Consider the following 71,773-nt stretch of genomic DNA (forward strand, 5'->3'; position numbering starts at 1 on the left):
ATTAACCACAATAAAGCTTGAGCTTTTGTACACCACCCTTAGCAAGGGCATCAGCATCATCATTCGCTGATCATGGCACATATCAGATTTGCCAACGCTAGATTTTCCCAAAGGTTTTTATGATCTGCATAACCACAGTCTTTACACTTCTAAGGCACATCATAGGGATTTTGGATCTATTTAATCACGTATTGTGAATCACATTTAGATCATAAAAGATGGGAGGAACTCAATTTTGATGTTGCAAATAGGAGAACGGCCTCCTTAATAGTAAGAAGTTCTATTTTGTTGGAGTCCAAAATGCCTAACGACTTAGAGAAAAGAATAAGAGAATCCCCTTCTTCGTTTTGCAAGATACCACCTACACCAGATTTTCGTAGGTTTGCTTTGGAAGCCCCATCAGTGTTAAATTTAAGCCTTCTAACATCTAGCTTTGACCATTGCAACTGGGGTTTAATATTTCTTTTTGCAATAGGATTGTTACCTTTACAGGCCAATCAGATTAAGTCACCAATACTTAGATTCATTTTGGCCATTTTGCATTGCACCCCCAAGCCACCCTTGTTTTAATCAAATAAAAAATGAGCTCAGTCTCCCATTACTTACCTTTAAAGGTAACTTCATTCCTTGAAATCCATAGTGTCCAAATAATGAAATACCATGTCATCTACCAAACTAAACTGTTGACAAAGCAGTTACCACAATCAAATCAAGACTACCTTTAAAGGTAGTCTCCCATTGTTTTTGAACATTAAATCGATTGCCATTCATAAAAAAATGAGTATACAACCCATAGGAAGTCTAGTTGAGAATGTTTCATCATGGTCGCATTTCACAATAACTTGGTTTACAAAAAAATTGCCATAACCCCACCCTACTTCCTATATAAAAACTCAATATATGATTTATAAAAAGGCATTTATAACTGCAACACCTTTCAAGTTTAGACCAATCAATTAAACATAGGCTAGTAAAAATAAGCAACAACACCAAGTAAGCTTCTTCCTTCCTCTAACTAGTCCTTTCCTCTTATGTGACACACTTGCACTCAAACAGCCATACCACACAAGCTTAAAGAAGCGCCAAAATAAGAAAACAGACCTGCACCTGGAAGACCTCCCCCTTTCTCACATCTTTTAGAACCGTATCATTAAGGGTAACACACAGGTCATTAATCTTTTCCACCTTTAACTTCGCAAGATTATTAGCAAATTCATTACTAGTTCTTAAAACATGTCAAATCTGCCATCTAAGAAGTCTTGTCTTAAGCCCTTCAATATGCAAAATAAAATTTTTCATCCTCTATGGAGATGTAGATGGATCAACAACTAAGTGAAAACATTTTTAAAATCACACTCAATTAATACCATAGATGCTAGCTTAGGAAGAAGCAACAAAAAGCATCATTACCTCTCGAATAGCCAAAACCTTCACAAGGTTTACATCTCCCCAGCTAGTTGCTTTTAAAAAAGTCATCTTTACTGCCTTTTCTTCATCAAGAAGAACTCGTCCATTTCCAAGAAGTTCTGAGCATCCTTTAGTAGCTCTATCGGTGTTGAATTTCAACCATCCACAAGGTAAGCTCTTCCATTAGGCTTGTGATTTCTCTTTCACTTTTTTGCATGCCACAACAACCACAATAAGTGATCTAGCCATACTAGTCACTGTTAAATTTTCCTTTGGCCATTTAGATTTAACCCACCATGTTAACCTTACTTTAATAAGTTCCAAGGCTTTCATCAAATCCCAAATTTTCCCTTTCAAAACAATTTCATTTCTAATACGCCATATAAACCATACAATAATGAAAAAAAAATACATTCTCCACACTTTCCTCTAAACCATACCCACTTGTCAAGAATTTCAAGCCATGAAAAATGAGGCAACATCCTCTAGCATATAAGCAATAATTCTCCACTCCTCAAACCACAAGCACCATAGCCTCCATGTCTCAATACAAGTGAAAAATAGATGGGAAATCGATTTCGTACGTTTATTGCATAGAACACACATGGACACATCTTTATGAATCAATTTCCTTTTGACCAGCTCCTTTTTGATAGCCACTTTACCTTTAATCCCTTGCTATACAAACACTTCCACCTTTAGAGGTGTAAGCCTACCCAAACATTTCTACACAAATCAACATAGCTGGCATTATTGTTAAGCACCATCCTACAGAAAGAATTCAGTGTGTAGTAGCCACTAGGAGTGCATTTTCAAACCAATTTATCCTTCATTGCTTGGTCAATTTGGATGGAGTTAATGCATTGTTGAAATTGTTCCCATGTCTCCAACTCTTAATCAATAACCCTTTTTTTACACATTATTAGCCCATGAACCAAAATCCTTGATTTTGTCAATCTTGTTTATGGCTAAGTATAGATACGTGGAAATGTCATCCTAAGAATGATGCTTTCGATCTATTCATCTCCCAAAGGTCAATGTTAGCATCATTCCTCACTCTGAAGTAAATACCTACACACAAAAAAGAAGAAACTCTCCCTGAAAGGGTTAATGGACTAAAAATATTCCTCCAAATGGAGGATGGCCTCTTACCACCCGAATCAAATGATATAAGACTTAAATCACTCTCCCCCCCCCCTCACCTCGGTTTTGGCAACAATCCTTAAACTCTCTCTTTCCTCATTGTATCTCTAAATCCATTTATTCAAAAAAGCTCTATTTTTCAACTAAAAATCAACAAAACCGAGTCGACTTCCCTCCTTCAAGTTACAAATTGGATCCCAATCAACCCAATTAACTCTTCTTTTATCAATTGAACTATTTCACAGTAAGCATCTCTAAATTTTATCCAACTTCTTCTTTACACCTTGTAAGATCTCGAAGAGTGACATAAAGTAAATCACTAAATTTGAGAGAACTATTATAATCAATGTAACCCTCCCTCCAATAAATGGTAGCTTCAACTTCCAACTCGCAAGTCTTACTTCAAATCTATCAATCACGAGTCGCCAAATGCTTTTAGAATGATGTTTGACCCCCAATGAGAGTCCCATGTAAATCGAAGGTAGTGAACCAACCAACCATACACGGGATCCTATTAGCCCAAGACTTTACTGCATCACCTACACAATGTTCGCTTGTTTTTGAATTGAACTTTTGAGCTTTGTACTTATCTAATCCCAATAATTTTGTCGACCACTAATTATTGGCAGAAACAAACACACAACATGGTTTATGCTTTGAAAAAAAAAAAACAAACATAGATATTATAACTGGTGTAATTAAAATCATTATATATGGTAGAAAATGATGCCAATAAATGGACTATGCCTATCAAAATTTGCACAAAGCAATAACAATTTTATAATGTTATGTTATGAAGTTAAAGCAAAGCAATTATGCTAGAGTAAAAATTAATTGAATATATTAATTATATAAAAATAAAAAGTAATATTTATCAATCATGTAAAATCGATCCAAAACTCTTTGTTGTTTTTCTTTTACGATAACAACTTCAATTTGTTAAATGAAACATGACAAGTGGATGCACCTCACACACAATAACATTAGCCCAAGTCATATTGTGATTAATTCTATATCAATAAGAGGGCTCACGAAAAAGTGCATTCGATGTGCTAATTGAAGTTAGACCCAACTTAGGCTTGTGATTTTTTGTGTTCATCTTTACTAAATAATAAGGTTACACTTTTATTTAGCTAACTAATAATTAAAACTTGACTCAATTTGGTTCTTTTCCTTTCTTTTGGAGTTCTTTTTAACTTAAATTAACTTGCCTATTCATGATAATTAATTGAGAAAAAACTGTTCGAATATTGTGCAAAATTTTATTATGCATGAATGCCATAGATTATAGATCAAAGTAAACCAGATATTATATTCATTCATTTCATCATCTTGTTTGAAATCAGGAATCCAATTTCAACTTCTAACTTGGAAATAAAAACCTAAGTTAAGAGGTGAGAAAGCCACACCAAGCAAAAGCAAAGAGAAAGAAAGAGCATAAGCATAAATCTTGGATTTCAATGGAAGTGAGTAGATCAGTTATACAAGTAAAAGCAAGAACAACGGCTTCCAAAAATAACAAGAGGAAAATCCAGCAACCAAATGAAGCATCAAAAGTAGACAATTCATAAGAAGAAAGTTTGTGCAGCTCTAATTCCAACAATCCAATCACTGAAAATTAAACAAAGTTAAAGAAGTAATAGGAAGTACCCAACCGCTTTAGACATCAGGATTGACCCAAAGGATTAAAGAGCTCCCATCTCCAGGAAGGCCTCGACTAGGCACAATCTCGGAGTGCCTTGTTTCCATATCATATATAAGATAGTCCCCTTCCGAATGTCTGAAGAAATAGATGCAGTTACCCTTAAAGGAAGTTTCTAAATTTCCAGTCTTTGCTAGATGGTTACCATTGGGGCTCATAAAGAGTGTACAACCATCCAAATCATTCACTTCATTACATTCTTCCGTAGAAATAACGAACTCGAAAACATCAAAGAGTTTACCATCAGGATCCTCTCTTCTATAGCAAACTAACAAAAGATGACCATTAAGCGAGTTTACTAAGAAAGCACCATCAATATTATGAGTCAAAATGGGCTCAGGGACTGGGATTGTTTCATCTTCTTTTACGGAAATTACAGCAGGTGGAAACTTCCTGCTGGCATAAATGCTACCATTGTTCAGGATAGCATCAGAGATTTTCCAATCGGGAGTCTTGCACAAAAACCAAGCCCAACTTTCGTCGCCTGGTTTGCAGAAGGCTATTGCGCATGTGCTTTCATCATGTGAACCATGAGCAAGAAGAAGAAGAATCATGCAGTCTGAAACTGTAGGACAGCCTGATAGAAGTAATTTACACTGGAAATGAATTGATCTGAACTTATCATGTGGATCAGGAAATGATATTGGTAAAGACGATGAGGGTGGAAGAAGGATTTGAGTTCTTGAGAAAATATTCAAAAGATGCATCCCACATGGGAAACTAAAATCGTCCACGATCAACAGCCAACCATTGCAGGAACAGCAAATACACTTTCCCATAGCTTCAGGTAGGTGAATCTTTCGCGTTTCTTTGTTTAATATATTAAAGAAGACAAGATTATCATCTATATCTTTCTCAGGTTGAATGAAGCATAGAGGGAAAAATCTTCGATATACCTGTAAGGCAGTCGGTAGCCATGATTTACAAACAGCACCACACCGAAGAATGTCGATAGGATCTTTCGCAAAATCAAAGATCAAAAGCAGAATCTCTACGGGAAGATCAGACCAAGAGGACGGTGAAGTCATTGAAATCAATTATATTATCGACACTGAGTCACCTCGAAGCATTTCTATTAAAATAGGGAATAAAGAGAGAAGCGGGCACCTGAAAACCCTAACCCTAGATTACTACTCTTTACTAAATATATACTTCTAGAATTCTTATAGTACCAGCTGGATTGGATAATGTTCAAAAACATTTGAGTTATTTACTAAAACAAGGATTAAGCAATAATTTACAGAAATATATATCCTATAAAAGGCATGTTATAAGGTATGCCTAATTATCTTAAACACAATTAATATATATCTCTAATTATCTTATATGCATGTTAATCATATTCAAGAAGATTTGTCAAAAGGTGATAAGAACACACATCATTAATAAATGAGTAATTAATGGCATATATTCACTATATTTACCATGCACAAACCTTATGGTCATTAACATGTAATTGTCATACATGTATTATCAATTTACATTGAATGAAAATATTTGTGAGATTCTTGCCACTAATATTTATAAGGGGAAAATTTCAAAATGGGGCAAATGATATAAAAAGATTCATAGTTTGTCCTAATAGACAAAAGTATTTATTGGAAAAGAAATAGATTTTGTTTATTATGAGTTAAACTTATAATTTTTAGGTAACCTAAAACTCATTATAATTTTCAGGTACCCTAAAACTCATTATAATTTTTTTAAAGAGAGGCAATTAATATCATATACTCATTCACACCAAATGTTACTCTTTAACTTACTGTAATCTTGGTTAATTTATCTAAAAAATAAAAAATTGAGAATATCATACACTGATTCACCATTGCTTGGTAGATAAAAAAAAAATGGAAAAATGAAAAATTGTAGGAGGAGAAGAGTAAAAAGATATAGAAACCATATATTTTTTTATTTCATTGGATTGATTGGTAGCTAGGAAAGAGAGAAAAATAATATTCTTTCCATCTATTGTTTGGTAGAGTTGAGAAATAAATGAAAAATGATATTATTTTTACCATTATTCACTTTGTAAGTTGAGATAAAATTTAAAAAATGATGGATAATCTTATAATATTTTACACTTGACTCACAATTCAATCATTTTTTTCTTCTTTAATCTCTTCATTTTGAAATGATTTATTTTTGTGAATAAAGAGGAAAAATAGTAAACTCTCCCATTTTCTTTTCTCTCACTTTTCTTTCTTACCAAGCATTAATCAAAATTATTTTCTTTCCTTCAATCCTTCCATCGATCCTCACACTTCTCCACCCTACCAAGCAAAGCCTTAAGCTTGTCTCCATCTTTCTTATGGGTTGACTAGGAAAATTCCTAACAATACCTTGTTAATAAAAACTTATGTTAACGACAATAGAGTCTAAATATTCTTGGTCCACTACCTTTATTCGTAATTATCCGAATCATAATTGACTCTACTGACAAACGCCTTACAACTACTTGGCCAGGTTTTTACATAGCTTCATCAATTCATCTTTTGCTCTCACCGGCTTCTCTCCTCTACTTCATCCTGCCGGAATCTGCACTCATATCAAGGTTTGCACTTGCTTCCCATCTCCTGTGTTTGGATTTCTTCTTCGTCCTTTTTGTATTTGATTTCTACTAAGTATAGTCTAGGAAGCAAACCCTTCAGTTTTTAGATTCAGATTTAACAATCTGTTTACGGTTATGTGTGTAGCTAGGTAAGTTGAATCATTTAATCAAATTCTTATCAAGTTTGATTTAAGTTAGTGTAAGCTTAACTTTATTCAAATTGGATTCCATTAACTATTACCATTTTCTAAGAGGTAAAGGTCTAGGATTCAAATATGAACGTACACAACTCAGATTGCTTGTTATGTGGGCTGGAAAATCAAGCTGGAGTTCATTTATTGAGCTTAAGTGAGACTATACCCTCTGTCGAATTTCACCATCAATGATACATCCCTCCTTATCAGTGAAGGAGTGGTTAGCACTGAATTAACTTCTAGCCACTCAAACATATATAATGCCGCCACTTGGGCCTAATTGATGTTGTAAGGTGTAGATATTTGGGTAGCAATTAATTCTATGTTTAAGCAATTATGGTGCTTCCACCTTCAGTGTGTATAAACCAAATCGCTCATATGCTAATTTTTAGCTCTAAGCACTTGATCATTACTGATCATATGATTTTGCCATCATAGAATTTTGATATTTATTATCTTAGATTTTATGATTTTGTCGTACTTCAATTAGATAATATTAACTGTACACCCCGAGCATTTGACTCATTGATTGATGTATTATCCCCAGAACAGGGTTCAAATCCTCCTTCTCCCAATTAAAAAAAAAAAACTAGATAATATTAACCAATTTATGAAAAACAATGAGATAACTAGGACCCAACAAATAAAAAGGTCTCGCATCTCATATATACTTATCTGATTTAATTATTGAGAGTAATTTGATGGTCATATTATCTTTTGCTGCTAAAAGTTTGCTGAAATACGTTTTGGTAGGTTCTCTTAAGAGTTTCACCCATTCGTATTTGAGGAAGCAAATTTATGTATATATTGTACCACGCAGGAGCTTGGCAATGGAGTATTCAGGACCAATTCTAGATATTTTTAACATAATATGCGATCCTTTGAGCAAATGCTGCAAGTACCATTGTAACCTCAGTCAATACATGGAGAATCTAAGAGAAAAACTAGGAGAGAGAAACTGCCGAAAGGAAGATGTGGAAAGCCGATTGAGAGCAGAGCTTCTCCTTGGAAAGGAGACAAAGAAAGAAGTTGAACTTTGGTTGCAGAAAGTGGTGAAGATTAATGGTGTAGCACAAGCCCTGGAACAAGAAGTTTTGAAAGGAAAATATCTCTCACGTGTGTGCCTGGGGAGACGAGTATGGAAAATGATACAAGAAGTGGACCAACATTACCAGAAAGGCAGCTTCAATGATAGTTTGGTAGTCGACAAGCCTTTGCAAAATCGAGATGAAATTCCTCCAACACCACTGGCAGGTGGAGCTACAACAGAAACACTGTTAGAAGAAATTTCGGAATGCTTGCTGAATGATGATGTTAGAAAGATTGGAGTTTATGGCATGGGAGGAATCGGAAAGACAACCATCATGAAGCACATTCACAACAAACTCTTGAACACGTTCGAAGCTGTGATTTGGATCACTGTATCTAAATCACCCAATTTATCTGGATTGCAAAACGACATTGCAAGAAAATTAAATGAAGATTTTTCAAAATATGAGGATGAAACAGAGAAGGCAACCAAGTTATTTTCACTGTTGAAACAGAAAAAGAGGTGGTTTCTAATCCTTGATGACATTTGGGAACCATTTTCTCTTGAGGAAATAGGTATCCCTGAACCTACTTCAGCAAATGGATGCAAATTGGCTTTGACTACTCGATCACTGGATGTTTGCCGAAGAATGGGGTGTAAAGAAGTTAAAATGAAACTTCTTACGAAGATGGAGGCGTGGAACTTATTCTTGGACAAAGTAGGACGTGAAATATTACTTTATCCAGATTTGAAAGCAATTGCAACGCAAGTTGCAGATGAATGTGCCTGCTTACCCCTGGCAATTGTCACAATAGCTGTGAGTATGAGGGGTGTAGTCGATATTAATGAATGGAGTTGTGCACTGGAAGAACTAAGAGAATCCATCAAAGGCCTAAATGAAATGGATAAAGTGCTTGAGCGGTTGAAATTTAGTTTTACTCGCTTGAAAGATGAGAAACTTCAGTGTTGTCTCCAATATTGTGCATTATACCCTGAAGACTTTGCAATTGAGAGAACAGAGTTGATAAGACATTTGATCGCTGAAGGAATTATAGAAGAAAAGAAGAGTAGGCAAGCAGAGTTCAACAAGGGACATGCTATGCTGAACAAACTTGAAAATGCTTGTCTGTTGGAAAGAGTGATACGCTGGGATACTATTTATGTCAAAATGCATGATTTGATTAGGGATATGGCAATTAATATAACAAGTGAGAAACATTTGGTAGAATCTGGAAGGCAGCTGAAGGAGTTACCAGACACAAAGAAGTGGATGAAGGATCTTGAGAGAATTTCCTTGATGAGGAACCATATTGTTGAAATTCCTTGCGACACATCACCAAAGTGTCAGAGACTCTCGACCTTGTTCCTGTCAGAGAATAGAGATCTAGCAAGGATTGCAGATTCTTTCTTTTTGTACATGCATTCGCTCAAGGTATTAGATTTATCTCATACCAAGATAACGAATCTGCCAAATTCCATCTCTGACCTGGAGAATCTTACCGCATTGTACCTCCAATACTGCCCAGAATTAAGGTATTTGCCCTCATTGGCTAAGATTGGTGCTCTGAGGGAGCTAGACCTGAGCTACAGTGGATTAAAGGATGCACCCCAAGGTATAGAAATGTTGACCAGCCTTAGATATCTTAATCTCTTCTATTCGGACCTAGAGGTGCTACCAGTTGGAATATTACCAAAACTGTCCAGTCTTCAATGCCTTATAGTTTGTGGAAGATCGAAGCCTTTTAAGGTGGTGAAACCAGCAGAACTGGCAAGTCTGAGGAAGCTGGAATCTTTTGGAGGCCAAATGTTTGACCTGCTTGACTACCATCTGTACGTCAAATCTCTAGATGGAATGCCCAGCAAGTACCATCTTCAAGTGGGAACCCATAAACGTTTAAAACTACTTGAAATGCCAGAAAATTATTATAATCGGATTGTAAAAATTGAAGGCATTAGTGGTGAAGGGGAAGAAGACTTAGTGCTCCCTAACGATGTTGAGTTCTTTACTTTGAAGAGGTGCAACAGCTTGGGAAGTTTGATTGATGTTTTGTCATCAAACAAGGAAATTGTGCACAGAACCGGCAATACCAAACCTGATGGAGACGAATGTGTGCTCTTAGCTTCCTCCTCTCGCTCCTGCAGCCGTCTACAGCCAGATAAAATTGAGGATTCACAATTTGTAGTTTCATCATCATCCATTCCATCCCCTGGTACATTTTCCTTTTTGATATTAATTAAGATTCAAAGTTGTTCCAATCTGAGGAACTTGTTCAAGCCTGGATTGCAGCCAAGATTTCCAAATGTGAAAGAGATTGCGATTTACGATTGTTGTCAAATGGAGGAAATTGTAGCAGCAACAACAGAAGAGTACGGTGAAGGGATAAGTGAAGAAGGCAGCAGCAATCGGAAGGGCATGACCTACTTATTCTATCTCCCCAAGTTAAAGGCTTTAACATTGTCTAAGCTACCAGAACTGAAGAGTATCTGTAGGGGTTTGATGACTTGTGATTCTCTGGTTTATATTACAGTATCCTGCTGTCCAAAGCTAAAGAGACTTCCCCTCGCTCTTCCCCTTCTTCATGGAAAACCATCTCCTCCTCCTAATCTCAAAGTGATCAATGTGCAAGATAAAAGATGGTGGAGATCACTGGAGTGGAACCATCAGGAAGAGGAAAAGGCCCTTCAACCCTTCTGCCAGTATTTGGAGCTTTAGTGGAGTATGGAAAAAGTCCAATCTCTTGTTTGCCCGTTTCTCTTTAATAACTAGATGCAAATTTTTCGTAATTGGATACAAGGAGCTGTCCATGTGGGTTGGTTCTATATCATTTTAATCTTTATCTTAGTTTTTGCATTTTCCTTTTTTTTTCCTCTGCATGACATGACATCCAATAAATGGAATGTCCATGTGGAGAAGAACGCCATTGTCTTGTATCACTATTTGGTTTTATTGTATCACTATCTGCTATCCAGTAGTTTGATTAGATAATAGATTCTGAGCCAGCAGCAACAGGGGAAAAATGTCCTCTATGTCTCACATCAACTATCATAAAAGGCCAAAACAATGTTATGAAAATGAATCCATATGAATTGGGTGTGTCGTTCACAAAATGATAAGAGAAAATTTTCACATGTCCTCTGTGTCATATGTTACAACTCAAATATGAGAAAATGTCCAATGGCAGCACTAGCTATTTACAATTGCAGGAAGTAAAAGAGAGTCACGAGTGTTACTCCCATGGAAAACACATTTTACCATCTGTGTCCACATCCCCATCTTAGGAACAAAGCCTTGTTGCACCATCTGTTTCAAAGCCCAATCAACTTCCCTTACCAGCTTCTCCTTGCAAAAACCATGAATCAACTTCTTGTACGAATCGAAACTCGGACTCACCCTCTCCAAAATCATTCTCCCCATCAACTCTTTCGCCTCCATAAACCTCTCAGCATCAAGCAAACCGTACAAGACCTCTTGATAAGACCCAGCATTCGGATAACACCCTTTTCTTTTCATCTTCTCCAAAAGCTTCACCCCCTCTTCAACCCTGCCTTGCTTCCTTAGTCCCGAAATCAAAATATTAAAGCTAACCGCATCCGCCTCGATTCCTTCCGTTTCCATCCTCCCCATCAACTCAAAAGCTTCATCAACCTTCCCCTTTTCGCACAAACCATGCATTAATGTCGAAAAAGTCCTAACATTGGGCTTACACCCTTGTTTAGGAAATTCATCGAGCACTTGGAATGCCGACTCTAATTTCCCATTTTCACATAACCCTTTAATAAGAATATTCAAAGTGCAGGCTTCAATTTCGATACCCAACTTGGGACCTTTCCCATAAATCTCATGAACTACATCGAACAATTTATTAGCTACGAGCAAGCTCAAAATGATATTGAAGGTCTTAACACTAGGCCAAGTCCCATAGTCTGGCATACTAAAAAGGGTCTCAATCGCCCTTTTTATTCGGCCACCACAATGCCCATATTTTTTTATTACATTTTGGAAGAAATCATCGGATAAACGGCAAGGTTTTTCGTGTTTGAGCTTTTCCATGATGTTTTCAATGCAATCGAAATCCTGGGCATCGGCCAGTTTGTTAATGACAAGAGTGAAGAGAGGTTCGGTTGGTTTGTAATCTTTGCGAGCTGAGTATTGGTTTAGGACAGAAATGACGGAGGTTGGTTCTTTAAGGTTATCGAAGATCTTGAGGATTTCGTTTGGGGAGAGCCAGTCTTTGTGGGTTAGTTTGAAAAGTGGAGGGGAAGTGGGGGCTGTTGGTTGGTGGGTGGAGAACGGAGAGGAAGAGGAAAGGGGTTCTAGAGTTGGGATTTGGGTGGTGATTGGATGGAATGAAAAGGAAGGAAAGTTTTTGATGGAGGAAAGAAGCGAACGTGAGATCATGGTTTTAGACATACGAGAATGAAGAGCTGGGAAGAGTTAGGGAGAGACCTTGTGCTTATGCTTTCTGATTGTCTGGACTTTAGGAAGATATAGATAAGCCAAGTGAAGGATAGAGAAGGGAAGAAGAATCGAAGGAGATTGTATGATATGAAACAATTATCAACTCTTATTAGTAATGTTGGTGATATTAATTTTGTCAAGATGGACATAAGCAGTAAACAGCCTAGGAGTTAATGCACTGGTCTTGCAACAAATTTCATCGGTAATTTTAATTTTCAAAAGGTTTAGGTCCCTTACTGCTCAGCTGGATTACTTCAAACAGGAAACAACAGCTTGCCAGGTTTAGTTTCTTCAAATTTCTAACTTGCATTTCTATACCAGCAATTGAATGAATCAGTGTTATTTACAACCATGTATGTTTTTGAGATCTTTTGCTGTTTTACTATGAAAGTTTGTCAAAAAGACTTTTTGACTGTACAAATAAAATGCCAGAACCCTTATCAGTGTCAAAAGATTATGTCTGCTTTTTCTTCCCTGCCAGAATTGGTTGGATTTGCAAATGCCTATTGAAAGCCTGATTGAAAAGAAATCGAGTTTGGAATGCTGAGATGATCGGAAGCCATGCCAAAATAGCAACTGGTGCAAACAGAACCGAACCCATTCCATAATCGTATGCTTGAACAAGGACCTCGGTGAAGTGCCAGAATCCGGTTTTTTCTATTATAGGCCTCACAGCTTGAGCAACCTGAAGAAAATAAAATATAAGAGGGTATATGAGAAAAGCAGGGAAGTTGAGACAGATCAGGGGGGAGAAAAAACTCATCTAAACATACCAGTATCAAACCCCATCCAGTTGGCAGAAATGCTAGACAGCAGATGATTACATCCTTCAAAGATAGTTCACAGATGATGGAGAGAGTAATTACAATGGCAAAACAACTTAGGAAGAGGAATGCCTTAAAGAACCTAAACATCAGATGGTAATTAGCGCTGAACAGTTGCCTTCCGATGTTCACTGCCTGTACATCATGCGGAGATCATGTTATAGTTTTTTAAACAGAAAAATGAACAGGGTGCTTTGGTGCAAAAATTCATAATTAATCAGATTTTGCAAAATAAAGCTCGTATCAAGTGAGAAAATTGAAGTGACAGTTGAAAAGTAAATTATTTGAATGATGTTAATTGACCAGTGTCATGTAGTACAAAGCTGCATGATGTGTATAGTTTAGGTAAAAGTGCAAAAATATACTTTCAAATTAAGAAAAGAGTAATGAATTTACCTTAACTGTAAGGAAAACTGCAAGAATAACAACCCAGGAAAGCACATAAACCAGAAAATTTTTGCTCTGTTGGGAGATGTCAAGATGATAGACCAGGCCATATTGATACAAGAAAAACCGAAGAGACAGAAGTATTTCAAACAATCTAGCACCATATCCTGAACGACGAAGGTGAGCCTGTTCATCATTCCACCAAGACTGCCAACTCTTATCCTGCTGAATTCCAATACCCCCTTGCTCCTTGATCCACTTATTCCAGCCTTTCCAATCATCTACTATCTTGTCCCAACTGAATCCAGAAGGATTAAATAGAAACGGTGCAAATAACCAAGTTATGGTCATGAACCAAACAGAGTAAGTGATTAATACATATGCCATGCTGCTCTGGTAGGACCTCCTGAACAAATCATAAACAACTAACAGGAGCAATAGTTCAAATCCTTTAACAAAATGACTTCGTGAATACAATCTGTAGTTCTCAGTGAAGCTGGCATGAAACACCACAACCTTACGTCCAGTAGGCATATATTTAGCTCCCCCATGCATAATTGTGCGACCATAATAATGGGTTTTTGTTCCAAGGGAAAAAGTAAAAAAAACAGCAGCAAGCTGCAGTTGCATAAGAACAAAATCTTTAAGGGCTGTAAGAAAACCTTTCTCAAGTCCAATCTCCATCACCATTGGTAAGCCGGTTAAAAGCCCAAGCTGGATAAATGATTGGGAAGCAAGAGCTGTTTCCAACGATTCTATGTTTTGCATTCTAGCCTCGAGGAGGAGTGCCTTTTGCAGTCCACTAAGAACCAGGTATAACTGTCCGTAGAGGAACACGTAAATTCCAATCACTGAAATCTGGATTTTTACAGCAGAATTAGAGCATAAAATGAGAAGGGTAAATATCAGAAAAGCTAGGGATAAACTCTTCTAAGTTAGTAGAAAAAATCATTTAACTATATTCATTGCAAACAATTTGACATTTCCACACAACACTAAACAGAACTACTTTCTGTTTTGCTTAAATAGAACCAGGAGCTTAAGAGTCACAATGATTATTTCCGATCATTTTGATAGGCCTCCAGGGCAGTCCATTCCCAGTTGTAGCCATATCAAATTATGATAATCATCCAGTTTTTTCACATTAGTATCTGATAATTTAAACACATATACATTTATACAAAAAAATTTACAAGAGAGATTTGGAGGTGCTTCCAATAAATTATTAGATATTTTTAGAAACATTTTAAAAACCTATTGAACCTTAAAAAAAAACCTTAGGCATATATTAATAATGATAATCTTATTAAATACCTACTGAACCTATGATAACCCTAACCATATATTAATAATGAGTTTTTAGTTAAATAAACTATATATATATGATGAAACTTGCATGATAAACCCGTCCTATGCTTTTCTTATTCTTAAATTCAATCTTAAAAGGATTGTATCCAAAGGTTTACATGCAGGCAGCATCCATTTGGAAGTCTCTGAAACTCAGACCCTCCAAAGGCAAAAGGTTCACCTTCAAATGACATACCAAATATGTATCAAGGAGCATCAAGTGACTACCCTTTCAGACAGATGATATTACTATTCTCTAGAAGTAATTTCTACTGCATAGCAAATTAACAATACCAAGAGGTCAGTAACTTATCAGATGATAAAACATGAGAAGCTTCTCGAGAAAGCTCAACTGGTGAAATAATGAACATCTTTCCTTATTCTTTTTATCACCAAACCAGGCATAACTGGCTGATAGAAAGGACAAATTACTAATAAAACTAATAAACATCTTGTGTGTTTTTTTCAGTTTTCACCTATATAAACCTTACTTGTCTGTTTCTATTGTATTTTACATAAATACATTCCAAGAAATTTGGTCAGTAATGTGATGCTTCAGTGGTTTTGATTCAGCACAGACTATATTTAAAACTTTTTTCACTACCAAGAAGATATACTAAATTTATCAAGGTTGAATACCATAAACATCAGCTAATTCAGTTTGAAAGAATTACCAAGCTACTGAAGTAAAATCCAATAGTTGTGAAGTAACAAGATAGCATCCGAAAAAAATCAAATTGACGTCCAAGACGGTGTATGTCACGGCTTAAAGTTTGTTCACTATTCCCATTAGCCACTTTGGCTTCAAACTTTGAGATTTGATTTAGGCCTACATCACGACCTTTGCCAACTTGCAGGTACTCATGATATGTGATACATCCCCGTCGTAAAGTTGAGTTAAATCCTACACGATATTCAAATATATTTAAGTGTAAAGCAATTATAATTAAAAGGTCAGCATATAATATTTGAAGTAACAAATTCCTACCGGCAAAAACATCCTCACTCAAGTTGATTGTTTTGGATGCTTTGCTTATGCCACCTCTTGTGATGTGAAACACCCTATCAAATATATCTGGATGCCCATAGTGGAAGCGTACCCTGTATATAAGGAAAAAATAACAGAATGAATGACTAAAGCAATGATCACATTGGTCGATATCAAAGAATTATAGAATGGAACAATCTGAGCCTTAGCATAACATGAATAATAAAGAAACATCAAAATAATCGAATTACAAAGATGCTGGATAGCTTAGATAGTAAAGTACTTCAGTAATTTTACCAAGGACTTTGGAATCAAAACCTGCTTTAGCCAAGGATAGATGGGTGTTAAGGGTGGGGAAGAGGCTGTCAATCATTCGTGTATTTAATAAAAACAAAAACTCTGGCATCGCAAACATAGACACTATAAAACCAAGATAAGATTGCCCAAAAATAGTAAATGTGTCAACCCTAATTTATGGAATTCTTGAATGTTAGATGATACCTGATGCAAGACAGACACATGCAGTGCATTATAAGTACCATAATTTACTGAGATCGAGGCATTTGCTAACAGAAAGAGGGCACAAATTACCTGAGAGGGTTGGCAAGAAGCCTTTGGCCAATTGTGACAAAGCTGGTTTCTTGATATGACATAAACCATGCCAAAGAAGAAACACTGCAGTTTGAAAGAAATGTATTTTCAGTCTTTAAGAAAAGCATATCCTTTCACTATCACATAAAAGAATTATGGATTCCTAGACAAATACGTAACAAATAAGTGTTCATGATAATTCAATCATAAATTTATAGGTTTGGCAACTATGCCACTATACCACATTTTGGTTATTTAAAATTTACATGAACATTAATTCTAAGATTCAATGCTAACTATGCCACATAACAATGGTCCTTTTTTTAAGATGCTCTTCCATTTAGGTAAGCACAAGCAAAACAATATCTCAGATTTTTTATGCAAGGTTTGCCAACTTCATCAATTGTTTCCAACAGAAAATTGTTGTTTAAGATTGTGATGCAGCATCCAAATATTAAGTCAATCCCAGCTTGCAGTCAAACAAGAATAACTCATGAACAGAAATCCAAATCTGTCTTGGAATTTATATTAGTCCGTCCTTGTAGTTAGAATCAACATAATTTTTATGGCGCTTAAGCGATTAGATCATAGAATGAATGTATGTATTTCTCTCATATCAGAAAAATCAGTCTTGCAGAGCTCTCTGTTTCTTTCTTCTCCTTGCTGAAGACTGATTTTGCTCTGATTTTTCTATTCTTTTCCCATCCACATTAGATTGTCCTACAGTTATTACAGCAAAAAATCATCATTTTGAAATTTATATCATGAACCAAATGAAACATAGGCAATTATGGGGGCACAGGAACTATTTTACAAGATAAACAAGATAAAGTTGTAGTTCAATGTTGTGTAGAAAATTTGTTAAAAACTAAAGCCACTTATTCCTGAACCAATATCTAATATCTATAGTCTATTTTAAGTTTACTGCCAGTTTTTCTTTTTTGATGTGATATGCTTGTAAAGTTGGTTTCTCAGAGATTACTTTTGTCCTCCCCTGTTCACAAGCTTTCTCATATTGCTAGATTGTTGTTCATTCTTGCTTGATCTTTATAAAATATTTATTCATTAGCTAGTAAATAAAGTCATAGGTCAAATGACTGATTCTTAATAGATAATGCTTTCTTTGAAGTTAGACTCTTTTGGTTTTGTTTTTATAGGTTAGTTACCCAGCTGAAAGGTTATAACTCATCCAGACACAAGATGAGGAATCATCAATTATGGGTTCAAAAAATTAAACCTTCCAGTGAATATGTGCTCCCTCAAACCAAGTATTGTGGGAGGGCGCCGACCATGGTTCTGAAGAAATTCTTGCAGAAGATTTCTCACTTTGAGAGCTTCTTCCAAATAATTGTCCTGTAAAATTGAATCAGCATGAGACTAGAACTGCATCCAAGGCATTAAATTTCAACTACTGGAGCAAGACATACTTGGTTCATATCAATTGTTTGGAGAGCTTCTCCACGTGTGAAGATTATAGCATGATTTTGATTTTCAGGCTTCCCTTCGCCAATGATGGGTGGACCAGGAAGCTTTATGCGATATATCACCTGTAGATGAATACTAATCAGATAAGTTTCAAGACAGCACCTTAATATAGGGATAAAGGTCGCACGTTAATAGGAATTGTGACATTATAAATATCCATATAATCATATAATTTTAAGCATAGATATGACAAGTATGCCTTCAATGTAATACTGTGAATGTTATTAAGTCTATTATTGCTAGTAAATAAACTGACATGGTATTTTATATTTTTACTTTTTTCACTATTATATTGTAATCTCAAAAGAAGAACTATTTCCTGATACTTTTCATTGTATTATATACTAATCCTTTGATGGCATGCATTGTACATGAGAAATGGCTACATGATAGACTAACAACACCGAACACAAAAAATTGTATTACGAGAAAACTTGAGATAAAGAAAAGGAGTCTAAACATGCATTACACTTTCAAGTATCAATGATGGGATAACAGTCAAAATTAATTGGTATTTAAAAGTACGTAACATCTATAACACTGTACAACCTCATGTTGACTAACATGAAATGGAGACAAACACCTGAGATATTTTTTTTTTAATCCATTTTTACAATTACATTTCTCATCCTTCTATGGTTTCTCACAGTATGAAATTGCTTTGAACACATGTGAACATAATCATCAATAGAAGTAAATTTGCAAAGCATGTTAATAAAATGCTCTGACCAACAAGTAGAATCATTTTAGTAAAGTGCAAAGGTATTTATAAAATACTTTACAGCTTTTGCTCACATTATGATTTTTAATTGAGTTCCATATCCAACTCATGCAATCAGTATGCTATATTTCTCTCATAGAAAGATATGTTTGGTTTTGGTTCCAAGAAAAGTTGAAGATGATATTCAAGTTAGTCTCCCCAAAATAACAAAATTGAACTTTATAATATTAAAGTAACTTGAATGATCTCCAAGGGACAACTGGAGTCCTGTTCTTAATGAATATGATGACCATCTCTCACCTAGAGGCAGCGAGTTACCTTAAACAAGTCCCCTGCTCACCATATCATCTGTAATACCCCCCCTACAATTTTCTTTTTCCAGTTTGCTATGTTACTCGAAAACATAGGATGTTGTAATTATTAATTAATACTTAGGAGATAAGATTGGTTGAATTTAATTTTCTGGAACTTCATTAATTTTCAAAAAAAAAAGTAACTTGCATGATTTATACCTGGTCAAAATTACCCACAGCTTTTGCCAATACAGAAGAATAAACCTTTTGAGGCTTATCTCCTACTATTTCTTCTTTCTCTTCAATATATGCAACACGCAGAGCTGGATACCTACAATCAGCAATGTATTTCATTATTTAGATGTCTAATATAATTCTTATGCTTCAACAATTATACAGTTTTACTGTATTTGGGAAGTTACCTTCTCATCAAATCTTTTATGTCTTCTGCACGAGGGTCTCCAGAAGATTTTTGTGATCCAAACATTTGACAAGAGATAACATATGTGAATTTCATGTCTGCTAAGGCATCTAATTCAGCAGATAACTTGGGATTATTTCTTTCAATAGCATCCTCAAGAATGTCTGGAGTAACACAATTAGACATGTAGAAGAGAAGAAAGGCAGAAAAGGCTAATTAGTTTAACCATTCTCATCAATATATAATCTTATGACATCAGAAATCCTTGGGGATACAGAAAAATATTAAACATTGAATCACAAGCAGAGGTGCTAAATGCATTTGATTAGGTTGAGGATCAGTAACCTTTATTCTCAGGCTTTTCAAGGAGTGCTTGTAATTTTAAGGCTTCTCTATAGTACATCATTCCTCTAACTGTCATAGTCAAAGGAACAGAAAGAAATTAGTGATCATATTTACAAAGCATTTAAGGTTCACTTACAAGCCAATTAATATATATTACTAAGAAATTTCAAGCACCTGTTCTGCTTAGTGTTTGGCCTCGAAAAGAAGCCCAATTTCTAATTTCTTCCTCCTTGCTCTCGTCAATCAGTTCATTCAAGTTTTGATACCCCATGCGCTCCAAAAAGTTTTTCCACTCATCTAAGAAAATAGAAGGAAAATGCTAGGCATTTGTAGCTGTACCCAAACAGATACTGATAAGAATTACTACATAGATAATATTTAACTACCTGGAAATATGTTTTGCATATAGAAGATGATAGAAACTTGTCCTTTGCTTGATTGTAGCTCCTTCATCGAAAAATTGATATCCTCCATGTAATGCGGGGTTATAACACTGTTGGTTCAGATATGATCTACATACAGTTAATTGATATAACAGGTCGACCATATGCCTTTTAAAGAAATTAATGCTGATATTATGCAAGGTTGTAAAGTAATAGTGATTATTACAATAAAAATTGCCATCACGATATGCATGCAAGTAGCTAATATCAGCAAAAATTAGAAATAAAATACATGGATAAAATATTAATACAAACAACAAAAACTTGGCATCTTTTTCTTTTCTAACAGCACCATAAAGAAAGTTATTATTAGTAAAAATTCATGTAGAAATATTGCTAATGTAATAACAGAGTAACACAAGAAAAGTACAATTAATGGAAAAAGCTTAATGGAAGAGTAAACTTTTGAAGATGAAGAGGATACCATGATACTGTTTACATCTAAGTGCTGTACTTGAAACTGTCAATAATTGGTAAGTATAATCACAAAGCCAAGAGAATTGAATTTAAACTATCTTTCTCTAACTTCATTTTTTCCTAAAATACTTGAAGACATATTGGAAGCTTCAAAATTTACATGCATATAATATGATGCTCCAAATATAAGGAAAAGCTCATGAAGAATTGAAAAACCCATCTCAGATGCATACCAAGATCCAACACTTGAATCTGAGTCTTAGCAATATAAAAATCAAATTAAATCAAGTATTCCAAGTACATCTATCAAAATTAATAATCTACCTATGTCTATTTCCAATTGTGAGTTTATGTTATTCACGATTCATTTTGCATGACACATAGCATGGTTAGGCTGAACACAGTGCCCCAATCCTAAAAAATTAAAAGACTATAATCAATCAGAACCAAATAGACAACTTAGTGAAAATAAATATACAAACTTAGTATCTTTACCAAGAGAAAAATAGTGACAGGAGAAGACAATTCAACCTGAAAGACAACATCTTGCGTACTTCGGGCGCACTAGGCATATCCATAAAGAGGGAAGTAGCAAAGAATGATATACGCCTTCGAGCATCTAAGTTTGCAGGTATGTCCATTGCCTTATCTTTGATAGTAAGCAATAAATGCAAACGCTTTATCTGCCAAATAAAGATTTAAATGTTTTTGTAAGTATATTTTTCAAAATTACAAGCCTGAATGGCTGCATATTTGCCTAAATTAGTATACAAACTTATTCTACTATAAATACATAACATGGGTGCACATCTGTGTCTATGCACATGCATGAACACCTGTTCCATGCATGTGTATAATAAAAATACAGACACCAATCTTGCTAAACAAATAGCCACATCAAAGCAGTATTTTGATCCTTTGAGACTGATATTATATTGGCAAACTGGAAATGCCACTAACTAAAAGGACGGGAAGAGAGACAGAGCATTTACCTGTTCATTCAAAGTGCCATCGTCTGGCAAGGGAAAATAGATAGAAGTCTTGCCAGCAGCAGATTCAAATAACTGTCGTTCAACCCTTCTAGGGGAAGCAGTCATATCATGCACAGTTTCTTGGGAGGATTCTAGCAAATCCAATACTCTACATGCATTTAAAGATGAATTTCAAAGAGGTTAAGAACTAGAATTTATCTCTCAGAAATGGAATAAGAAAAGAGTCCAAGCATTATAACCTGTGGCCATTTGCCATCATATCATTTGTTACAAGCTCAAAGATATCTTGGAGAACTTCCACAACTTTATCATGTTGGTTTTTATCTCCCTCAACCTTATGTTATGCCATGGCCATGTTATGAGATTTGTTAGGGAAAAATGAAAAGAAAGAATTATTTGCAATTTAGCTTTAGCAGTGTAACACTTACTAGCAATTCAAGCAACTCAACAAATTTAACTTGTAGAGCTGGGAGCTCACTCATCTTAAAATCCTGGAGAAAACTTGATTCTTTAATACTCCCTTCAATTTCATTCACGATATTGAATACAACCCTAAACAAGAAATACCACAGGTTAACAACACCAGGACAAGCTAAAATTCAGAAGCACTTAGAAGTCCATAATTCCAAATTTATCTGCCTACCAAGAAAAAACAAGATTGGAACATTTTGTTTGTCCGCACCAAGAATGTCATACAAAAGAATATACATATATACATAATGTTCTTCCTACCTCTTTTCCAGATCGCCAACAATAAGAATTTCAAGGATGCTCTTCACTGACACATAGCACTCCTTTAAAGCAGAGTACATGTACTCATCCTTTCTAATCTTTCTAAAAAGCTTCTTGTCCTTCCCCACAAAATCTCTTGCAATGCTCAGTGCTGTCGAAAACTAACAGGAGGAGGGAACAATGTCAAGGAGGAATACTGATGATGAGACAAAAATACAATACTTTCAAAACGAAAAACCATACCTTATTTGCAAGAAGGAAGATAGGCCAACGAATAATTCCAGGGAATAACCCTGATGTAGGAATCATCATCAAATCCATTTCCCTGTCAAGAAAAGAAATATCTGAGTTAATTACTTATATATATCCTTGAAGAACACTTAAGCAACAGAAATAATCAACCTGTTGCTTATCAAGTCTTCTGATCTAAAAGTACTGATAATTTGGTTCCAGACTAGAACAAACTTCTGATCTAAAGCTTCACTTTGAGACACCTGAGCAAACATCAGTTAAATATCAGAAAGGGAGAATACAAGACCCTCTTATCGTCTATCAATGATATTCCAAGTTCTGGATCTTATACCTTGCAAAATATGTTCTGGAAGAAACTCTTTGTTCTACTCTTTTGGCCTTTTTTTGATGGTGGTGGGATAAGACAAAGTTTGAATGCAGAAGGCAACGAGTGAAATCTACTTCTCAGCATTCCTAATGTCCGGATCTACATAACAAGTGGAGTTAGTCTAGTGCTATGCTGCTTATGAAAGAAAATAAGGTCATACCTCACCAAGATGATGCAGAATGCCATAAAGTCCTCCACAGACTGTACAATAAACAGAATACCAGATCTGTGTGTCCATGAAATATACCTGAGATAATTTTGAAACAGTATATGAATGTTAAGGATTAAAAGAAATCATTGAACAAAGTAATTATGATCGAAGAACTGATTCATTAGTTAAATCTGCAATTTCAACTTTTCTTTTTCTTTTCAAATTATGTTATTGAACAAAGTAAATTATGCACCAAGAACTCATTCATTAGTAGAAACTGCATTTCAACTTTGCTTTTTCTTTTCAAATTCATTACAGAAAATATGTGCATTATTAACTTAGTTTCTCATTTCCAATGCTGAGATCAGGTGGATGCCTGGTCTTTTTTATGTAGATATGCAATATGTTTACTTATTGGAAACAAGATTCAGCCAAGCTCAACCTTCCTAATTTAAAGTGAAAGTTGCCAATCTTTGGGCAGAAACTTACGACAATTATGGGAGCCCACACGGCCACAATAGCACCAGCATTACTCCTGACTAGAAGAGAATACAAATATTTCTGATTACAAATGTAACTCAAATGTGACTCTTAAAAGACAAAAGGACAAAGAGTTGAAAAATACCTTTGGGGAAAAGCTCATGCCAATCATATATTTGCACACCAATTTTCATAATTTGTCTCGTTGGTGCTATTAGGGGTTTTATCTACATTGTTCAATTAAGCAGTAAGAATTAAAAAGTTGGCTCACAAGTGCACATTTCTAACCGCAATCAAACTTAGAAAGAACACTTGTTTACTAAGCGCTTTAGGTTTATACATCACAACAAAAAAGGACCATCTAGTCAGAATTAAATACTGATTTCTTTAATAATTTTTGTTTTTTATTTCTAACTTCACCTTCATCAAATAAATTCTGCTATGAAAAAAAAAATCCTTTGACATTTTACAACAATCACTAATGAATCAAATGGCTTAGGCCAATACAAACTGAAAAGGTGCAATAGTGCAGAAGACTAACTTATGACTGACACAGTGCTAGTCACGGCACAAGGATATTAGCTTTAATCTTTAACCAGTAACTGGTAGCCCAATAAGGAAAAGAGAAAAAGAAAATCTGTCCAACCAATCGCAGCAGTTTCATCAATCAGGACTAGCGTATGTCATGCCATAAGAATTTCCTAACTATTAGCTTGATTGTGTTATTCCAAAAGAAATGTGAGTCTAAATACGTTTTGTACAATACAAAAGTATCTTAAGAATAGTTTTTTGATTATGTGGTCAGAAATAAATGTAGCACTTTATGTAGCACTGCAGCTTTCATTTTTTAATTTAATATTATATAATATCTTTTCACTATAGAACTATAGCTGACTGTTTGAGAGATGCTATTTCTTCCTATGTTAATTGTGTCTATCTAGTTAAACAGTTACAGCATTCTAAATAACTCTTTGTGCCTAGAATCTCCCAACTTTATCAAAAAAGTGATTATTTACCAAATAGTTCCGCAAGACAATCACATATTTGCATTTCATGGTATCATAATTTCATAACACAGAATAAGCAGTTACATTGTTGCTCACCTCGAAACTGTAGCTGAACACTAACTTGGTTGACAGCACTAATATCCAAAAAAATGTATACCTATAATAAAAAGACAAGCATTAGGGGTGATTTTTTTTTTTTCTTAAAGAAACCAGATACTTATAAAGCTTCACTATGGTAATATAGGTCATACTTGAAAAGTGAAACTTGGGTCTCCTGCATTCCCCGCCCAACATATAGTCTAGGCTACAAAGCGAAAAGAAACTTAACCAATGTTTTCCAAGTTTAAGACCAATAAGCAATAAGGTTAAAGATGAGAAAATGTACCAAAAAAGAAAATAGCATGAAATATAAGCTAAACATAAAAGCCTATAGGTACTTTTAATTTTTTTTTTTTGGGATAAATACCTTTCATTTGGTTTTAAAATGTTAGCATTGTTCCACAAAAATCTATGATTAATTAATGAAAATGAAGGTATCAACTGTCTAGATGAAAGTTTACTTGAAATACAGGACAATTATGAAAGGGAAAATATGGTAAATAAATAAATAAAGCAAAAGAAAGTTAAAGTCATCATTCGTGCATATCTTTTCCTAGCAAAGAAACAACCATTTTTTCATCTAACCAGCACTTGACAATGATTTACATTGGTAAATACAGCAATTAAGTATAGTACCTATTGACAGTACCAGTGTGCCAAATTCTTGCTATGATTCAAATAACTGAACAATAACAGTACGCAGGTATTTATGAAGCAAGGATTATTTAGAACTCCACTGAATTTTATATCACATTCAAACTGATTATGGCATGTATCCAGTTAAAAGAATTTCAGTCCTTTTAGAAATATGAAAAATGTTTAGAAACTATGGCCATTAGAATGTCTTGCTTTCTAAAACAAAAGAGTACAGATGTTATTAAAAGTTGTTGAAGATTGCACACATTTTAAAAGGACCAAATACAAAGGAATTAGCTCCTTTTCTTTTCATTAATAGTTTTCTGTACCTTCCAATATGTCCTTTTTGCAATTCTTCCTCTCTCTTTAAGGATTCTATAACTTTAAGTCTTCTCTTTATCCAAGAATGTGGAGGGAGAGAGAGAGAAGACTGCTGCAACATGATGTAATATGTCTAACCTTAATGCAAATAAACTTTAAACGACAAATAATTGTATACAATTATATAATCTCAACCATTCATGGGTGTGGGGTCCATGTGAGCTCCATATAATATTCAAGTGGAATGAGTGCTGTTCAAGATCAAGAACGAATTTTTCTTTTCAATTTTTTTTAAGAGGCCATTTTATCCTTCAAGAAAACAAGGTTTCTCATCATTAGTAATAATTAATCAAAAAAGTTTTTCAACAGAAACAGAAACAAGAGCTTTTTACTTTGTTTTAGCAACATATTAGATCTTTGTTGAGCATCAATTTGTCCATATGCTGGTACATTGACAAGGAAATTAACATGTTCAATAAATAATTCAGTGTATTGTTTACTTAACTATAGTACTTATTTTGGAGGGATTTTCAAACAATAATTTTGGTATGGCTTAATAAGCTTATAATTCATGTTTTACATATGTAATAGGAATGAACAATCCATAATAGGCATTATTATTATAGTGGTCTTCATAGTTGGTATTGCTAGCTAACAACAGCATGCTGGCTATTCAATATAAAAATACAAGTTTTGACTGAAAAGAAGAATTACAGAAGGAATAGTATTTACCTGTATCCACCTTAACATGGTTTTGCACATGCACCAATGTGAGATTTCTATGTACTTGCTAACAGCAGGAACAAAAAATAAAACCAGGTCAACTGCATTAGTCATTAAGTATATTGCTACAGCAACCATAAAGGAGGAATAGCACCATTCTCCAAGCCAGCTTCCATATTGTGCAGAATAACAAGTATATTTTCTCCTAGAACGAGCATAATAGACAGGAAGAACAATGGTCCATATCACTGCAATAGCAAGCCTTAGCACTTGTCTCCGTTTTTGAGACAACTCCATTGTGTTTCTTGCTTTCCATGTGAAAATAATATCAAGAATTGCTGCAAGCCCAAAGCTGTATAAGGTTAACATTCTTTTCATACATATTCATCATAGATCTGATGAACGTATTTGTGAACATATTTTTGTACTGTACATGTGCATAAGGTTTGCAGAGAGAGAGAGAGAGACTGCTGTTACTTGAAATGAGGGACAATAAAAAAAATAGATATAGCAAAAAAATTGAGTGCTATTAGGAATATACACACACATATATAGGTTTGTATACATATATGTTTGTATGTATGAGTGTATATGTGTATGTATTAGCTGACACCTAAAAATTCTCCAATCAAATGACATACTTAATCCATTTTTCAGGAAAACAAATAATTAACTTGCTGTACTACATCATGATCATTTAAGTTTCTTTTCTGCCTCACTGGAAAATTATTAGAGTGTGATACAAAAGAGATAGAGAGAGAGAGAGAGATCTTTTGTTTAATGTCCTCTCCAGAACAGGTAATTTCCTTGTTTATTACTTATGTATGCTAAGCTATTTTAACTCATACCTTGTATGAGCTTAAGCATTGCAGATGTAATGAAGATGCTCATTATGTCCTCCATTATTACTGCATCAAGCACTTGAAGTGGGGATCCAACATCATGGCAAGCCATAATTATCATCGCCTGAAAAGGAAGCAGAGATGATGACCCCAACCCAGAATATACATTACAGGTAACAGTCATCTGGTAAACAAACCTGAAGGGATAGTATAAAAAAGCTCCACATCCTATCAAAGCTCCTAAAAATTTGCCAAAAAGAACGGATCTCTACAAAATTTGACTTCCCTAACCATATTGGTTCACGAATCTCCTCCAAAGTTACCTGTGGAGAGCAAGAGGCACATCAGCAAAAATGATGGGCACATATCAAATATGGAGCAGTTACGGCCTTGCAGCTGGAAGCCTAGAATATATTAGTTTTGTATTCAAGCATAAAGTCATGATCTCCATATTCATTGTGCTAAAAGTGCAAGAGGAAGACAGACAGAGGGAGGGAGGAAGGGTGACAGAGATAGAGAGAGACAAGAAGAGAGATGAGAGTATTGTAAGTCAAGAACAATACAGCTCGACTAATATGAAGCCATTTTCAGGATTTTCTCCTGCACCAAATAATCAGACAATCTTTCTTTGCCTACTCCTTTTAATCATGTACGACAAATTACATGTCACACATTAAAATATATGGTCCAAACTAATACCCTCAATGAGATTAGTGACTTTGTAATAAATTCACTACTTACAAGGATACACATGTAAATGCTTGTGTGTGAATGTGCACGTGCATATATATTATATGAAAACAATCTAGAAGATTGATGTCAGAATTTCCAGTTCTCTTTCTGCATAGTTACATTTGAATAAGAGGCATTTCAATGCACCTCCGACTAGATTTTGATTAAGAAGCATTTTTACATCATCAAGATTATCAAACTGATGACTCACTCCCAAGTTACTTCACAAACTTTCCAATCTAAAAAGATGTAGAATGCTGGCTCTTTGTGAAGTTCTTCACAGCATCAAAAAGCAAGTACATTCTCCACACACACCTCCCCCCCCCCCCCCCCCCCCCCCAACTTTGTTTTTCCTTTGCTCACTGTCCAAATAATTAAATCCCAACATCAACAAACAAACAACTTGGAGGGATAACATCAATACATGCAATAAAAGGTGACCCATTACAGTTAGTATATTTGTGTTTATGGCCTTTTAAAGTCAACGCAATGATCTGCCAACTAAGAACTTGAATAACAACAGTATGCAAGTATCTTCCACAGGCTAAAAAGAAGAAGACAGCTGTGACACAAATTTTAGCAGGTAGAGATGGATAGTATACTTTTACATTATTGTTAGGTAACTATTTTATATTTTAATCATTCATAGTGAGGGTCACTTACATCATTTAACCCCTGTTCTTCATCTTCATTTCCTTTTACCTTCCTCTTTTCTTTAGCAGTCCTAGAAATCTTAAATTTTTGCTTCTTAGGAGACTGCGTACAGAAAAAATCATGTTCCAGACGCATGGGCCAACCTATTAGGAAACAATCAGGAGACCTGAAGAAATATTGGCAGTTATGATTACCCAATGTCTTAACTTCTCGAAATAATAATTTGGCAGACAAGCCAAAGCAGAAGTTCAATATAAAATGAAAATGAAATAGAAACCTAACCAGAAAAACTCATTTAGGTCATCATAGTTCCTCCATGTAGAATGGTCAGCTGTTCCACTTTTGTTCTTCTCAGCTTCCTTCAGTTTTTGACAACAGCGTTAGATACTTATTAAAGAGAATTCGAAGGATGGGATTAAACTAAGCAATACCTCATATATGACTCTGTATATGGGGGTAACCACATTGCTGAGGAAAGACTCACGGCTTCCTCCATATGCTGGCATGACTGTATCACCAGTTGTCATGCTAACAGCACCAGTTAACATACCATGCAATTCACATGCCATCTGAAGTAAAGCAGCAAATGATGTCATAAACTAGTAAAAAATTGCAATAACACAAAATACACTTTTATATACTGTCTGGCGATCACTTACTGACCATAAAAATACAACAACAAATAGGCATGCAAGAGAATCAGATTTAAAATTCAAAACCTTAATATGAAAGTATCAAAAATTTCACCCAGCTGTTCATGTTTTGTGTTTGATAAAATGTTAAAAGTAAATGCTCATGCAAATCACCAAATTATTTCGAACCCAAAGTTAAGTTTACAGGTTTAATATTGCATCTGCTGATGACTGATGACTGACATGATCCTATTCCATAACAGTCTACAGCTCACAGATCATTTAAATGGAATAAAACATAAAAGAAAAACAGAACAGATTGACGATTTACAAGAGTCAAAATTTCCTGTACAAGTACAAATAACCAACCAGCCAAAAATTTAAAGGAGCAGATTTTTACATGACCAACTTGCTCTCCTAATACTTCCAATTTTAAATTTCCTAAAGGGGTAAGAGAAGATATGTGATAGTCATATTTGAAGTTGATAAAGTGAGATGGTTATAGCTCTTCCAGAATTATGGAAATTGGAATTTGAACCAGAGAAGGGAGGAAAAGAGAAACATATGTAACAATTCTTTCTTGTATTAATGTAGATTTACTAGTACAGAAATTAACACAAATTACATCTTATTCTCCTATTTTGAAATATACTAAACAACAAACCAAATGAACAAAGAAAACATTCCATGAATTGATGAATTAATTCATAACACCAGTGGTGCCAGAGCAAGATTAACCTTTGAGTAAAGGTAGTTTCATTCATGGTTACCCACAGCAATATGTCACTTTCAAGTCTAGAAGCAATGATCTTACTTTGACTACAAAAGCAATTGATTGCATACATTTCAACATGAAGAATTATAATATCTCTTATTGACTAGAAAATTTTTACCTCCGAGGAAACAAATAAAAAACCTCCATTCAGACTAGAAACCAAGGACCTAGATTAATGCCTGATATGATTTATGATAAAGTGGGTTTCTCTTTCAACATCCTTGGAGAAATCACTATATTAAAATATAAGAGATCCATCTCTTCAGTGTCGAGCACTGCTTTTCTTTCTCTTTTTACACCATCAACTGTCTTTTTGGGCCTTCTAGCCCTTTGCTTCAGATTTTTTATTGGGACCAGATCAAAAGACTTCTCCAAATCATAAGCTTTGAATTGAACTCATTCCCACTCAAACCTACCAAAATAAGATGTTTAGCAATTTTCTTATCATTATGACCCGCATGTGCAGGCATTACTAAGAAATTGTAGGTTTCCTCACTTTTTTATCTGGATAGAAAAAAAAAAAAAAGAATAGACGTTATTCCCACCAAAAAAAAAAAGACCATCAAATGGTTTCCTCACAATAAGCAATGAAGTGTGCATCATGGATCCATTCTCCCTTAATGTTTAAATTGTTTTCAAACTCCTGCATTTTCAAGGCATCTGCAATGATCTCTAAGTCTTTCACTGTCATAGTTTATGCTCTCTATACATAAGAACCATAAGCGCATTATACCATGTTCTTTGTGACAGCAAACTTAAGACAAAATATAAACCCCAAGTTAGAGGAAGCCATAAGGAATTAATCAACAGAACCAAATGTTTGAGCTTACATGGTGAAAAATATAGCAAAGACATTCTGGCATAAATCGCAAGTTTGCAGCCTCTCCCCAAATAAGAAGATAAAGCCCTATATATAGAATTTTATATTGCTGGGCTTCTTGATTGACACAAGGCAATCTGCAAGAACAAATTATCCAGTTGTATGAAAATCTTAAAATTAAAAAAGAATCAGTACAAATGTTCAGATTAAAGGGAGTATGAAACCTAGGCCTGGCCTAGCAGTTACCCTTCATACGAGGGTTGAGGTCTAAGGTTCAAATCCTCTCTATCCCCTAAGATTTATTCACTATGTACCAACAAAAGAAAAAGGTAGTAATGAAAGGGAAAAAAAAAAGTGCAACAAAGAGATAGAATAAATCAATGGCAAAGAGATGGACAGAAATTTATAACAGATAATACAAACAGAAGAAAAATACACTGGTTGCCAGCATAAGATGGAAAGATAGAAAATTAAAGAGAAAAATCAGAAATTTGATTCACGCTCTTACCTAATGCTGCTTTTTCTGCCCAAAAATTTGCACCAGTTTGTATAATTTTTGAAAAACTTTCTCATTTGCTCATCAATAGCTGCGTCAACTAGCTGCCATGATAACATGCATGTCAAATGCAAAGAACTTTTAAGTTCAAAATAAAAATAAAAAAATTGAAAAAAAAAGGAAGTGAAGAAGCTAAAACACCTTCAAGGTAGACAATTGCTTCTGAGGTTGCCGAACAAGGACATTAGCAAGAAGTAAAACAAGATGTTCCCTCTGGTTGGCTACATTTTCTTTCTGGAAAAAGACACATAATATGAATTTAATGCAAGTCTTCAATGGATTAGATGGAACACAAAGGCCACTATTTCATAACTGTTAAATTTCATATGTCCTCACATGACAGATTATTTTGTTCAGTCAAAGAAAGAGGGAGAAAAACGAAAAAGGATATTTAGAATACCTGGAACCCAAAAGAATACTGAAGAAATTCAAACAAATCCAAGAAAGCCCCACGTTTCTGAAAGTTTTGGGCTGATGGTAAACCACGGACATTACGAACCACTGCAATAGCAGCTTTAATCTGCAACAGTTCATTAATTTGTCAACAAATCTATTCCATTCAAGCAAATGTTAACATGAATATAAAAGGACACAGAAAAATTCACAGCACATTCGACCAGTTTCTCCAGCTGTAGCAATACAAAGGCTCAACAGCAGAGGAAACAGGTGCTGGAGTTTTTGGAAAATCATGTGACAACTACCTCTTACAGATTAAAATATTGAGAAAAAATATCAGAGTTTATTCATGCAGCATCAGACCTCAGGGAATTTCATAATTGCATGCTGAATACCTCCGTGATCAAGTGGCAGAATGTTGTATGCAAACAACTCTGATTTAGCTTGGATGCTATCTCTGTCAGCAAGGGCCTTCAAAGGAAAAAAGAGATATAACATAAGATGACAAGTATAGTAACAAAATCCTGCTATTGCAAAATACTGTGGTAAGAAATGTACCCAAAAAAAATGTGGCAGGAAGGCTAAAATATAAGAAGAGAAAATAGAACCTGAGGACCAGCTGTAACTGTCTTTAATACTTCGTACAACACTGAAGCAATTATACATGCATCTATCAACTTCTCTCCATGACTAATTAAGAAAAAAACCACAAATTAAGTTCAAGTAGAGGACATAGATTGCAATCCAAAAAGTTGAGCAGAGCAAAAGCCAATAGAATATCCAAAATATTAAGCATTATTACCTATTTTCGAAATCAAATGCTCCAGCATGCTGGTTAATATATCCCCTGCTTTCATCATAAACACGTTTAAGTTCTCGTAAGTCACTCTGCTCCTGCCTTGTTGTTTTGGTAATTTCTTCATCCTATCAATCACATAGAGCATGCAAGGAACAATAAATTAAATAAAGGAAGAAAGCAACAAGGGGTTAAAAATCCCAAAGGGCCATGCTAGGAAAAGAATATGAATAGAGACAGGGAAATTCATGCAATGAACATGGCAAAATGAAATGCTATGGAAAAAGCAATGCATGGGTAGTAACTGAAGACTGATCATGGAGGAAATGCACATGAACCTGACTCTAATTATTATCATTTAGTCATTTTCACCACTGTCATTATTTTTCTAATTAAATTCATTTATTTCTCATCATAATTATTTTGTACTAATCAATTTCTTTGTTTTCTGGCCATGTTGTCATATGCAGGTTTGCACCTTAATTCGCCTCAAAGCTTTTCATCATAGTCTATAATTTATGGTATGAGACTTATTTGGCAGCTAGTGGCAGCATCCTAAATTAACCTTATATGATGGGATGCTTTAGAGAGATTTGGCTTGGAACGCTTAGAGTGGCACTACTAAGGCTTCTAAGGGACTAATTGATTAACCTTTTCTATAAAGCTCAAATACACACAAAGCCTCATCCTCAGCACCATGTTGTTCCTCCAAGTTCATAAATTTCTTGTAATTGTATTGACATTTCACCTTCCTATTGGAGGATGCCACCTTCCATGACACTATACATACCTCATCTTTTTCTCCAGTCAAGGGGATCTAGGATTAATGTAGTGAGTTACATTGTCCACTCCTCTCTTGCCTCTCTACAAGCTAGTATTCAGAGATCGACAATGGAGGAAGCAGAACATACCCCATTCAACTAAAACAAGTTTATTGACATTTCTTCTACATTTATAGCACAAAAAAAGGATGTGAAATTCATGAAACAACAATCTAGATAGACATAAGTTGTGTAAACGCACTTAAGAAAACTAAAATACTAGAATTACATATCAAAATGGATTATAGAGATTATTATGCCTGTGCTATTCTAACTCAAAATTATGCTTCTGCTTACAATGAAAGTATGAAGATAAGGTAAGAAACATGAATTTTAGCTAAAGTTAGGGCAAATGGGTTAAGCTGAAACAAAAAACAAGGACAAGAAAGTAAAACTGTAATTAAATAAGAATGTAATGAGTACATGTGCATGTAGAAGAGCTATAAAAGGTAAAACAAGGTATAAATTAGTTGACATAAATATACACAATCAGTATTCCATTTGTCTCAAAAATGGAAAAACCTTAAAATACAAATAAAGATAGTATGAAAAAATCAGATCTAATAACAGGAAATTTTACCAGACTACGTAGGATAACAACCTAAATAATATTATAGCGAGAAAGAATTCTGGGGAAAAAACAGAAATTCAGGGATCATTGTGAAGAGAATGGCATGGTGAAGCTCAAAGAAATGTACGTATAGAAGGTCATGGGAATTGAGGAAGAATAATGCAAAGGAGAACCAAGGCACATGATAGCGTCCTGACTGAACATATAAGTGACTAACAATCACTTTAGTCTCCTGTCTTCCCAATCAATATGAAAAAACCACCTAAATAACCAACATTTCAAATTTAAGTTATGATGATAAACTTCAATCTTAGTTCTTACACGTTCAAGCCGCTCAAGAAGTAAAGTTTTAAACTGTCGAACACCCCTTCCTGTTGAATTACGGTCCAAGTTATGCGCTATTTCAAAAGCATGAAAGCGACCTGACCCAGAAAGCCACATAATTAGTGTTGGATTTCAAGCGGCATTAGAATTAGCCAAACAGAGCTGTTCTCTAACTGATTTATGCATTTGTTTTTTATAACAATAAAATTAAAAATTAGCACTTAAACTAACATGACAAACCATAAAAGAACTCCAAGGACTAGAACATGAAGGTTTCCATACCACAAAGGTGTGGTAGCTTGTTTAGTCTCCTTTATTCAGTTATAGTGCAAAAGGTATTAAAATGAGGGTAAAGAAATAAAGTAACAATTTTAAACACCTCAGGTTTAGCATGCCAGCACCAGGAAAAACAACAGCCTCCATTAGAGAGCTCAATTAGTAGCCTTCTAATTGTTTCATTCCCAAAATTTTTCCTTTTATACTCCATGTAATTGAAAGGATAAACTTTCAATTGTTCACACTCATATTGAATAAAAGCCATCCAATCAAAAACTAATTGACTTGGCAATACTTGAGAAGGATTTGATGAGAAAGAACAACTGCTCAACACATTTTGGCTAAACATAACCCCCTAAATCACTAGAATTCCCAAGCCTCAAAACTCAAACTTCCCGTTAGCAAACTATAACTATAATTTTTCTGAGTCCTGGTTCAACCTAAAACCAGTAAAAAAAAAAAAACAAAGACATTGAAAATAAAGAAACGACTTACAAAGATAAGCAACACGGGGAGCTTTCCATTCCAACATGTTAGCAACTCTAAGAAACCTTTGAATTTCAGAAGACAAAGTAGGAGGCAATCTTTCACTGTTAAACATTTCAGAAACATACCGACCACTGCGACTACTACTACTTTCACCGTCAGTAAGTGACCTTGTAACTCCCTTACTTTCTTCTTCTTCTCCATGGCTAATGGTTGGTTGTTTGTTGGGCTTTGGCTCTTCGTCAAAGATGGGATCAACAGGAACAATCTCATTTGACATGTTTTCTGTAGCTCTGAAAAGGAAAGGAGGGATGGGAATGAAGGGTATGAAAGAGGTGGGATTTTGATGGTTATGGTTTGGCTTCGGCTTTGCATTTTTATTGCTTTTGAGCTTGCTTAATGGGGTGTGTTTTCTGCTTTGGCTTTGCTTTTTGGTGGGAATGGAAAGATGATTTGTGATTTTTGTTTGTGTGATATGGTGTTGGCGCTTTTTCCCTCTGTTCCTCTGCTTTTGCTTTTCTTTGGGTCTTTTGCTTTACAAAAAAACTAAATAAATAAGAAGAAGCCGGGAGGAGGAGGAGGAGGAGGAGGGCCTTTTGAAAGTGTGCTGCGTGGGCGGTTTTTTTTATTGCTATAAAAAAAAGAAAGAAAAGCAAACGAGCAAAGCCAAGAGAGAGAGAGGAAAACAGAGGGAGGGATCAAATGATTGAACGTCTCCTCAAACTAAACTGATCCCACTCCTTTTCCTCTTTTATGTTCTTTCCATCTTCTCTTATTTTTCATCTCACTGCCATTGAACATGTTCAAGGAAAGAAAAGACTGCTAAATTTTCCCTATTTTTACTTTAATTTTAATTGAATCTCTGAAAAAGATATCAAACAACTGTAGTAGTTTGTTTTTTGGTTTGATCATTTTGTTTTAACGGAAAGATTACCAAATTTAATCCAAATATTATAAATTTTGCAATTTTTTAAAAAAATGTTTCAATATGTATTACACTTTAACCATAATTTACTCATTTTCAATAATATATGATTCTGCTTTCTACGTAATTTTTATTAAAATGCACCTACATATTTAAGTAACGTACTGCATCCTGGTATTTACATTATATTGATACTTTGTTCATTCTTCTAAGTCATAGTGTAAGTGTACAGACTTTGATATAATTTTCTGGATTTACTTTATTCTAATAAAATTTCAACAATTTATGAAACCGTTTATTATTGTACGTGAAGTTTTTAACAGTTTTTTATTACTTTTGTCTAAATCTCACGATAGAATTTCAAAAAAAAAATTGATAATTTTTTATAAGAATTTTAATAAATTTTTTATAAAACTATATCGACTTTTAGATAAAATTCTATCAGATTTTTTATAAAATCTCAACAAAACTAACATCTTAAAGTTAAATTATTTAAATGAAATTCAACAGCATTTATACGTTTTCATTGGAGACGAATTTTTTTTTTCATTTTTGATGTAAAGCATTTTCAGTTTTATTTTTTTAATGAATTTTTATGAAAGATCCCTAAAAAAATAATCTTACAACAGAATTTTGACTTTGTCCAATAAAAAATTTCATAAAAATCTTTTTTTTTTTATGCAAGTGAATAGATTTGTGCGAGGTTTGCGAAGAATTTTGACAAAGAAAGGGTGAATACATAAAATAAATAAATAAAAAAAGGAGAAGCTCTAGGGCTAAGGAATATGCAGAATAAGGAAGTAGAAGAATAATAAGAAGTGATTTAAAGGTCAAAGTCCTTTTAGGGTGGAAAAGCTCCTCTCATACCCAACTTTTTCATGCAAATTAAAAAAAAAATGTGAAGAAGAAGACAAAATTAGGCAGGTTGTGGCTAATGGCTGCCTAATTATTTGTTATCTTTATCAAAAGCGTGCCAACCCATTACACATATATATATATTATTCGAAAGTATTTTATTTTATAAGTAATTATTTTTAAGTAATAAATAAAACAAACCCCAAGTACCAGAATGGAAAAGGTGATCATCACTTGCTGGAAATTTGTGGAATCATTTCGTTTTGCTAAGATTATAAATTAAGAGAATAAGATTTATTTTATCACAAGTTATATTTTTAATTTAAAAATTTTTTTATTAATATGAGATTCATGATATTTTATTTTATCTAATTATGTAATATTTTTCTTATAATTACTTTCTCATTTATAAAAAAAAATTCACTTATCTTACACTAATGAAAAATTGAATAAACTTGAGTACAAGAAAAATTATTTTTTATTATTTAGCCTAATATTAGATATAAAAAAGACACATAAATTCAGCTTGTCCATGGGTCAATGAGGTAATGGGTGTCTATTGAGAATGAGATTCAGTTGATATAATTGCAATGTTAAAAGAAGCTCGCTTGAGAACGATAATGGGGTAAAACTTTTAATCAGCTCTCATAGAAGCTGGCTCCACCAAGTTGTAAGGAAAAGTAGCTGATGGTGCAAAGTAGTTTCTAACTTGTTCAAAAAGTGTTAAATGTGGGTTCTACTCGTAAAGTATGTCCACCGGCTTCTTATGCATGTAATTCTCATTTGTCTCAAAGGTTAATTAAACCAATAGGCTAATTAGAGAACAGATTCTCAAAAAACAGTTGTTCCTATTTTCATTCCTTCGATTGAGTGTGTGCATATGCATGTGTTGGGCTAAATGCTTAAATTGAGACTAAATGTTTGGATATTTTTGTAATTAAGGACTAAGCGTTTCAATTGTAATAATTAAGGACTAAACATTTTCAATTCTTTACAATTAAGAGTTAAGCTGACAAGTGGATGAAAAGTGTATCACACGCGACAAAAAATTATTTGAGTTGATGATATAGTAGCTAATTTGGCATGTTATTCAAACGGTATCATTTTGATCTAAATCTTACGCTTAATTTTCTCCTAATTTCACTTATTCTACTTTATCTCCTCTTCAATCCAACACTCTTCTCCTCAGAGATGGGCACATACATGATCACTGGTAAGGCAATACCAACTTATGACATCGAACATTATGGAATGTGTTAACTCATGTATGAAATATGCAAGACAAATGTTAATCACCGTTCTGATCAAGTTCATTAGAGACATGTTCCGGCGTTATTTCCATGAACGACATGACCAAGGGGCCAAAGCTTTCATGCCTCGTAGGTCTTGGGCTACCTCTCGATTGAGCCAAAAATTCAATGAAGCACATCGCTTTACAGTTAAGCCTATCAATCGAGTGGATGATTTGTATATGAAGTGTTAGTCGTTTCCATTAGATATTAACTTATTAATGATTTGTCTAAAGTGTTGTTAATGATTTGTATGAAATGTTGATATATCATGATTTGTATGATTTTTAGGTATCTTTGAACTTCTCCTCAGAATGTACAAATTTGAGAGAGGCCAACCTTATATAATATGTCGTTAAATGCCATGGTCGAAAAAGTTGTTTCATGGCATGTTAAAAAAATGATGTTGTTACACACAAGTTTCTAAATATTTGTTACATAGCATGCTGGGAAATGTTATTGTTACTTTCATGGAAAAAATGTTATTAACGCCATGTTGAAAAATATAATGTTATATGTCATGTTTTAAAATTTAGTTGTTATATGTTATGTTGAAATTTTAATTGTTACACGTCATGTTAAAAATTTAATTGTTACACGTCATATTGAAAAATATAGTTGTTACACACTATGTTAAAGACTTAGTTGTTACATGCTATGTTGAAAATTTAGTTACTACACACCATGTTAAAAAATTTAATTGTTACATGCTATGATGAAAAAGTTGTTATACATCACATCATAATTAAAACAGTTTGGAAAAGATTTTCTAACTAAATTATCATTCTGTATCTTACACGACACAATGTTTCATCTCTCTTTAATTTTTGAATTGCTCAAACGCTAAAATATTACATGACGATGGGAACCGAACAAGCGATGCCTAGTAAGTTAACGACGACAGATACCCATTTGGATGATGAGATGATAAAGAGGGAAACGATCATAGAGGTGAGGTGGATCGAGGAGAAAAAGAGGCAAAGTGTGGGTAATTTGGATTGATGGTGGGCAAATTAAAATGGTGGGAAAAACGAAATGATGGGAATAATCAAATAGGGGAAAACGAAATCGTTTTTCCTAGACAAAATGGCGTCGTTTGTCAAAAATTAAATTCACTTGCCATGTCAAAGACAAAAATCTAAGTCAAAGTCAACGTTCACATCATGCATGTGTCCTACATGCATCTGATACCTCTCATTTTAACCTTTAATTGTAAAAAACTGAAAACGTTTGATCTTTGATTATTATAATTGAAAATTTTGACTCTAAATTGACAAAAACTAAAAAATTTAAATACCAAATTAAGTATTTAGTCGCATATATCGTGAAAAAGATGAGTCTCTACTTAAAGAGATTAACCCTTTCAGTGAAATAAATATATATATATATTTAATATTACTTTAATACACATTTTGGATTCGTTTGTTTTACAGTAAAATATTTTTCGAAAAACGTTGTTAGGATTTATACTTGTTTGGAAGACGAAAAATTAATTCCGGATGTAAAACATTTTACGAGTTAATAGAGTTAACAATAAAAAATGTCTTAGGTCCTTGAAAGGCGTAAGACATTTTTAAAAGAACAACAAAAGCACTTTTATATTAAGTTTATGAGTATAAATTTAATGAATATTTATATTTAATTTAAAATATTAAAAAATAAAAATAAAAATATTTAACTTTTAAAAAATTAATTTAAAATATTAATATTTAAATTATACAACACAATTAAAAATAAAAAATATTTTTTTAATGAAACCATTCAATACAATTAAATTTTATATTTATAAATAAAATAAATTTTACTTATAATTATAATAAAAAAATTCAATAATCATCATTTGATGAATACATATTTATAATAGGTTTAAATCTTATTAATAATTATAATAAAAAATATTTTAATAATCATCATTTAATAAATATATATTTATAAATATATGTTTTTGATATTTTATACAATTGATAAATATTTTTGATAATTTATATAAATAATAAAAAATATTAAAATTGTCTATAAAATATTTTATATAAAAAAAATTTAATCAATAAGTCATTTTTCAAGTATCAAATAGACCCTTAGATAAGATTCAGTACGGAACGTCACCGTGTAACAGCGTGTCACCGCGTGCAGCTTTATCGGTCAATTCCTCGCACCATCGCATCAAGGACCTCACACCACAATTTGGTTAAAGGGGCTCGGAGTCGGATGTGACTTCCACAAGCTTGCAGTACCTTTACCCAAAAGAGTGGCCTTGTAAATCTTTCTATGTGATTGTCTCTCTATGCTATGCACATTCAAAATTATGCTTGTATTCGTATTCGATGTAGGCTCGTCACATACACCTCTTATCGTATACTTGCCTACAATGCATTTTAAAATCAAATCAATGATAGGGAAAAGGAATGAAAGTTATAATTGGGAGAAAAGAGAAAAACTATGGGTTTTTTTTTTTGCTAAATTATGTTAACGTAATTTAGCATTCACATAGTTTTATGATATAAAAATTTATTTATTGAATTTTAATTGGTTATATTTTATTATTTTCTTCAAAGGAAATGATTATTTTAGTATAAAATATTTATTTAATTTTATTTTTATGGAATTCATCTTATTTTACTTACATATATTTCATGTCCATATGTTTTAAATATTAACTAATTAGAGATTTGATCAAATCATAATTCACAAACTAGTATATCAAATATATATATATATATATATATATATACTCCCTCCATATCTTTTTTATTTTTTATTCATCTTTTTCCTAAATATATTTTAAATTTTAATTTTCCTATTATGTGCAAATTAAATTTTATTTGCTTATACACTTTTCTTACCGTATACCTCCCTTTCCTTTCCTCCTCCCTTGTCGCTTCTCACTACTTGTCTTCTCTCTTCTCTCCCTTCTGTTGTACTTATTTTCCACTATCCTTCTCCCCTCAGCACTCATTGTGTGAACCAGGAAAGTCACGACAAGCCTCCCCAGACCAGTACCCTTTAACACGACATTAGAAAAGGAGTTAGAGAGACCCCGACACATGCCACACACTTCCTCTCCCCTTCCAGATCCCCCCTGCATTATTCATGAACAAACCGCCCAAAAAATTTCGATAATTTCTTATAAGAATTTAAATAAAATTTTGATAAAACTATATCAAATTTTCGATAAAATTCTATCAGATTTTTTATAAAATTTTAACAAAACTAACATCTTAAAGTTAAATTATTTAAATGAAATTCTACAGCATTTATACGTTTTCATTGGAGATGAATTTTTTTTTTTCATTTTTGATGTAAAGCATTTTCAATATTATTTTTTTACTGAATTTTTATGAAAGATCCTTAAGAAAATAATCTTACAACAGAATTTTGACTTTGTCCAATAAAAAATTTCATAAAAATCTTTTTTTTATGCAAGTGAATAGATTTGTGCGAGGTTTGCGAAGAATTTTGACAAAGAAAGGGTGAATTCAAAAAATAAATAAATAAAAAAAGAGAAGCTCTAGGGCTAAGGAGTATGCAAAATAAGGAAGTAGAAGAATAATAAGAAGTGATTTACAGGTCAAAGTCCTTTTAGGGTGGAAAAGCTCCTCTCATACCCAACTTTTTCATGCAAATTAAAAAAAAAAATGTGAAGAAGAAGACAAATTAGGCACGTTGTGGCTCATGGCTGTCTAATTATTTGTCATCTTTATCAAAAGCGTGCCAACCCATTACACATATATATATTATTCAAAAATATTTTATTTTATTTTATAAGTAACTATTTTTAAGTAATAAACAAAACAAACCCCACGTACCAGAATGGAAAAAATGATCATCACTTGCTGGAAATTTGTAAAATCATTTCGTTTTGCTAAGATTATAAATTAAGAGAGTAAGATTTATTTTGTCACAGATATATTTTTAATTTTAAAATTTTTTATTGATATGAGATTTATCATATTTTATTTTAATTAATTGCGTAACATTTTTATTATAATTACTTTTTCATTTATAAAAAAAAATTTACTTATCTTACATTAATAAAAAATTGGATAAATTCAGGTAAAAGCAAAGTTATTTATTATTATTTAGCCTAAGATTGGACATAAAAAAGACACATAAATTTAGCTTGTCCATGTGTCAATGAGGTAATGGGTGTCTATTGAGAATGCGACTCAGTTGATATAATTGCAATGTTAAAAGAAGCTCACTTGATAACGATAATAGAGAAACCTTTAATCAGCCCAAAAGGGCTGCCTCCACCAAGTTGTGGGGAAAAGTAGCTGATGGTGCAAAGCAGTTTCCACCTTGTTCAAAAAGTGTTAAATGTGGGTTCTACTTGTAAAGTATATCCACCGGCTTCTTATGTTTGCATTTAATTCTCATTTGTCTCAAAGGTTAAGTAAACCAACAGGCTAATTGGAGAACAGATTCTCCGAAAACAGTTGTTCCTATTTTCATTCCTTCATTTGAGTGTGCATATGCATATGTTGGGTTAAATGCTAAAATTGAGACTGAACGTTTGGACATTTTTTTAATTAAAGACTAAATGTTTCCATTGTAAAAATCAAGGACTAAATATTTTTGATTCTTTATAATTATAGGTTAAATTAACAAGTGGATGAAGAGTGTATCACACGTGACAGAAAATTGCTTGAATTGATGATATAGTAGTTGACTTGGCATGTTATCCAAATGGTGTCATTTTAATCTAAATCTTACGCTTAATTTTCTCCTAATTTCACTTGTTTTGCTTCATCTCCTCTCCAATCCAACTCTTTTCTCCTCAGAGATGGACACGTGCATGATCACTGGTAAGGTGATACTAATTTATGATATCGAACATTATGGAATTTGTTAACTCATATATGAAGTATGCAAGACAAATGCCAATCATCGTTCTGATCGAGTTCATTAGAGACATGCTCCAGCGTTGTTTCCATGAATGACATGAGCAAGGCACCAAAGCTTCCACGCCTCGCAAGTCTTGGGCTTCCTCTCGATTGAGCTAAAAATTCAATGAAGCACATCACTTTACAGTTAAACCTATCAGTCTAGTGGATGATTTTGTATACGAAGCGTTAGTCATTTCCATTAGATGTTAACTTATTAATGATTTGTATGAAGTGTTGCTAATGATTTGTACGAAATGTTGATATATCATGATTTGTATGATTTTTGAGTGCCTGTGAACTTTTCCTCATAATATGCAAATATGTGAGAAGCCAAGTTTGTATAATGTGTTGTTAAACGCAATGGTTGAAAAAGTTGTTTCATGGCATGTTGAGAAAATGATGTTGTTACACACAATTTTCTAAATATTTGTTATATAACATGTTGGGAAATGTTATTGTTAGTTTTTGTGAAAAAAATGTTATTAATGCCATGTTGAAAAATATAGTATTACATGTTATGCTTTAAAATTTAATTGTTACATATCATGTTCGAAATAATTGTTACATGTTATGTTGAAAATTTAGTTGTTATACGCCATGTTGAAAATTTAATTATTACACGTCATGTTAAAAAATATAATTGTTACATATCATGTTAAAGACTTAGTTGTTGCACGCCATATTGAAGATTTAGTTGTCACACACTAGGTTCAAAAATTTAATTGTTACCCGCTATGATGAAAAAGTTGTTACACACTACATCATAACTTGAACAATTTTGATGTGATGGAAAAGATTTTCTAACAAACCTACCATTCCGTATCTTGCAAGACAAGATGTTTCATCTCTCTTTAATTTTCGAATTGCTCAAATGCTAAAATATTACATGACGATGGGAACCCACGAACAGGTGATGCCTAATAAGCTAACGACAACAGATACCCAGTTGGATAATGAGACGATGGAGAGGGAAAACGATCACAGAGGTGAGGTGGATCGGAGAGAAGAGGAGGCAAAGTGTGAGTAATTTAGGTTGATGGTGGGAAAATTAAAATGGTGGGAAAACAAAATGATGGAAAATTTTAATTGATGAGAATAATCAAATAAGAGAAAACAAAGTCGTTTTTCCTTGACAAAATGGCGTCATTTGTCAAAAATTGAATTCACTTGCCACGTCAAAGACAAAAATCTATGTCAAAGTCAATGTCCATATCATGCATGTGTCCTACATGCATCAGATACCTTTTACTTTAGCCTTTAATTGTAAAAAATCGAAAACATTTGATCTTTGATTATTATAATTAAAAATTGACTCTAAATTGACAAAAACTAAAAAATTTAAATACCATATTAAGCATTTAGTCGCATATATCGTGAAAAAGATGAGTCTATACTTAGAGAGATTAACCCTTTCAGTGAAATAAAAAAAAAAAATATATATATATATATATATTCAATATCACTTTAATACACATTTTAGATCCCTTTGTTTTGTAGTAAAATATTTTTTGAAAAATGTTTTTAGGATTTATACTTGTTTGGAAGATGGAGAATTAATTTCAGATGTAAAACATTTTATGAGTCAATAGAATCAACCACGAAAAATGTCTTACGTCCTTAAAATGCGTAAGACATTTTCCTGAGAACAACAAAAGCTCTTTTATATTAAGTTTATGAGTATAAGTTTAATAAATATTAATATTTAATTTAAAATATTAAAAAATAAAATATATTTAACTTAAAAAAATTAATTTAAAATATTAATATTTAAATTATACAACACAATTAAAATCAAAAAAATATTTTTTAATGAAACCATTCAATACAATTAAATTTTATATTTATAAATGGAATAAATTTTACTTATAATTATAATAAAAAAATATTTCAATAATCATCATTTGATGAATACACATTTATAATAGGTTTAAATCTTACTAATAATTATAATAAAAAAGATTTCAATGATCATCATTTAATGAATACATATTTATAAATATAAGTTTTTGATATGTTATATAATTTATAAATATTTCATTTTTATAATTATGATTTAAAAAGTGATAAGATAAAATTTTTTTTGAAAATTATAGTTTGTTTTTATTACAATTATGTAGTTAAATGCTTTACAAAATATCATTATTAATTTTGTCTATTTTCATTTTTATTTTTAATTTTGATCTTAAATTAATAAAAAATAAATATCAGTATTATTTTGTAATCAATTTCTATTTATTATTTTAACACTTAAATAACTCTATCATGATGAAAAATATTTTTTATAAAATGATCTAAATAATAAGAAATATTTTTGATAATTTATTTAAATAACAAAAAATATTAACTTTTTCTATAAAATATTTTACATAAAAAATTTTTATTAATAAATCATTTTTCAAGTATCAATGGGACCTTTAGGTAAGATTCAATACAGAGCGTCACCGTGTAACAGCGTGTCACCGCGTGCAGCTTTATCGGTCAATTCCTCGTGCCATCGCATCAGGGACCTCACACCATAATTTAGTTAAAGTGACTCGGAGCCGGATGTGACTTGCCACAAGCGTGCCGTAACTTTACCCAAAAGACTGGCCATGTAAGTCCTTCGTTGTGATTGTCTCTCCATGCTATGCACATTCAAAATCATGCTTGTGTTCATATTCGATGTAGGCCTTGTCACATACACCTGTTATCGTATACTTGCCTACAATGCATTGTAAAATCAAATCAACCATAGGGAAAAAGGAATGAAAGTTATGATTGGGAAAAAAGAGAAAAACTACGGGTTTTTTTTTTTTGTTAAATTATGGTAACGTAATTTAGCATTCACAGAGTTTTATGATATAAAAATTTATTTATTGAATTTTAATTGGTTATATTTTATTATTTGCTTTAAAGGAAATAATTATTTATTTAAAATATTTATTTAATTTTATTTTTTATGAAATTCATCTTATTTTACTTACATATATGTCATGTCCTTAAGCTTTAAATATTAACTAATTAGAGATTTGATCAAATCATAATCCGCAAACTAGTAAATTATATATATATATATATATATATATATATATATATGCACGCACACTCTGTCCATATTTTTTTATATTTTATTCTTTTTTTTTCTTAAATATTTTTAGTTTTTAATTTTCCTATCACGTGCAAATTAAATTTTATTTGTTTATACACTTTTCTTCCCCTATACCTTCCTTTGATCCCTTTTCTCTTCTCACTACTTTTCTTCTTCCTTATCTCCCTTCTGTTGTACTTATATTCCACACTCCTTTTCCCCTCAGCACTCATTGTGTGAACTAGGAAAGTCACCACAAGCCTCCCCAGTCCAGGACCCTTTAACACGACATTAGAAAAGGAGCAAGAGCGACCCCAACACATGCCACACTTCCTCTCCCCTCCCAGATCCCCCCCTGCTTTATTCATCAACAAACCACCCAAATTAATTTTAGCATGCCAAAACCAAAAGCACAACTTCCATGGTTTGGTCTCATGGCCGCCCTTGCTTTATTTCTACTGCCGGAAGCTTGCATCGCCGGAAGAAGAAACAAGGATTGCGGTTTTACTCTGTGTGGAGACGTTAACATCAGCTACCCTTTTCGATTAACAAGCCAAACTCCCAAGTGTGGTGACCATAGGTATGAGTTGGAGTGTGATAATAATAACCGCACCACTTTGGTCATGAAACATGGGAGATTCTATGTCCAAAACATCTCTTATGGAAATTATACCATACAAGTTGTCGATGCGAATGTGGGCAGGGATGATTGCTCCCTTCCTCGCTTCAGTATGTTTTATGCTACATGCAAGCTACCGTACAGAGCGTCTGACCCTCTGAGCATAATGTCTCTTGTAAATTGCACGACACCGATGAAATCTTCTCTGTATGTTGATGCCTCTCGTTGCCCCAATCGCTCTTCCCATCCACCTACCTACTTTTATTTTTTAGATGAAGGAACACTGCCTGTTGATTTCAATCAGTTTTGCACGGTCGAAGCACAGGTTCCAGTTGGGTCACAGAACATCAGCAACATGTCTACTTCGGACATCTACAAAAAACTATTACTGGGCTTTGAGCTGTCATGGATGGACTTAGATGATTTCCTGTACACTTGCACGGAGGATAAACTTCAAGTGATGTAAGAATTTTCAATAATTTTATTCTATTTTCCTAGGCTGAGTTAGGTTGGAAAAATTATGGTTAAAAAATTGTTATATGTTTTGAATAGTAAAACGTTAACGTTTTGCTCAAACTTCACTTCTTTTTAACTGATTTTATTCTTCACATAAAGCAGGGGAGACCTGCTGCAAAGGGGAATAGAGAAAACTCCCTTAACAATGGAGTGAAGAAAAAAAAAAGTAATTCCTTTTGTTTATTTATTGCTCCGCCAATGTCGAAACAAAGTTTATTAAGAAATTAAACAGTATATGGACGCAAGCCAGCCCAGTCCTTTGGGAAAGGTAATGCTCAGGTAAAGGGGTCGAATCCCTGTCCTGCTTGTGGGCTATAACCTTATTACCTAGCAAAAAGAAAACAAAAAACATACAAAAAATGCAAATCAAGGTACAAAGTAAACCTTTTATTTGAGTTGCTGATATTTTTGTTTTATTTGAACATTCCAGATTGGACTCGTTGCTATATGCCTGGGAAGCCTATGTATACAGCTTAGAAAATCTCCCATATAGGCTAAATTATGGAGATGAAAGTAAGCTTAATTTGCAGGTTTCATAAGTAGTTTTTATATTGAATTTGCTCTTTTTGTTCCTTATATGGAAATAATTGTGTTTCGGTTTTGTTTTGGTATTTTTCTACAGGCACGAATATATGTCTTGGAGTAACAGGTAAGCTGTAACTCTGCTATTGCATATACACAAAATTGAGCAGTATCAATGTTTTCATTTATAAAATAACTGAAATTTTTTTGGTGAAAAAAACTATTAAAGAGCTATTAGATCATACCAGCTTATAAATGTACCCACTTAAAACTCACAAAAGAATAAAGCTTTTTAATGATTTTAATTTTACAGCTATAATATTTAATTTCCTTTATCATATTCAAACTATACTATTTAATTATGAGAGAAAGCTTTATATTACACTTTTAATTATTGGGCAATTCCCGTGATAGCTTTTCTTTTCTTTTTTCTTTGTTGTCTTTATGAAAATAAGCATCTTACACTTTTCCATTCTGTTATAAAATTAGTTCGTTTGGGCCAAAGATAACAACACTTAAGTTGCCCTATACAAGACATAATCACTTTTCTTTCGAAAATAGTTTCATTCAAATATACTAATGTGTTCCAATTTATTTATTTTTTTTAAAAAGGAGGAGTCATCTTATTAAGAGCTTTGCCGGGAATATGTTGCTTGATCGTAGTTGTTACGTACAAATGGCGAAGAAGACATTTATCTGTGGATGACACGATTGAGGAGTTTCTTCAAAGTCAAAATGATTTAATGCCGATAAGGTATTCTTATCGTGAAATAAAAAGAATGACTAAAAATTTTCGAGATAAATTAGGTGAAGGTGGTTATGGTTCAGTGTTTAAAGGAAAGCTTCGTAGTGGCCATTTTGTAGCAATAAAGTTATTGGGTAAGTCAAAAGCTGACGGACAAGATTTCATTAATGAAGTTGCTACAATCGGGAGAATTCATCATGTTAATGTGGCAAAACTTATTGGATTTTGTGTGGAGGGATCAAAACAAGCTCTTTTCTATGACTTTATGCTTAATGGATCTCTAGATAAGATCATATTTGCAGAAGAAAATAAAACTACCTTGAGTTGGCAAAAAATGTTTGATATTGCGCTTGGGGTGGCTCGAGGAATTGAATATTTACATCAAGGATGTGACATGCAAATTCTACATTTTGATATCAAGCCACACAATATAATTTTAGATGAGAACTTTATCCCAAAAGTTTCAGATTTCGATCTTGCTAAACTCTATTCTGTAGATGATAGCATTGTATCACTCACTGCAGCACGAGGCACAATTGGATATATTGCTCCTGAATTGGTTTACAAAAACATTGGAGGCATCTCGTACAAAGCTGATGTTTATAGTTTTGGAATGCTATTAATGGAAATGGTGGGAAGAAGGAAGAATTTGAATCGATTTGCTGAACATTTAAGTCAAAGATACTTCCCTTCATGGATTTATGGCCGATTTCATCAAGGAGAGGACATTGAGTTGGGAGAGGCTACAGATGTTGAAAAGATAATTGTTAAGAAGATGATAATAACAGCTTGTTGGTGTATACAAGTGACACCTAATAACCGTCCTTCAATGAGCAAAGTCTTGCAGATGCTTGAAACAGATGTTAAGCTCCTTCAAATGCCACCCAAACCTTTTCAACTTCCTTTCGAAATATCAACTGAGGATCATGTTGATGACAATCCAAGTGAGGATCCAACTTCATCACTTATTTCTTCGAATGAAATTAGCTTAAATATAGTCTAAGCTATGAAACTTTTCATTTTATCACATTACCTTTGTACTTTGATAAAGAGAAAAAATCATATCTCTCTAGAATTTTATATTGTAATTTCCAAACTTTGCTCTATTTTTAGCTCTGTTTTATGGGTGTTTTTTTTCATACCATTTTGTGTTTTATTTCATAATATATATCCTTCATTTTGCTCATTTGACCTATGTTATTATTTCCTTTGTTAAGCTTAACCTTCCCTCTCTTTGTAGATATGGGTTAGAAAAATTAAAAAGTGGTAAAAGAAGCAAGAACTCCATAAGATTTAAATTCCAAGACAAAGGGCAGGCCCTAATGGTTGCCTTTGTTTTGTGATTTAAGTCCAAGTATGTCAAAGATTTAAAAGAGAATAGAAAATGAGAAAAGTTGTGTTATTACTTCTAAAATGAGCATTATGTTGAAATAAAATCTTACTTTTCTTTTATTCTAATAAACGTTTATTAATTTATACAAATTATGGAACCATTTATTTATTAGTTAGACATGAAATTTTAACGATTTTTTGATCGCTTTCTACCTGAATCTTGATAGATTTTCAATGAAATTTCTCTGATTTTCCAATGAAAATTCAACAGATTTTTATAAAATTTTAAGGAATTTTGGATAAAGTTGTATTAGATTTTTGGTAGATTTCTATTAGATTTTTACTGAATTCCAACAAAACTAACGTCTCAAAATTTAAATTATTTATATGAACGTCAAAAGAATTTATACTCTTTTGGACAAAAAGTTTTCTTTCATTTTTTAAGTAAAACATTTTCAACTTAATTTTTTTTTTCAAAATTTTAACAAAAATTTCAATCATGTTATGAAAAATAACTCAAAAGAACAAATAATGATAACTGAAAGAACAAGTAAAGAAAGAAAGTATTTAGAGAGAAGAAAAGAGATCTTATTGAAGTGTGTGTTTACAAATGAATTGAGGGAGCTTATTTATAAGCAAATAACCCCCTTATCTTGATAGAATTTACAAGATAAAGATAACACTTAGAGATTAGATGGATTAAATTCTAATCCAATCTAATTTACATCAAATCTAGATATAGATAGAATAAATGGATATTCACAAAAATATTCATAACACTCCCTCTTGAATATCTATTGTATTAAGAATATACCTCGTTAAAACCTTATAAGGAAAAAACCTCATGGGAAAAAAATCAGAGTGAAGGAAAAAGAGTACATAATTCTTTTCAAGAATACGCTTATGAAATACTGCCTCATTAAAAACCATATCAAGAAAAACCCAGTGGGAAAAACCTTGATGAAGGAAAAGAGTACAGTGCGTATTTTACTCCCCCTGATAATTGCATTATTTAAGATCTTTAAAATGGTGCATCCTAATGTTTTGTATAAACTTTTCAAATGTTGCAGTAGGAAGGGCTTTAGTAAACAAATCTGCTAGATTGTCAGTTGAACGAATTTGTTGAACACTAATATCACCCTTTTCTAGAAGGTCATGAGTGAAGAAGAATTTTGACGAAATATGTTTTGTTCGATCGCCTTTAATGTATTCTTTTTTTAACTGTGCTATGCAAGCAGTATTATCCTCGTATAATATTGTTGGAATTTCTTTTTTGGTTGACAAACCACACATCTCTCGAATATGTTGAGTTACAGATCTTAACCAGACACATTCACGACTTGCCTCATGAATTGATAAAATTTTTGCATGATTAGAAGAAGTAGCAACTATAGTTTGCTTTACAAAACGCCATGAAATAGCCGTACCTCCATATGTGAATAAATAACCTATCTAGGATCGAGCTTTATGTGGATCTGATAATTATCCTGCATCTGCATAACCAATTAAATATGTTTTTAATGCATTTGAATAATATAAGCCCATATCCATTGTTTCTCGAAGATATCGAAGTATATGTTTAATTTCATTATAATGTTTTCGAGTTGGAGAAGAACTATATCTTGCTAATAAATTCACAACAAATGAAATATTAGGTCGTTTATTGCTAGCAAGATACATTAATGCTCCAATTGCACTAAGATATGGTACTTCAGGACCAAGAAGTTCTTCATTATCCTCACGAGGTCGGAAAGGGTCTTTTTCCACATCTAATGATCTTACAACCATTGGTGAACTCAATGGATGTGCTTTGTCCATATAAAATCGTATTAGCACTTTCGCTATATAATTAGATTGATGGATAAAAATGCCATTTGTCAAGTGTTCAATCTGAAGACCCAAACAAAACTTTGTTTTTCCAAGGTCTTTCGTCTCAAATTCTTTCCTTAAATAATCCACGGCTTTTGATAACTCTTCAGGAGTTTCAATAGTGTTTAGATCATAAACATAAACAGTAATTATCACAAATTCAGATCCGAATCTCCTTATAAAAACACATGGGCATATAGGATCATTTTTATAGCCTTCTTTCGATAAATATTCACTAAGGCGATTATACCACATGCGTCCGGATTGTTTTAATCCGTATAAATATTTATTTAATTTGATCGAATAAATTTATCAAGATTTCAAATTTTGTGCTTCAGGCAACTTAAATCCTTCAGGGATTTTCATATAAATATCATTATCAAGTGAGCCGTATAAATAGGCTGTAACTACATCCATTAAATGCATTTCAAGTTTTTCATATATTGCCAGACTAATTAAATATCGAAATGTAATTGCATCCACAGCAGGAGAATATGTCTCTTCATAATCAATACCAGGCTTTTGGGTAAAACCTTGTGTGACAAGCCGTGCTTTATATCTTACAATCTCATCTTTCTCATTTCGTTTTCGCACAAATACCCATTTATATCCCACTGGTTTTACGCCATTTGGTGTACAGACTACAGGTCTAAAAACTTCACGTTTTGCAAGTGAATTTAATTCCACTTTGATTGCGTCTTTTCACATTGACCAATCATTTCTATATTTACATTCTTCAACAGATGTAGGTTCAAGATCCTCATTTTCTTTCATAATGTTAAGCGCTACATTATATGCAAAATTATCGTTGACGTTTATTTCATTCCGGTTTCATCTTTTTCCCGTTATGACATAATTTATTGAGATCTCTTCATTTTCACTAATTTTAGGTACCTGAATTTTTTCTGAAATTATGTCAGGGGTTTCTTTTAGAGTTTTTGTTTCCTCTTCTTAACCATTTTAAATATTTGCTCCTTTTCTTTTTTGAGGATTTTTATCTTTGGAACCGATTGGTCTTCCACGCTTCTAACGTGTCTTAGACTCATTAGCAACAATAGATTGTCCTACATCAATTCTGATTGGAGCATTTGCAATTGGTATATGAGATTTAGTTACTCTTTGTAGGTCAGTAAATGCTTCTGGCAATTGATTTACTATATTTTGCAAATGAATTATCTTTTGAACTTCTTGTTCACATTGATTTGTGCGAGGATTAAAACTAGTTAATGATAATGTATTCCAAGATATTTCCTTTTCCAACTGCTTATTTTCTCCCTCTAATGTTGGACAATTTTTTTCATGAAAATGACAATCAGCAAACCTTGCAGTGAATAAATCTCCTGTTGAGGGTTCTAAATATTTAATTATAGATGGAGATTCATATCCAACATATATTTCTAACCTCCTTTGAGGACCCATCTTTGTGCGTTGTGGTGGAGCAATTGAAACATATACCGCACATCCAAAAATTCTTAGATGAAAAATATTTGGTTCCTGACTATAAACCAATTGTATAGGAGATAATTTATGATAACTTGTTGGCCTGATGCGTACAAGTGATGCTGCATGCAAAATGGCATGTCCCCAACCAGAAATTGAGAGTTTGGATTTCATAAGTAATGGCCTTGCAATCAGTTTAAGGCGTTTGATAAACGATTCTGCTAGACCATTTTGTGTATGAACATGACTAACAGATTGTTCAACATTTATTCCAATAGACATGCAATATTCATTAAAAGCTTGAGACGTAAATTCACCAACATTGTCAAGGCGAATAGTCTTGATTGCATAATCAGAAAAATGTGCTCGCAGATGAATTATTTGTACAAGTAATCTTGCAAATGCCAAATTACAAGTTGATAACAAGCACACATGTGACCATCTTGTTAATGCATCAATTAAAACCATAAAATATCTGAATGGTCCACATGATGGATGTATGGGTCCACATATATCACCATGAATATGTTCCAAAAACATAGGGGATTCAATCCCAACTTTTGTTGGTGATGGTCTTATAATTAATTTACCTTAAGAGCATGCAGTACATGAGAATTCATTAGATTGAAAAATCTTCTAGTTTTTCAATGGATGATCACATGAATTTTCAATAATTTTTCACATCATTATTGATCCGAGATGGCCTAACCGGTCATACCAAACATTAAAATTATCAGTAAACTTCTGATTTACATAAGTTTCAATCATTTTAATTTTTGTGTAGTACATTTCAGAGAACAAAACGGGTAATTTTTTCAATACACATTTTTTACCCAATATAATAGATGTAATATAAAGATATTCAGTGCCTCTTTCATTTGTTGTCTCAATATGATATCCGTTCAAACGTATATCTTTAAAACTTAATAAGTTTCTTTGAGACCTTATAGAAAATAATGTATCTTTTATTGTGAACTTTGTTCCTCCAAGTAGTGAAATATTGGCTCTTTCAGAACCTTCAATTAATCTTGTACTACCAGATATTGTATTGACATTAGCTTCTTCCATTGTCAAGCGAGAAAAATATTTCTTGTCTTTAAATATAGTGTGTTGTAGCACTATATATTAGACAAATATTTTCATCATTGATCTTGGATTTAACCAGATGAATATCCATATTTTCTTTAAGAAAAATAAAATATATATAGTAAGAAACTTATATAAAAGAACATTAAATACAAACTTTGTTATTAAAATACAAAAAAAAAACTTCCTAATAGACATATTAAAACACAATAACTTCTTAATAGAATTGTACTATACATACCAAGTTCCTAATAAAGTTATACTAAAACACATCAACAAAAAATTTAAGAAATTTTATTATTGGGATTTCCATCACCAATCAAATGATCAATCCGTCTTTCAAGGTGGGCAAAAAAATCAGCAACATCCAAGTGTGTTATATCAACTTGGCTATCATCTTCAACAAAATTTGTTTCGATATTTTTTCCTTTATCCTTTAGTGATGCTTGATAAAGTTCAACAAGATGTTTTGGTGTACGGCAAGTACGTGACCAATGACCTTTCATACTACATCGATAACAAACATTTTTTGTATTCTTTTTACTTTGTCCACCTTTATCTTTTCCATGTATCTCTTCACTATTCATCCACTTCTGGTGGGTATTCTTATTATTAGAATAATAATTTATGTAACCACCACGACTACAATAATTATGATGACTTTTTCCACGACCATGATTACAACTACGATTACGACCACGACCATGGCCAGAATTTCTAAATGATGTCGCATTCACTTTAGGGAATGAAGCTGAACCAGTTGGTCGAGATTCATGATTTTTCATCAATAGCTCGTTATTTTTTTCAACCACAAGGAGACATGAAATCAGTTCAGAGTATTTATTAAAGCCTTTTTCACGATATTGCTGCTGCAGGAGCACGTTTGAGGCATGAAAAGTAGAGAATGTTTTTCCTAACAAATCAACATCAGTCACTTTTTCTCTCCACAATTTTAGTTTAGAACTAATTCTGTATAATGCTGGGTTATACTCACTTACAGTTTTAAAATCTTCCAATCGCAGATGAATCCAATCATAACGAGCTTTTGACAGAATTACTATTTTCTAGTGGTCATATCTCTCATTTAGACTTTTCCAAAGGTCGACTAGATCTTTTATTGTGAGATACTTAATTTTTAATCCTTCATGAAGATGGTGGCGAAGGAAAATCATTGCTTTTGCCTTATCTTGATTGGATGCTTTATTTTCTTCTTTGATTGTGTCTCCAAGACCCATAGCATCTAAATGAATTTCAGCATCTAGAATCCAAGATAAATAGTTCTTACCGGTAATATCAAAAGTTACAAATTCAAGCTTTGTAAGATTTGACATTGTGATAGCTGAAGAAAATTTGAACTTCGACTTTGTGAAGCTTAAGTGTGAGAGATTAGAGAATTGGGCTGATAACGTGTTATGAAAAATAACTCAAAAGAACAAATAATGATAACTGAAAGAACAAGAAAAAAAAGAAAGTATTTAGAGGGAAGAAAAAAGATCTTATTGAAGTGTGTGTTTACAAATGAACTGAGGGGGCCTATTTATAGGCAAATAACCCCCTTATCTTGATAGAATTTACAAGATGAAGATAACACTTAGAGATTAGATGAATTAAATTCTAATCCAATCTAATTTACATCAAATCTAGATATAGATAGAATAAATGGATGTTCACAAAAATATTCATAACAAATCAAATATTTGTTAAAAATATAACTTTTTTCAACAAAAAATTTCATAAAACTTAATAAATATTTTATCTTATTTTATTTTATGAATAACAAATGAAACTTGAGAAATCATATACTTATAAACCTTCACTAAGGATCAACTACCCTTCTCTACTCGTTGGCATTTCAAAGGGATTCTCAGACAGATTAATTGCTTGATGAAAAGAACTGAGAATTGGTCTGTTACCGACATCTCTTGTGAAACCAACGATCTCACGGATAGCCTGGCCAAGCTTGCAGTTGATCGAACTTCTCATCGCATCTAAGTATTCGATTCTTGCTATTGCATTATTTGCTGTTTCAGGGACTGTTATTCTTAAGTCTGTTGTTGCTTTTGTATTTGATTTTTGGGATCTCTTTTTTCTGATGAGACTTTGCCCATTTTTTAATGAACTTCTACCAATCTAAAGAAAGAAAAAAAAAAGCTTCACAATGAGAATATAGGTCATGCTTGAAAAGTGAAAGTTGAGTCTCTTGCATTCCTTGCCCAACATAGAGTGTAAGCCACACAACGAAAAGAAACTTAAGAAATGTTTACCAAGTCTAAAACCGATAAGCAATAAGATTAAAGATAAGAGAATATACCAAAAATGAAATAGCAAGAGATATAAACTAAGCATAAAAAGCCTACATGAGATATCAACTGTATGGGAAAGTTTACTATGAAATACTGAAAAATTGTGGATGAAAAAAGTAAGGTAAATAAATAAGTAAAGCAAGAGAAAGTTAAAGGCATCATTCCTGCAAAACTTTTCTTAGCAATTATTAAACTTCTAACCATTCATGGGTGTGAGCTTCATGTGGATTCCGTGTAATATTGAAGATCAAAAAGGAAATTTACTTCCCAATTTTTTTTAGTAGGTCATTTTAGCTGCCAAGAAAACAAGATTTCTCATCATTACTAATAATTCATCAAAATAGTTTTTCAACATAAACAGAAACAAGCGCCTCTTACTTTGTTTTAGCAAAACAGAAAGTGTTTTTGGAGGGACTCTCAAACCCTGAGGTCATCATTGTTGTTTTGGGCTTATTTAACAAATCAAACATTCAAGTTGTTCAAAGCCCAATTTCTTGGAATTTTTTTGTGGGAAAAGTTTTGGCCTTTATATTTTTCATTGAGTTTTTCCATGGGCTATGATATGTGGCATTACTATTAACTCGGATAGAGGGATCAAAGGAAATTTACGAATTTAGAGATTTGATATGTTTTAAAAATATTCAAATTTATTGGTGTAAATGTAATCGAACCAAGATTAGACAATATAGCATAAAGCTTGAGCTTCCATTTGATTAAAAAAAAAGCAAACTTTGTTTGTCCTTTTTATTTTCTGGATTTTAATTCTTTTTAAGACATGAAGAAAGATTGGAGTATCATTCTTTTCATTTCACCTCTTTTATTTTTTCGTTTTTCTAATTTCACTAAATTTCCATTTTACTCCCATCGTTCATTAAAATAACAAATCTATAAATGTTACTGATAATACTATGGAGAAAATCGAGAAGCATAGTTAAAAGATGAGTTTTTTAGTTGGAGTTAAAAAAGCAAAAGGTTGCATAAAATTAAAGAAAAATAGAATAAATGTTAATATCTTATTAAAAAAAGGAAGAAATTTCACAAATTTAATCTCAAAGGTAGAGTTTGAAATGAAAATAATTAGGATTCGTCAAAGTTGCTCATCCAAATTTAAGAATTTTAATAATTTCAATTTTCATTTCGTCAAACAAAATAACAATAAAATTAGCCAAACAGAGCTGTTCTCTAACTGATTTATGCATTTGTTTTTTATAACAATAAAATTAAAAATTAGCACTTAAACTAACGTGACAAACCATAAAAGAACTCCAAGGACTAGAACATGAAGTTTTCCATACCACAAAGGTGTGATAGCTTGACTTTAACATGAGGGTAAAGAAATGAGGTAACAATTTTAAACACCTCAGGTTTAACATGCCAGCACCAGGAAAACCAACAACCTCCATTAGAGAGCTCAATTAGTAGCCTTCTGATTGTTTTCATTCCCAAAATTTTTCCTTTTATACTCCATGCAATTGAAAGGATAACTTTTAATTGTTCACACTCATATTGAATAAAAGCCATCCAATCAAAAACTAATTGACTTGGCAATACTTGAGAAGGATTTGCTGAGAAAGAACATGTGGCTGCTCAACACATTTTGCCTAAACATAACCCCATAAATCATTAGAATTCCCAATCCTCAAAACTCAAACTTCCTGTTAGCAAACTATAACTATAATTTTTCTGAGACCTGGTTTACCCTAAAACCAGTAACAAAAAAAAAGAAAGAAAAACAAAGACATTGAAAATAAAGAAACGACTTACAAAGATAAGCAACACGAGGGGCTTTCCATTCCAGCATGTTAGCAACTCTAAGAAACCTTTGAATTTCAGAAGCCAAAGTAGGAGGCAATCTTTCACCGTTAAACATTTCAGAAACATACCGACCACTACGACAACTACTACTTTCACCGTAAGTAAGTGACCTTGTAACTCCCTTACTTTCTTCTTTTTCTCCATGGCTAATGGTTGGTTGTTTGTTGGGCTTTGGTGCTTCGTCAAAGATGGGATCAACAGGAACAATCTCATTTGACATGTTTTCTGTAGCTCTGAAAAGGAAAGGAGGGATGGGAATGAAGGGTATGAAAGAGGTGGGATTTTGATGGTTATGGTTTGGCTTCGGCTTTGCATTTTTATTGCTTTTGAGCTTGCTTAATGGGGTGTGTTTTCTGCTTTGTCTTTGCTTTTTGGTGGGAATGGAAAGATGATTTGTGATTTTTGTTTGTGTGATATGGTGTTGGCGCTTTTTCTCTGTGTCCCTCTGCTTTTGCTTTTCTTTGGGTCTTTTTCTTTACAAAAAAAACTAAATAAATAAGAAGAAGCCGGGAGGAGGAGGAGAGCCTTTCGAAAGTGTGCTGCGTGGGCGGTTTATTTATTGCTAAAAAAAAAAGAAAGAAAAGCAAATCAGCAAATCCAAGAGAGAGAGAAAAACAGAGGGAGGGATCAAATGATTGAACGTCTCCTCAAACTAAACTGATCCCATTCCTTTTCCTCTTTTATGTTCCTTCCGTCTTCTCTTATTTTTCATCTCATTGCCATTGAACGTTTTCAAGGAAAGAGAAGACTGCTAAATTTTCTCTGTTTTTAGTTGAATTTTAATTGAATCTCTGAAAAAGATATCAAACAACTGTTGTAGTTTGTTTTTTGCTTTGATCATTTTGTTTTTACAGAAAGATTACCAAATTTAATTCAAATATCATAAGAATTTAATACTTGGAAAATTTTTTATCATTTTCGATGATTTTTTCATCTCGATTGTTTTCCTCTTTCATGTTTTTGGTTTTCTTGCTTTTTGATCACAAGTATTGAAAGTTCGGGAAAGAGAAAATGAAAAGTGTGTAATTTTTTTATTCTTATTTTCATTGTCATCATTTGTGTATTTAAAATATAAAAAATAAAAATAATATTTGACTACCAAAAGTTTCTTAAATTTTGCAATTTTTTAAAATAATGTTTCAATATGTATTACACTTTAACCATAATTTCCTCATTTTCAATTATATATGATTCTGCTTTCTACGTAATTTTTATTAAAATGCACCTACATATTTAAGTAACGTACTGCATCCTGGTATTTACATTATATTGATACTTTGTTCATTCTTCTAAGTCATAGTGTAAGTGTACAGACTTTGATATAATTTTCTGGATTTACTTTATTCTAATAAAATTTCAACTATTTATGAAACCGTTTATTATTGTACGTGAAGTTTTTAACAGTTTTTTATTACTTTTGTCTAAATCTCACGATAGAATTTCAAAAAAAAAAATTGATAATTTTTTATAAGAATTTTAATAATTTTTTATAAAACTATATCGAATTTTCTATAAAATTCTATCAGATTTTTTATAAAATCTCAACAAAACTAACATCTTAAAGTTAAATTATTTAAATGAAATTCAACAGCATTTATACGTTTTCATTGGAGACGAATTTTTTTTTTTCATTTTTGATGTAAAGCATTTTCAGTTTTATTTTTTTAATGAATTTTTATGAAAGATCCTTAAAAAAATAATCTTACAACAGAATTTTGACTTTGTCCAATAAAAAATTTCATAAAAAAATCTTTTTTTTATGTAAGTGAATAGATTTGTGCGAGGTTTGCGAAGAATTTTGACAAAGAAAAGGTGAATTCAAAAAAAAAAAAAAAAGAAAGAGAAGCTCCAGGGCTAAGGAATATGCAGAATAAGGAAGTAGAAGAATAATAAGAAGTGTTTTGAAGGTCAAAGTCCATTTAGGGTGGAAAAGCTTCTCGCGTGCCCAACTTTTTCATGCAAATTAAAAAAAAAAATGTGAAGAAGAAGACAAAATTAGGCAGGTTGTGGCTCATGGCTGTCTAATTATTTGTCATCTTTATCAAAGCGTGTCAACCCATTTCACATATATATATTATTCAAAAATATTTTATTTTATTTATTTTATAAGTAACTATTTTTAATTAATAAATAAAACAAACCTGACGTACCAGAATGGAAAAGGTTATCATCACTGGCTGGAAATTTGTGGAATCATTTCGTTTTGCTAAGATTATAAATTAAGAGAATAAGATTTATTTTGTCACGGGTTATATTTTTAATTTGAAAATTTTTTTATTAATATGAGATTCGTGATATTTTATTTTATTTAATTATATAATATTTTTATTATAATTACTTTCTCATTTATAAAAAAAAATTCACTTATCTTACATTAATAAAAAATTGAATAAATTCGGATAAAAGAAAAATTATTTTTTATTATGTAGCCTAAGATTAGATATAAAAAAGACACATAAATTCAGCTTGTCCATGCATGTGTCAATGAGTAATGGGTGTATATTGAGAATGAGATTCAGTTGATATAATTGCAATGTTAAAAGAAGCTCGCTTGAGAACGATAATAGGGTAAAACTTTTAATCAGCTCTCATAGAGGCTGGCTCCACCAAGTTGTAGGGAAAAGTAGCTGATGGTGCAAAGTAGTTTCTAACTTGTTCAAAAAGTGTTAAATGTGGGTTCTACTCGTAAAGTATGTCCACCGGCTCCTTGTGCATTTAATTGTCATTTGTCTCAAAGGTTAATTAAACCAATAGGCTAATTAGAGAACAGATTCTCATAAAACAGTTGTTCCTATTTTCATTCCTTCGTTTGAGTGTGTGCATATGCATGTGTTGGGCTAAATGCTTAAATTGAGACTAAATGTTTGGATATTTTTTTAATTAAAGACTAAATGTTTCAATTGTAATAATTAAGGACTAAACATTTTCGATTGTTTACAATTAAGGGTTAAGTTGACAAGTGGATGAAAAGTGTATCACACGCGATTGAAAATTGTTTGAGTTGATGATATAGTAGCTGATTTGGCATGTTATCCAAACGGCATCGTTTTGATCTAAATCTTACGCTTAATTTTCTCCTAATTTCACCTGTTCTGCTTTATCTTCTCTTCAATCCAACGCTCTTCTCCTCAGAGATGGGCACATACATGATCACTGGTAAAGTAATACCAACTTATGACATCGAACATTATGGAATGTGTTAACTCATTGATGAAGTACGGAAGACAAATGCGAATCACCGTTCTGATCAAGTTCATTAGAGACATGTTCTGACGATATTTCCATGAATGACATGAGCAAGGGGCCAAAGCTTTCACGCCTCGCAGGTCTTGGGCTACCTCTCGGTTGAGCTAAAAATTCAATGAAGCACATCACTTTACAGTTAAACCTATCAGTCGAGTGGATGATTTGTATATGAAGTGTTAGTCGTTTCCATTAGATATTAACTTATTAATGATTTGTATAAAGTGTTGTTAATGATTTGTATGAAATGTTGATATATCATGATTTGTATGATTTTTAGGTATCTGTGAACTTCTCCTCAGAATGTACAAATATGTGAGAGGCCAAGCTTATAAAATATATCGTTAAATGCCATGGTGGAAAAAGTTGTTTCATGGCATGTTAAAAAAATGATGTTGTTACACACAAGTTTCTAAATATTCGTTACATAGCATGCTGAGAAATGTTACTTTCGTGGAATAATCAAATAGGGAAAAACGAAGTCGCTTTTCCTAAGCAAAATGACATTGTTTGTCAAAAATCGAATTTACTTGCCACATCAAAGACAAATCTAAATCAAAGTTAACATCCACGTCATGCATGTGTCTTACATGCATCAGATACTTTTTACTTTAACCTTTAATTATAGAAAATTGAAAACGTTTTATCTTTAATTATTATACTTAAAAATTTTGCCTTTAAATTAACAAAAACTCAAAAATTTTAATACCAAATTAAGCATTTAATCGCATATATTATAAAAAAGATAAGTCTCTACAGAGATTCTCTTTCAGTGAAATAAAATTATATATATATATATATATATTCAATATCACTTTAAAACACATTTTATGCAAGATTCAATACAGAGCGACACAGTGTAACAACGTGTCACCGTGTACAGCTTTGTCGGTCAATTCCTCGCACCATCGCGTCAAGGACCTAACACCTTAATTTAGTTAAAGTGACACGGAGTCGGATGTGACTTGCCACAAGCTTGCAGTAGCTTTACCCAACAGGCTGGCCATCTAAGTCTTTCTATGTGTTTGTCTCTCTATGCTATGCACATTCAAAATCATGCTTGTATTCGTATTCGATGTAGGCCTCGTCACATACATCTGTTATCGTATACTTGCCTACAATGCATTGTAAAATCAAATCAACCATAGGGAAAAAGGAATGAAAGTTATGATTGAGAAAAAAGAGAAAAACTACGGGTCTTTTTTTTTTGGTTAAATTATGGTAACGTAATTTAACATTCACATAGTTTTATGATATAAAAATTTATTTTTTGAATTTTATTGATTATATTTTATTATGTTCTTTAAAGGAAATGATTATTTTAATGTAAAATATTTATTTAATTTTATTTTTTATGGAATTGATCTTATTTTACTTACATATATTTCATGTCCTTACGTTTTAAATATTAACTAATTAGAGATTTGATCAAATCATAATCCACAAACTAGTATATCAAATATATATAGACTCCCTCCATATCTTTTTTATTTTTTGTTCATCTTTTTCTTAAATATATTTTAGTTTTTAATTTTCCTATTATGTGCAAATTAAATTTTATTTGTTTATACACTTTTCTTACCGTATACCTTCCTTTCCTTTCCTCCTCCCTTGTCTCTTCTCACTACTTTTCTTCTATCCTCTTTCCCTTCGGTTGTACTTATTTTCCACTCTCCTTTTCCCCTCAGCACTCACTGTGTGAACTAGGAAAGTCACCACAAGCCTCCCCAGTCCAGTACCCTTTAACACAACATTAGAAAAAGAGCAAGAGCGACCCCAACACATGCCACACACTTCCTCTCCCCTTCCAGATTCCCCCCTGCATTATTCATCAACAAACCACCCAAATTAATTTTAGCATGCCTAAACCAAAAGCACAACTTCCATGGTTTGGCCTCATGGCCGCCCTTGCTTTATTTCTACTCCCGGAAGCTTGCATCGCTAGAAGCAGAAACAAGGATTGCGGCGTTACTCTGTGTGGAGACGTTAACATCAGCTTCCCTTTTCGATTAACAAGCCAACCTCGCAAGTGTGGTGACCACAGGTATGAGCTGGAGTGTGACAATAACAACCGCACCACTTTGGTCATGAAACATGGGAGATTCTATGTCCAAAACATCTCTTATGGAAATCATACAATACAAGTTGTCGATGCGAGTTTGGGCAAGAATGATTGCTCCCTTCCTCGCAGTTCCTTCATTTTTGGTCATCCATGTAAGCTACCGTATTGGGTGTCGTATCCTACGAGCAGCAATATGTATCTTGTAAATTGCACAACACAGATGAAATCTTCTCTGTATGTTGATGCCTCTCGTTGCCACAATCGCTCTTCCCATCCACCTACCTACTTTTATTTTTTAGATCAAGGAACTCGGCCTGTTGATTTCAGTCAGTTTTGCACGGTCGACGCACAGGTTCCAGTTGGGCTAGAGAATATCAGCAACATGTCTACTTTGGACATCTACAAAAACCTATTACTGGGCTTTGAGTTGTCATGGATGGACTTAGATGATTTCCCGCTGCATTGCACGGAGGATAAACTTCAAGTGATGTAAGAATTTTCGATAATTTTGTTCTATTTTCCTAGGCTGAGTTAGGTTGGGTCATTAAATGTGATTGGAAGAATTATGGTTAAAAAATTATTATATTTTGTGAATAATAAAAAGTTAACGTTTCGCTCAAACTTGAGATTGAAAATTTTGAAAAATTTCACTTCCTTCTAGCTGATTTTATTCTTCACATGAAGCAGGGGAGACCTGCTGCAAAGAGGAAGGAATACAGAAAACTCCCTGAACAATGGAGTGAAGAAATATAACAAACTAATCCTTTTTTGTATTTATTGCTCCGCCAACCTCAAAAGAAACTTGATTAAGAAATTGAACAGAATATATATGGCCGCAAGCTAGACAAGTTAGCCCAGTCCTTTTGGAAAGGTAATGCGCAGGTCAAGGGGTCGAATCGCTGTCCTGCTTAGGGGCTATAACCCTTGTTACCTAGCAAAAGGAAAACAAATTCTACAAAAAATTCAAAGCAGGGTACAAAACAAACCTTTTATTTTAGTTGCTGATATCTTTGTTTTATTTGGATGTGTTGCGCATTCCAGATTGGACTCGTTGCGATCTGCCTTGGAAACCTATGTGGACAGCTTCGTAGATTTCCCCTTCAATAGGGAATATTATTATGGATCTACAGGTATGTTCAATTTGCAGGTTTCATAAGTAGTTTTCGTATTGAATTTGCTCTTTTTGTTCCTCATATGGAAATGATTATGTTTCGGTTGTCTTGGTATTTTTCTACAGGTACGTATATATCTCTCGGAGTAACAAGTAAGCTTTAACTCTGCTATTGCATATACACAAAATTGAATTTTTTGAAAAAAAAAAATATTAAAGAGCTATTAGATCATACCAGCTTATAAATGTACCAACTTAAACTCACAAAAGAATAAAGCTTTTTGATAATTTTAATTTTAGAGGTGAAAGAGTACTAGAATTAAAATATTATATCTTGTATGTATAGATTAGGGATGGCATAACAGGGTACCCGCGGATACCCAAACCGATTATATAGGATTAGGGTACTCTATAATCGAATTTACGTAGTGATTTTACTATCCGTATCAGATTAACGTAGGGTATAGATATCACCCTTTGGATACTCGTTACTCAATACCCATTTATAAATATTTTATTATTACTTAAATAATTAAATTAAAAATATATAATTTTGTTGGTGTTTAGATTTTAAACCCATACAACTTTGCAAATTATTAAAAATTAACAAATATATGAAAAGTACGGTTACTTAAATTATTCATGTGATGACATTAATATATTTAAATTAAAAAAATAAAAAATTATTAATTATATTTAGATAATATGAACATCATAGTAATATAATTACTTATATATATACACTTTTAATATAAATATATTTACTTGCTATTTTGTGTTAACATTATAAAAATTATAACTTATAAAATTATTAATTATAATAGATATACTATTTGTTTATATAAACTTATAATTTTTTTAATATATAGAATTTTAATAATTTTTTACATAATTAGGTTTTTAAATAGGTTAGGGTAATTATAGGGGAGTGAGGATGTATTAGGGTTACGGTTAGGGTAATAACTTTTAAAAATATTCGAGTAGTTAATAGGGTTTGGGTATTTTATTTCTTATAGGGTTAGGATTCGAGTACCTCAAAATTAACGGATACCCTTTTCGTTGACAACTCTAGTATAGATAGAGGAACAAATAATAGTAAATAAAAAAAGCTATGGGCTTGAATAATATGATAGAATACACTAAGTAGTTATTAATTGAACATATGAATGGTAAAAATTAGTAATAAATATTCTAGTATTGCACATGGTGATTTTAGTTATTAAGAAATTACCGAATGCATTACTTGATAAGAATTTGTCTTTCAAGCTATGATATTTAGTTTCCTTTATCATATGCAAACTATACTATTTAATTATGAGAGAATGCTTCATACTACACTTTTAATTATTGGGCAATTCTTGCACTAGTTTTTCTTTTCTTTTCTCTTTATTGTCTTTCTGAAAATAAGCATCCTACAGTTTTCCATTCTGTTATAAATTAGTTCGTTATGGTGAAAGATAACAGCACTTAAGTTGCCTGATATAAGACATAATCACATTTCTTTCGAAAATAGTTTCATTCAATATACTAATGTGTTCCAACATACTTTTCTTAAAAAAGGAGGAGTTATCTTATTAAGAGCTTTGCCGGGAATATGTTGCTTGATCGTAGTTGTTACGTACAAATGGCGAAGAAGACATTTATCTGTGGATGACATGATTGAGGAGTTTTTTCAAAGTCAAAATGATATAATACCGATAAGGTATTCTTATCGTGAAATAAAAAGAATGACTAAAAGTTTTCGAGATAAATTAGGTGAAGGCGGTTATAGTTCAGTGTATAAAGGAAAGCTTTGTAGTGGTCATTTTGTAGCAATAAAGTTATTGGGTAAGTCAAAAGCTAACGGACAAGATTTCATTAATGAAGTTGCTACAATTGGGAGAATTCATCATGCTAATGTGGCAAGACTTATTGGATTTTGTGCGGAGGGATCAAAACAAGCTTTTGTCTATGACTTTATGTCAAATGGATCTCTAGATAAAATCATATTTGCAGAAGAAAATAAAACTATTTTGAGTTGGCAACAAATGTTTGATATTGCACTTGGCGTGGCTCGAGGAATTGAATATTTACATCAAGGATGTGACATGCAAATTCTACATTTTGACATCAAGCCGCACAATGTTCTTTTAGATGAGAACTTTATCCCAAAAGTTTCGGATTTTGGTCTTGCTAAACTCTATTCAGTAGATGATAACATCGTATCACTCACTGCAGCACGAGGTACAATCGGATATATTGCTCCTGAATTGGTCTACAAAAACATTGGAGGCATCTCGTACAAGGCTGATGTTTATAGTTTTGGAATGCTATTAATGGAAATGGTGGGAAGAAGGAAGAATTTGAATGTACTTGCTGAACACTTAAGTCAAATATACTTTCCTTCATGGATTTATGGCCGATTGCATCAAGGACAGGACTTTGAGTTGAGATAAGTTACAGATTTTGAAAAGATACTTGTTAAGAAGATGATAATAACAGCTTGTTGGTGTATACAAGTGACACCTAATGACCGTCCTTCAATGAACAAAGTCTTGCAGATGCTTGAAACAGATGTTGAGCTCATTCAAATGCCCCCCAAATCTTTTCAACTTCCTTTTGAAATATCAACTGGGGATCATGTTGATGACAATCCAAGTGAGGATCCAACTTCATCACTTCTTTCTTCGAATGAAATTAGCTTAAATATAGTCTAAGTTATGAAACTTTTCATTTTATCACGTTACCTTTGTACTTTGATAATGAGAAAAAATCATGTCCCTTTAGAATTTTGTATTATAATTTCCAAACTTTTCTCTGTATTTTTAACTCTGTTTTTATTGGTGTTTTTTCTTATACCATTTTGTGTTTTATTTCATAGTATATATCCTTCATTTTGCTTATTTGACCTATGTTATTATTTCCTTTGTTAAGCTTAACCTTCCCCTTTTTTGTAGAAATGGCTTAGAAAAATTAAAAAATGGTAATGGAAACCAGAATTCCATAAGATTTAAATTCCAAGACAAGGCCGTAGTGGTTGCCTTTGTTTTATATTTAAGTCCAAGTATGCTAAAGATAAAAAATAGAATAGAAAATGAGTAAAGTTTGTCACGACCCGGAACTCCCTTCGAGCCCGTGATAATCGCCGCGGTGTCCCGATGAGCACTTATCTCCCGGAATGCCAACCGGAACCCCGCAAGGCTTAATATCATTTTTTTCGTTTTCCTCGGTGAGTAACTATTGCCAAATATTATGTTTTAAAGGATTTTGAGCTATTTCCAACTTAAAACAGATAAAACGAAAATTTTGTCTCAGAGGGGCATTTTGGTTATTTTTTCCAAAAATCTCAAAATCAGTTAAAAATGTAGTATGCAAGTGGAAAACGCATATTTCATAATCAAAAATAATTTTGAATGTCTAAAATATTCGTTTAAAATAAAATTATGACTATTAATATAAAATAAAAATATTGAATAAAATATTCAATTTTCTCATAAAACAATATTTTAAGAACATTGCATAAATAATTTTTACAGCGTAAAAGTAAAATAAATTCATATATATTGTAATACAGATAATCAAAGTATAAAATTAAATTTGCAGTGACACGTGGGCCCACAAACGACTAAAAGTGTCTAGAGAGATAAACCTACATATTTTAAGGATGTCAGTCCAATTGTAATCCTCGAAGAAATGAGATATCTATCGACTATCCTAAGTCTGAAATGGGTGAAAAGGAGGGTGGTGAGATTATATAATCTTAGTGAGTAAACAAATATCATTTAAAATATCTAAAGGCGAGTAAAAGGAGACTATTAAAACATTTCATTAAACTGTAATTTATCATTTTTCGACTTATTTCAACCAAATGAAATCAATTTATTTAAATCAAGTAATCAGTATGGCTTATGAACTTCTTAAAACTTTGGCTCGTGCCAAAATCATTATTATACTCAGTTATCAGGGATACCTTGATCGAGGGTTATCCCAACTGAGTCCGCCAAGGCTGTTAAAAAGTTTTGAACACATAAATCATGTTTTTATTTTAAAAATATAGCCGTTCCTTGGCGTTAGCGGAGTTCATCATCACGAGGTGGTTCGGCGTGAAGTGAACTCTAAAACTGTTAGCCTCAGGAGTTATCCACCCGCGCCTCTCATACTGAGGTAAGATATAACGAGGTTTACCGTGCCCCTCTAATAGGCTGGCCCATGGAAACCCGCCTACTGCAGTGGCTAGTTAAATAACCTACCATATAATAAAATTCATTCTAGCATGACATGGTAATTATTGTAATTCATAACCTTTCAAGGATAAGTACACATTTCATATATTTCAACATAAATACCAATTCAGCCATTCATGCAAATATTATCATAAGCCATTTATTCCAATAATAAATTTACAACATACCAGTGGTCTCCAATTACTCTATTTTTCAAAATCGTTATTTCGTTTGAAGAGAATTTATTAAATCATTTTGTTTAAACATATTTTATTTGTAAAACCAAAAATTAACCATTTAAACTCGTTTTCATAAAATTCCATCAAAATTGATTAAAATCATACTTTAGATAATTAAAATGATAATAAGGTCACTCACAGTATCAGGAGTAGAAATACTCTTATTTTCAGTCCGCAGGTACAATCCTTTACCCGTATCCAATGACTCATCACTTAGCCATAATCCATGACACATATTCCAATTAAATTGTATCTAACAGTCCTAAGCTATTTTAGGCTCGATGTATATGCATGATATGATATGCACAAATGTCTAAATTTTGCCTAAATGCGGTGTTAGCCTATTTCGGTCTTTTACCCGATAAATCGATATACGCGTCTGTTTAAACTCCAAATTAATTTTTTTCAGTTTTTATACCTCAATTGTACCCAAATTGAATTAATGTCCCCCAGTGTGGTGCAAATTATCAGTCTCGATAGCAAATTACGAAAATACCCCTAGTGGGTAAAAATTCATATTTTTACTCTGAAAATTTCCATTATTTTTCTAGGCTCATAATTCATCATTATTCATCATAATTCCTCAAATAAACATCAAGATCAGCAGCCAATATTCCCCTAGAAAATTCTGCATAATGGGTTTCAATGGGAGAAAATTATTTCTCTAGCTTATTTTTGCTATATTTCAATATAACCTAACTAAAATCACTTAATTCAATTAAAATCAACCAAAACTCAAGCTCAAAACTCATCCATGGAGGTTTGGCCAGCATGGGTGTCCATACCCACTTTCTAATTTTTCATGAAAATGAGAAAAAAAAGCATGGGTAGTGAAAATCACAAGGAAAATCAATGAAATTTACCTTTTTAATGCTTGATTTCTTGATTTCTCTTGATTGTCCCCCAAATTTTTCAGCTAGGGTTCTTATTTCTTTTCCCCCTTTTTCTCTCCTGGTTTGGACAGCTGAAGAAGATGAGAATTCTGAAATTTTGACATTTTTAAAGGCTAAAATAATATAATATTATTTTATTCAATTTTTTTGTTTTATTAATTCCTTAAATTCTAGCCATCCATTTATTTCCAAATTTTCACCATACACTTATCCCACATATCCATAGCTTAGATAAAATTCTCAGACTTATCCAAAGTCTTGGTGGAGTAATTTTTGAAATTTATACTTTTACCCTCGTAAAAGTCAAAAATTACATTTTTACCCCAAAAACTGAAAAATTGCCCATAGACATATTTTTCATCCCTTATACTCATACCATTCTCCAATTTGTCAAATTTGATCTAAATTCTCTCAAAATCTCAAATTTTGTCTGCGGATGGTAAAATTACGATTTTACCCATACACTCTAGAAATCACCGAAATTAAACTTTTTCACTGCCAAACCCTCAAATTATACTCCAATAAGTCAAATGGGGCCAACAAATCTTTTCTAAATTCCCATTGTGTCTTGAGGTGGCAAATGACCATTTTGCCCATAGATAGTGAAAATTTTGATTTGACTCCAAATTGCTCTTCGAACTCCGAATTACCATATTAAACCATTATGGGACTTTAAAATTTTCAATTTCACCCTAAAATCTCTATTTGATCTAGTTCGAGGCTTAAATCAACTTTATTGTACCTCTAGGTACAATACCGACTTTTGTAAATTTTTCGGGACTCTCCTAGCATGTAAACATGCTATCCATCACATGTACGTCATGACAAATATTTTATGGAGTCGGGCTTGTCATCTTCTCCCTCACTTGGATCAACTATATGATCATTCTTCATGACTGATTTTGATATCTGGCTAAATATTATTTTATTCTAAAAATTTTGTCTTGTCTCTTTAGTTTCTAAAGTTTTTTATTATGCCTCAATTCGCATCCGACCAACTTTATTTATCACCATATCAAAGTATGGGGCATTTCAAAGTTATTATTGGAGTTTTTTTGTTTTGGACTTGAATCACTAGAACAAGGTTTACAGGTCCCTTAAGAACTCTTAAAGAGCTCTGATACCAAGTTGGAGTTTTTTTGTGAGGTAATAAAATAGAAGATAGAATGAAGCGAAGACAATAACAGAATGAAGTTTCCAAGTTTGTGCCTTCACTCTGTTATTGTCTTTGCTTCATTCTATCTTCTCTTTTGTTACCTCACAAAAAAACTCCAACAGTTATGTTAATTTTTTTGTGAAAGGTAAGAATATTTGCATTCAATCAAAAGAATAATTACAAAACCCTTGTCATCAATGAAAATAAGATAGACCTCTTACATCTAAAATGAGCATTAGGCTGAAATAAATCTTACTCTTCTTTCTTTTATCTGTTTCTTTCTTCTAATAAAATTTCAATAACTTACAATTTATGGAACCATTTATTTGTTTAGTTGTACATGAAATTTTGACAATTTTTCTATTGCTTTCTACCTAAATCTTGATAAGTTTTCAATGAAATTTGATGATTT

At 32.7% G+C, this 71,773-nt stretch overlaps 6 protein-coding genes across 9 annotated transcripts; 3 read left to right on the forward strand and 3 right to left on the reverse strand.

The window, feature by feature from the left end:
• Nucleotides 1-3,983: 3,983 nt before the first annotated feature.
• LOC18594481 (uncharacterized) lies at nt 3,984-5,370 on the reverse strand. Its single transcript, XM_088807848.1, has 2 exons — nt 5,149-5,370; nt 3,984-4,829 (listed from the first exon to the last, which is right to left on the reverse strand). Exons 1-2 carry the CDS (start codon nt 5,168-5,170, stop codon nt 4,210-4,212), a joined length of 642 nt encoding a protein of 213 aa, XP_088663974.1. The 5' UTR covers nt 5,171-5,370; the 3' UTR covers nt 3,984-4,209.
• A 1,201-nt stretch (nt 5,371-6,571) lies between these two features.
• On the forward strand, nt 6,572-11,012 carry LOC18594482 (putative disease resistance protein At1g61300). 2 transcript variants are annotated; one of them, XM_088808328.1, is made up of 2 exons: nt 6,572-6,803; nt 7,748-11,012. In XM_088808328.1, the coding sequence occupies exon 2, from the start codon at nt 7,825-7,827 to the stop codon at nt 10,735-10,737; it is 2,913 nt and encodes a 970-aa protein (XP_088664454.1). In that variant the 5' UTR covers nt 6,572-6,803; nt 7,748-7,824; the 3' UTR covers nt 10,738-11,012. The 2 variants fall into 2 exon arrangements, with proteins under 2 accessions (XP_088664454.1, XP_017980325.2); XM_018124836.2 differs by having other exon boundaries at nt 6,574-6,803; nt 7,815-11,012.
• Nucleotides 11,013-11,088: 76 nt separating this feature from the next.
• Nucleotides 11,089-12,613, reverse strand: LOC18594483 (Pentatricopeptide repeat (PPR) superfamily protein). The gene has a single exon (XM_007022055.3). It carries the CDS (start codon nt 12,433-12,435, stop codon nt 11,209-11,211), a length of 1,227 nt encoding a protein of 408 aa, XP_007022117.3. The 5' UTR covers nt 12,436-12,613; the 3' UTR covers nt 11,089-11,208.
• A 151-nt stretch (nt 12,614-12,764) lies between these two features.
• On the reverse strand, nt 12,765-35,939 carry GSL04 (glucan synthase-like 4). Of its 3 annotated transcripts, XM_018124779.2 has the most exons (41): nt 35,196-35,937; nt 34,422-34,522; nt 32,715-32,836; nt 32,521-32,602; nt 32,276-32,383; nt 31,917-32,036; nt 31,658-31,750; nt 31,469-31,560; nt 30,971-31,097; nt 29,165-29,302; nt 29,016-29,092; nt 28,743-28,899; nt 27,545-27,670; nt 27,354-27,471; nt 26,515-26,843; nt 24,978-25,030; nt 24,823-24,883; nt 23,865-23,946; nt 23,729-23,778; nt 23,249-23,335; nt 23,053-23,187; nt 22,872-22,963; nt 22,713-22,794; nt 22,470-22,630; nt 22,166-22,289; nt 21,977-22,071; nt 21,738-21,885; nt 21,277-21,428; nt 20,272-20,378; nt 20,060-20,182; nt 19,886-19,954; nt 19,542-19,704; nt 19,339-19,450; nt 18,048-18,167; nt 17,858-17,973; nt 16,621-16,704; nt 16,030-16,142; nt 15,716-15,945; nt 13,704-14,552; nt 13,257-13,442; nt 12,765-13,168 (listed from the first exon to the last, which is right to left on the reverse strand). In XM_018124779.2, exons 1-41 carry the CDS (start codon nt 35,464-35,466, stop codon nt 12,938-12,940), a joined length of 5,886 nt encoding a protein of 1,961 aa, XP_017980268.2. In that variant the 5' UTR covers nt 35,467-35,937; the 3' UTR covers nt 12,765-12,937. The 3 variants fall into 3 exon arrangements, with proteins under 3 accessions (XP_017980268.2, XP_017980266.2, XP_017980270.2); XM_018124777.2 differs by having other exon boundaries at nt 15,716-16,142; nt 35,196-35,939; XM_018124781.2 differs by lacking the exons at nt 32,521-32,602; nt 32,715-32,836; nt 34,422-34,522; nt 35,196-35,937 and having other exon boundaries at nt 15,716-16,142; nt 32,308-32,374.
• Nucleotides 35,940-46,402: 10,463 nt separating this feature from the next.
• On the forward strand, nt 46,403-49,796 carry LOC18594485 (LEAF RUST 10 DISEASE-RESISTANCE LOCUS RECEPTOR-LIKE PROTEIN KINASE-like 2.2). Its single transcript, XM_018124856.2, has 4 exons — nt 46,403-47,289; nt 47,774-47,856; nt 47,966-47,992; nt 48,478-49,796. Exons 1-4 carry the CDS (start codon nt 46,604-46,606, stop codon nt 49,611-49,613), a joined length of 1,932 nt encoding a protein of 643 aa, XP_017980345.2. The 5' UTR covers nt 46,403-46,603; the 3' UTR covers nt 49,614-49,796.
• A 13,573-nt stretch (nt 49,797-63,369) lies between these two features.
• On the forward strand, nt 63,370-67,688 carry LOC18594487 (LEAF RUST 10 DISEASE-RESISTANCE LOCUS RECEPTOR-LIKE PROTEIN KINASE-like 2.2). Its single transcript, XM_088808577.1, has 4 exons — nt 63,370-64,249; nt 64,802-64,890; nt 64,998-65,024; nt 66,432-67,688. The coding sequence occupies exons 1-4, from the start codon at nt 63,558-63,560 to the stop codon at nt 67,304-67,306; spliced, it is 1,683 nt and encodes a 560-aa protein (XP_088664703.1). The 5' UTR covers nt 63,370-63,557; the 3' UTR covers nt 67,307-67,688.
• The last annotated feature ends 4,085 nt before the right edge of the window (nt 67,689-71,773 follow it).

The sequence above is a fragment of the Theobroma cacao genome, chromosome 7 (genome assembly GCF_053813885.1).
Source record: "Theobroma cacao isolate CCN51 chromosome 7, ASM5381388v1, whole genome shotgun sequence".
Lineage (NCBI taxonomy): Eukaryota > Viridiplantae > Streptophyta > Magnoliopsida > Malvales > Malvaceae > Theobroma > Theobroma cacao.

Coding starts and splice junctions, on each gene's coding strand:
- LOC18594481 (XM_088807848.1), bottom strand. CDS start 5,170: ATGGCTACCGACTGCCTTACAG. Junction 4,830..5,148: donor GGCTACCGACTGCCTTACAG/GTATATCGAAGA, acceptor TACTTCTATCAG/GCTGTCCTACAGTTTCAGAC.
- LOC18594482 (XM_088808328.1), top strand. CDS start 7,825: ATGGAGTATTCAGGACCAATTCTAGATATTTTTAACATAATATGCGAT.
- LOC18594483 (XM_007022055.3), bottom strand. CDS start 12,435: ATGTCTAAAACCATGATCTCACGTTCGCTTCTTTCCTCCATCAAAAAC.
- GSL04 (XM_018124777.2), bottom strand. CDS start 35,466: ATGTCAAATGAGATTGTTCCTGTTGATCCCATCTTTGACGAAGAGCCA. Junction 29,093..29,164: donor TATACAGAGTCATATATGAG/GTATTGCTTAGT, acceptor CAAAAACTGAAG/GAAGCTGAGAAGAACAAAAG. Junction 13,169..13,256: donor CTGGATGGGGTTTGATACTG/GTATGTTTAGAT, acceptor TATTTTCTTCAG/GTTGCTCAAGCTGTGAGGCC.
- LOC18594485 (XM_018124856.2), top strand. CDS start 46,604: ATGCCAAAACCAAAAGCACAACTTCCATGGTTTGGTCTCATGGCCGCC. Junction 47,290..47,773: donor GAGGATAAACTTCAAGTGAT/GTAAGAATTTTC, acceptor TGAACATTCCAG/ATTGGACTCGTTGCTATATG. Junction 47,993..48,477: donor TATATGTCTTGGAGTAACAG/GTAAGCTGTAAC, acceptor TTTTTTAAAAAG/GAGGAGTCATCTTATTAAGA.
- LOC18594487 (XM_088808577.1), top strand. CDS start 63,558: ATGCCTAAACCAAAAGCACAACTTCCATGGTTTGGCCTCATGGCCGCC. Junction 64,250..64,801: donor GAGGATAAACTTCAAGTGAT/GTAAGAATTTTC, acceptor TGCGCATTCCAG/ATTGGACTCGTTGCGATCTG. Junction 65,025..66,431: donor TATATCTCTCGGAGTAACAA/GTAAGCTTTAAC, acceptor TTCTTAAAAAAG/GAGGAGTTATCTTATTAAGA.